Raw genomic sequence first — 72,089 nt, forward strand, 5'->3', positions numbered from 1 at the left:
ATTTAGGGTCCTATGTTTGCAGGTACAGTAAGGGACCTTTGGCTGGATACAGTAGATATGAGCAAATATCTATATTTGACTAGTTTCTATTTTTCTCATTTCTATTGTTCACTAATAGCCCAGTTGAGTCAATGGTGTACTCCCAAGCTTCTCTTTTCCTATATTATATTATATTATATTATATTATATTATAGTGAGCAAGTGTTTATATTTTCAAGTAAATCTAAATATTCACTTTCTAATGAGCAGATCAATTCTGGATTTCACCACTAGGTGGCCTTACCGATCCCAAATATAGAGAATTACAGGAGAAGCTGGGGTATATACTAGAAGAGACACTGTATGCTCACTGTTAGACTTTAATGTTTTCCAGGGGGTAGATCAGGGGTGCCCAGCTCAAGTCCTTAAGCCCTGCTCTGCCCCCCCCCCCCCCCCAACAGGTCCGGTTTTCAGGATATCCCAGATTCAGCACAGGTGGCTCAATCAGAGGTTCACTCTAGGATTCTTCATCCCACTAGTGTCTAATGTATGGAACACTTCAATATAATATTGTTGCATACATTTAAATCAAGTTTCTTTGCCAATCAGCCAGTCCAAAGCTATCAGGAACATTGCCAAAGACAGGGAGATGGGAAGATATAAAGCTAAAATAGTGCATAGCATTAACATACAGATACAGTATGTGAGATAAGTAACCTCGTCTAACTCCTGCAAAATAAAAAAACAGGTTACAGGATTCACCCCATATATACAACCAAGGTATAATCCAGAATGTGTGACCTTACATGCTTCCACAGTATAATGTATCTTACAATAAATTACTCCTCATCAAAATAAACTGGTCACATAGGCAGACTGATACACTTACCTGAGACAGGCGTGACAGCTCCGATACAGAGACAGAGAATAGCACAAAGTAGACTGACATTGTTCGGCATGTTTGCTGTACCAAATAACAGCACCTGAAAAACACAGCTGCAATAGGATACTGTATGTGATCTGTCCTATTTATACTGGCTTGTGTATTCGTTACCCAGATAGCAAATGGCTGGTTTCAAACATTGCTCAACCTTTGAATAACCTCTGAATAATAGAACTTCCAGTAAAACCACTTGCAAAAATGCTGCCTGGAAGTCAGATCTCCAAGCTGCAAAATTAGACCAAAAATGTGTACCAACAATAAACTGCTATGGAGTTAACAGGTTCTGTTTAGCTCGTTTTAATCAAGTTGGATACATTTTACCAGTAGTGTAGTGATAGATAGATAGATAGATAGATAGATAGATAGATAGATAGATAGATAGATAGATAGATAGATAGATAGATAGATAGATAGATAGATAGATAGATAGATGTTTTAGAAGAGCAAAAGATTCAAGCAAAGAAAACTTAATTTATCGTATTCCAGCCTCATTCCTAATAATCTACCAATCACTATATGGAGTCTCCCTATTGATCCCTAGAAATTCAGTTCCTTTGGGTTTCGCCTCAGTAATACAGCAGCGGCAGCTTTTATTCGAGTAAAAGCCGCCGGCTGCATGCGTCTGGGAAGCGGGTAGCCGCGGCGCGTGGCGGCGCACTGTGACGTCACAGTAACATGCGCGCCCGGCTTCCCCGTCTTCCCCGGCTTCCGCAGGCTTCCCCGACACCCCTGGAGATCAAATTAAGGTAAGCGGGGGTGCGGGGAAGCAGAGGGGCAGAGCAGGAGCCGGGTACGGGGTCGGGAAGGGAGGAAAATTGCGCGCGAAGTGGAGGGGGGGTGCGTGGGGGAAACGCGGCGGCGCGCGGTTGTTACTGGCGGCAGCTGGGGTAGATCCCGGCTTGCCGGCGGCATTCAGTGCAATAAAAGATGTCGCTACTGTATCCCAGCATTTGACACAAGTTTCATCCAGCTCATACCTGCCAGCTTAACCTATCAGCTGTCTGAGGGGCCTGCGAATCAATACTTTAATTTACATGATGCTGAGAAGGGTGACTGATGCAAAGAAAAAAACAGTTGATACATATGATAAACATGTTTTTGCTAAATCAAGTAAGTATGAAGCAACACTTCTTAACATATCAGTACAAGGTAACATATTAACTTTTGAAGTGTCGGGGGTCAGGCGGCGCCAGAGTGTCACCAGATCCCTGCCACTTCCGTGCCATGCAACTTGATAGATCACTGGTGAGACCTCACCTGGAGTTCTGTGATTCATTCTGGAAACCAGATCTCTGGAAGGAGTTTTTGCACACAAAAAAGGGGGCTACTATGATGGTTCATTATCTTCTACACTACAGCATAAGCCTATTCCAAAGAAAGAGCAGGGTTAGAGCCAGAGGTCATTCTCTGATGCTGGAGGGTGAAGTGTGAGGGATCAAATGATTCTTATCTGTCATCAAATGCTATGTTTCTATGATAGTTTAACATTTTGAGGTTCCTGTTTACTTTATCCAACTTTAATAAATCAAGATCAATAAATTAGGACAAACCCTTAATTAGATTCATTTGTCACTAGTAAGTAAATCGTAAGCTCTTCGGGGCAGCGACTCCTTTTCCTAAATGTTACTTGTATGTCTGAAGCACTTCTTCCCATTATGTGTTATTTGTGTTATTTGTTATCTATACGATTGTGACGTGTATTACTGCTGTGAAGCGCTATGTACATTAATGGCGCTATATAAATATATACATACATACATAGCGCCGGTTTGGGAGCTAAACAGCAGATCATGATGCGATGCTGGGGCAATGTGCATTGGAATTCCTTTTATTATGCTCATTTACTAAAATCTCTTTATTTGCTTAATGCTGAGACTCTAGGGCACTAAAAGGACACCGACAGGTCAGGTTTTCATGATATCCCTGCTTCAGCACAGGTGGCTCAATCAGTGGCCCAGATTGAGCCACTTGTGCTGAAGCATGAATATCCTGAAAAACTGACCTGTCGGTGTCCCTTGAGAAGTGGAGTTGGCCGCCCCTCGTGTATAGTCTGACTGATAGAGCAGCAGTATCCGGGATTAGTGCTACAGGTATCAGGAGAAGTTTCCCTCACTGAACACATACTGAGGACTGAATTGACCTCCAATAATGAATTCTCTCCTTTCTCCTCTCCTTTCTCCCAGCCCCTTAGCTGTGGTTTCCATGGCTGCCTCCATTCACACACAGAAGAGCAGAGGTTGCCACGGTAATAACGGATCCCAATGAAACAATACACGTTTTGTGTGCATCAAAGTACTGAAGACGTTTTTCCAATCTGGGTGAAGCCCGATGATGAGATGAAACCCTCACCCCCCAAAAAATAAAACAGAAACAAAAGACACACAATGAAAAAAACTGTGTGTGCTGTGCACGCGCATAGTAAGTGAAACTTCTTTGTGTGTTGTCAGCAACATATAAAGTAACAATAATATTATTACTGCTTAGAGAATGAGTAAATTTGATTGGCCGGTCATGTTTATTGGCAGCAGTACCGGCATCATGGATGTTGAGCGGGTGGGGGTGCTCACAGTGGTGGGGGTGGGAGGTGGTTCGGGGGGGAATAGACACATCATTCTGGGGCGGTGTTCGGCGCATCACTGGGGTGTCAGTGTGTGCGCGCCAGTCAGTGTGTAGGTCAGTCAGTGTGTGTACGTCAGTCAGTGTGTGTGTGTGTCAGTCAGTGTGTGTATGTGTGTCAGTCAATGTGTGTGTGTGTCTCAGTGTATGTGTGATGTGTATGTCTCTCTGTCTGTGTCCTGCCCCCTCTCTCCTGACTCCCCCCAGCACCCTTGCCCTGCCCCCCTGCACTCTTGTCCTGCCCCCCTGCACCCTTGTCCTGCCCCCCGGCACCCTTGTCCTGCCCCCCGGCACCCTTGCCCTGCCCCCCGGCACCCTTGTCCTGCCCCCCGGCACTCTTGCCCTGCCCCCCGGCACTCTTGCCCTGCCCCCCGGCACCCTTGTCCTGCCCCCCAGCACTCTTGTCCTGCCCCCCAGCACTCTTGTCCTGCCCCCCAGCACCCTTGTCCTGCCCCCCAGCACCCTTGCGCTGCCCCCCCAGCACACTTGTCCTGCCCCCCAGCACACTTGTCCTGCCCCCCAGCACCCTTGTCCTGCCCCCAGCCCCTTTCAGCAGTCCGCCCCCCCCCCCCCCACGACATGGAGGCAGTGGTGGCGGGGGTCTCAGGGTACACTCGGTCTCTCTATGTTTCTTGGCCTGTCACCGCCACCAACACCCCACCCCCCGACGCTGCTACGAGGGGCGGGCGACTCTGCGCATGCGCTGCCTCGCATCAACGCTGATTGTGCGCATGCTCGCAGATAGCTTCCTTACCTGAGGGACCCGGCGGTCAAATCTGCGCATGCGCCTCAACCTCCCATGTCTGTGTGGACGTGTGGGGGGATTGGCGGCTCTCCTCCTCCGGCCCCGGCGGCGCTCAGTCAGCGGGACACAGGGAAGGGGAAGCGGAGTTAGGGAGGAGAGAGGCTGAGCAGCGGCTCCTCCTCTCACAGCCGGAGGACTTGCGGGGCTTCCGCCTTCTAACTACACCCACACCCACAGCACCGGAAGCTCTGCGCCAGCCATCTTTGTACACCCATGGCAGCGGACGTGTGGGGTTAACGGCGGCCGTTAGGAGCGGCGTATCGCCGCCGCTGCATGTCACAGCGGGTGCGTGGGGGGAACGGTGGCCGTTAGGAGCAGGCATGTGGGGGGAAGGGATGGGGGAGCCGTGACGTCACTTCCGTTTCACATTTGTCCCCCATCTCTCCCGTTTTACCCCATCAGAATAGGTGCCACTAAAGAAGTTTCACTTCAAAAAGTCAAATAGTGCAGTGTTTTATTAATGGTGTTAAGTGACTCACGGATCAGGTAAGTATCACTCTCACATTATTGGATTTACAACCCTCCCCGGAGTGGCCTCAAACATGGTGCCTGGAGCTATCTCTCCCTCTCCCTCTCCCTCTCCCTTCCACCATCTGTGTCAGACGTTTACACTGGACCATATCAATTTCTTATATAGAAAAACATTTTAGATATATTTTTGTATTATTTTTCGCTGTTTTCCTCTGTTTGTTCTATTTCAATTAAATAATAAATAGGTAAAAATGAAAGTTTTTGACAAACTAAAAGGGGAGAAATAGATAATCACAACGAGCCATCAGAATATGGTATGCCGCCATTTTGGGTTCGCCAATCACTATCCACTGCTTTTCCGCATATGGCTGTAAAGTGGTTTAAGTGGGGAAAGAATAAGAAGGTATTGGGAATGGTATAGTGATGGTATAGTGATGTGTTTTCATGAGTTTGTACACAGCAGAGTCCCAATGACAAAACCCAGCATATCCAAATAAACCCAACACACAGGTGGATATAAACATTACTTTTATTGGTTGGTTGGTGAATACAATCTTTCAGACCTTCTTCGTGGACTACAGTAGTTAAAGGTCAAACTGAATGACAAAGTCCCGGCACAAAAATGTATTTCTTTAGCATGTTTGCAAAGTGAACAATGAACATACATAATACATTGTAATAACGGCCTTAGCATTCTAGGATATAAAGTAACTGAAGAGATTGATTGACCCATTAGCTGACACAGGAATAAGGAAACACTCTGCTGTTTGTCTGATAAAACATATGTTCTGCAAGTTATTACTGCCCAGTATGAATATTCTGTAGTTATGTGGGCATATCCTCCAATAAATAACCTTTATCAAGACCTAAAGTTATGAAACAGAAACTGTTACTATTGGAACTATAAAACATCAAAACCCACAAACTGTGTACCAGTCTCCCTTGGAGTAAGGGTAACACAGGGGTGGAGGGGCTGTATGAATGGATCATTTTCTTCTTTAATGTGTCATTTATATCAGCAGAATTATTAACCTTGTCTAATGTATGAAATCTGTAAAACCGCTGACTGGGTTTGCTGCTCCCGTGAAAGCACAGAATGTACAATAATAGACAGGCTGCATGGAGTCGTTTGACCGACACTAAGGGGACATTCACTAACCTCTAATACAGGTTATCACACCACAATCCCGTATCCACTGCCGGTTAACCGAGATCGCCCCTGACTTTGTTTGCTGGGTTTCTCTTATATTTCATATAGTCCAAAGTAGGGGAAACTCCTACTCAATTAGATGGGACTTTTCATCCGCTTACATTGTAATTAGCTGCATCCGACCTTATAGAATCAGCTCCGTCATGTGTATTCATCACCTTCCTCATGTTCTGGGGCCGGCAGGCGTGAGCCATACAGACTGTTAGAAGACATTGGAACTGCCGCTCGCAGAAAAGGGAACTGGAATCAAAGTTACAATTGTGTCTTTCATTTGCCGAGGTGATGTACGTTTCGGGAGGTACAGCACCTGACCCCCTCCCTCCCCCCCCCAAAACATTGTGCTTCACCTCTGCAAATAGAAGACAAAAATGTCACTGGCTCCAGTACCGTTTTCTGCGCGCCACAGTGATACGGTTCCTATCAATGGGACTGCCCAAAAAAACTATTCTTTTTAAAGGAGCAATTCGTGTTCTTTTTATTATTGTTTTTTTTTTAACATGGGTTTAAAGCAGGGGGTTTCCAGAGCTGGACCCCATTAATTTCAACTCCGGGGACCCCCTGATTCCCGAGATACAGACCTCCGAAGAGGGTGCAGGTGTCACAGCAAAGTTTAAAGCTCCCGTGTCACACAGGTCAATAGGAAGCCGCACCGGATGACGTCACAGCTTCCTATTGGCTCGCAGAGCGCGGGAGCTTTGAAACTCCGTCATTGCATGAACCCTGCTAGCTGAGCGAAGCGGCTACTGGCGCTTCTTACGGAGGTATCTCCGGAAGCAGGGGGTCCCCATAGCTGAAATGAATGGGATTCAGCTCCAGGGACCCCCTGCTTCAATCCTATGTTAAAAAAACAGTGGGAGTGACATTCGATGCAGCAAGGATCCACTCAAGTCACACGAGCAAGATCTGTGCAATTAATGCATGTGTGGCTAGTTTTACATTATCTAGAGGGAATAGCTGATTTAGGACGAGGAACAAGGTTTGGCTGAAGCTTGCACAATTATTTAGCTGCTTTAAGGACAGTAATAATGTTATACCCCATACACATCCTTTATTTCGGTACTTTTTACACTTAGCTATGTATGTATAATTTCATTTATATAGCGCCAAGATTACACAATTACAATGCAAGAAAACAAAGTACAAGCAATGAGGATAAGGGCAGCCAGCCAATGGTAACCTACGTCAAAGGGACACCTTGGCCCAAAGAGCTTACAATCTAAGGGGTAATTCAATGTAGTCAGAAGCGTTTGCTCAGGATGTTTTTAGACAGAAATCTCCATTGACTTTAATGGGGATTATCCGCTGAAAACAGCCCAGAAGGGCCACTTTGGAAACTATAGAATAATCATTAATGTATCCAATTATTTACACACAATAAAGCTTAGCCTTTTGCTATGTGGTCTTTGGTTAACTCCTTCTCTGCCCAAGCTAGCAGCACATGAGTTAATAATAGTAGCTGCATGTAGCTTGTACATTAAGTCCACTGTGTCCCAGTTTAATAAAGATATATTCATGTGTTATAATGCTGCCTTGACCCGCTTGGGTTGCTGCTTTAGAAAATTAGATCCATTTTGAAAGAGTAACTTCTCTTTCTTTTGTTCTTTTAAATATTGCATAATTATGTGCGACATCAAATGTGCGGAAAAGCACAGGATTCTCATGTTTCCGTTGTCAATTTGACATTGTAAATAGGACATAATTTTAAATGTCAATAGCAAACTGTGCTATCCAAGGAAACCAAATATTGTGAGTTCCCGAATTCCTGCCAACCTAGTTAGAAACTAATGTGAAAACACATCCCCGGCTGTTCCGCTGGCTGTGGTCACAGCTCAGGCTGCTGCGTGACACAGGCACAAGCTGATGTCTTCATTCACTAGATTTTGCTATATTTCAGGCTCTCCCTTCTGGGAAAACCTGCTTTCATGCGGCATTCCTGATTATGCGCCATGGTCTTCATTGAGATAATGCAGAAACAGCACAAACTACGGCCATTATTTTTATTAGGTTGGTGTGTGTAGGTCTCTATTAGTATCTGCACATGTGTTAGGCTGCGTCCCCGCTAGCGCTGAGCGGGCGGTGCTTGGCGACATATATATATATGCAAGTCCCCGCTCACGCGATGTGCGCGCGGGTATGCGCGTGCACACACGCTCAGCCCTTAGGTAAATAAATTTTTTTTAACTTTCCCGCTCGCTCAACTATTCGGCAATGCCGTCCCCCTCCTCCCCCCCCCTCCGCGGGCGCGCGAGCAGACGCAGGACACCCGGTTTGCATGCTTTGAGCGCCAGTGCTAGCGGGGACTCAGCCTTAAGCTTGTAATGAATGTTAAGGTGACTCGAAGCTGGTCACGGGTTTCAGCTCTACTTTGAGGTCTTTTAAAAGTCAGAATAGTGTCATTTTTAAAAGGTTATTTTGTTGGTACTTCCTGCTTAGAGGTGTTTGCCCTAATGCAGGGGTGCCCAAATCCAACTCTTAAGGGCCACCAACAGGTCAGGTTTTAAGGATAGCCCTGCTTCAGTCAAAGACTGAGCAACTGAATGAGTCATCTGTGCTGAAGCAGGGATATCCTTAAAACCTGACCTTTTTGTGCCCTTGAAGGCTGGAGTTGGCCACGCCTGCCCTAATGAATACCAGTCTAATGGAAATGTTCCCGAGAAGCTATTTGCGTCGAACTTTTGTCCACACCGATTGCTGTCGTTTGTGCAAGAAATATTTCTACTAAATACGGCTTATAAACTATTTAGTAGATCATATTTAATTTGTAGTAGATTTATATTTAAATACTGCGTTCTGATTGTCATTCTCATTTGCATACATAAACAATGTGTTAAATCAGCGTTAAATAACTAGCTAGCAAAACATATGAGAGTTGAATCACAAAGTAATGCAATCAAAGGCACCAAAGCAGGTAACATGAACATAACCCAAACACCAGAATCTTCTATATACTGTACATAGGCAAGGTAGGCCTACCACTAGGGTGCAGAGGGTAGGCCTACCACTAGGGTGCAAATAATCACAATTAGCAATATTTTTTTTGCCATTGGCTCAATATCGCCAGGTATTGGCCTTAATAAATAGCGTGCGAAGAAGTGGCTTGTTGTTAATTCCTCAGTTGCATGCTTATTTGCACATTAAAAAGAACGCTGCCATATTGCAGAGGTACAACACTTTAACGCTTGCTATATGGCTTTAGTGAATAGGGCGATAAATAAAATTGGCGGTACGTTTTTTCATTTTGGGACTTTTAGTTGCCTGCAATGACTGCGACAACTTGGAAATATATCTTAGCGTAAAAGCTTCCAGTTCTCAAAGATAAAAAAAGGCGCCTAACAGCTAAAAAAAAGCACTTATAGAATCTGTAATCATAAGGAAAATCGGACTATTTACACCAGGGGCGGCCAACTCCAGTCCTCAAGGGCCACCAACAGGTCAGGTTTTCTGGATATCCCTGTTTCAGCACAGGTGGCTCAATCAGTTTCAGCTCCAGCACAGGAGGCTCAATCAGTGGCTCAGTCAAAGATTGAGTGACCTGTGCTGAAGCAGGGCTATCTTTAAAACCTGACCTGTTGGGTGGTGGATCTTGAGGACTGGAGTTGGCTACCCTTGATTTAGACTATATACTGTATGGTACATTCATGCCAATTACTTGGTAGTTTGGTCTTTTATCATTTGCTGCAGGATGAATCCACATACAGTAAGAGTTCTTCACAAAATAACATATACAATTCTTATGTTACACCAGTTAACCCTTTGGGTGCCCCTTGACATAGCTAGTACATCATGGGGTCTGGCCACACCCAGGGGCCCCATGACGTAGTATCATCTTCTATATGATTCCACTGAATATTGACCCACCGCTCAACCTATTTTCAATATAGAATATTAATGCAAATACACTGGTGCACGAGGATACTATATAACCTATAAAACAACAAGTGTATAGCAATAAGCCCACACCAGATCAGTAAGCTGCACTCCAAGTGTAGTAACGTCTACTCAGACTAAAATAGTCCTGGAATTCCAATATTCCTAATCAGTAATACATTTGTTGAAACTGACAACGATTAAAGAGTATTGTGAGCCTTTGACTATAACAAAAAAAAACAAAATAATAAAGATGTATTCATTATATAAGTAACCACGACGCAAGTGAATATATGTACAGTGATAATTCCTCATACTAGGAATATACTTACCTCATTGATGGTTACCCAGTATTATGGATATTAGAGTCGCCTCATCTTGAGGATTTTAATTTTATCACTGTACATATATTCATTCACTTGCGTCGTGGTTTCTTTATTATTGTTTTGTTATAGTCAAATGCTCACAATACTATTTAATCGTTGTCAGTTTCAACAAATGTATTACTGATTAGGAATATTGGAGTTCCAGGACTATTTTAGTCTGAGTAGACGTTACTACACTTGGAGTGCAGCTTAGTGAGGAATCTGGGGTAGGCTTCTTGCTACAGTATACGTCATCTTCTATGTGCTAGTTTCTCTAGGGAAGGTTGCGTTTCGCTCGCCTGTGAAGCGCAGAACGGAAGAGGACTTGCCCCTCTTCCGTTCACGTCATCAGTGAGGCCACGGTCACGTGATCGCAAAGTGCTGGAGGGGCTGTGGCACCCCCCCCCCCTCTGACACGCAAAGAGTTAAAGCGGAACGCGTTCATCGCAATATTTACTTTGTATTTTACTTCTTTGCTAACTTTACTTCCTCTTCTTGCCCTTTCCAAAAATCTGATGCTTCTTCCAGGAGCAAGGGGGAAAGATAATAGCATTATATGAGTTCAACTCATATAGGGGGGAGGCGGGGGAAGGGGATCTTTTAACATTATTACAGCCTGCCAAAAAATCAGCCTAACTTTAAACCAATACTGCTACTGTGTAAGATCTCTGCTATACAAAATAGTGGCTTTGTCTAGCCATTGTCTATACAACAGGACCAATGAAAACAAAAAACTAAGCCCAGACACAGTATTTTATACCAGGATATTGGACCCCAGAGTTTGTCGAAGACTCCCAGCCACCACATAAAGTGCCTTTGGCTTTGATGATTTGAAAACAGAATGTAAAGTAACAGAAAGAGTGTTCACAGCAGCTTAGTGTTAACGGCTCAGAATTAACTGGTATTAATAACAATTTAGCAGCACCAATACAATTGTCATCTGGTTGGCTGGTTGAGTTAACACAATCCCGCACTGTTTTAATAGCTGTAACAGGGCTCCTATCCAGGTGTCGATTGGAAAAGCAAGATTCCCATTCCCAGCACATAGAAACAAGTCTGAATTAAGAGGCAGAGGGTGTAATGTTGATGCTGGCCTAAAAATAAGGTTACTTTCCACGATTATGTGCGCGCAACATCTTCCAATTTCTTTGATGGTTTTATCCAGATTCCATCGTGACTTTGGAATCACAAGTACATAACATTCTACGTCGGAGAGTCATGGTGGAATTTTTCAATGAGCGTGGCTTCTGTGACCATTTTCCCCCCAGGATAAGAATCAGATCCTATCGCCGGTGTTAATATACCAGCTCCTTCGGCACTTCCCAAGAGCATCCTTCCCTGCCAAAGTGACCGTAGCATGCAGTGTTCTGGTAAATCGGCTTCTTCAAGTCAAGGTCCCTGGATTAGGATAGGAAAAGAAATGGGCTTTGTGGCTGGCAGCAACCATACAATTTCATATATTGTTTGCACTGTATGACATGAGACCACTATGCAAGCACTAGGATAACAACGTAATAAATGATGTATTGTGCCAGAAATATACAATTGTAGCCAATGCTATTGGTGGAACTGTAAAATAAATATATACTATATAATAGCAAGATTAAAAAGAATAAAGACTGCAGCTTTATTGAGACCTATTGGTAGGCCTCAAAGTGGTCTCCAAAGGGTTGGCTGGGGTTTCATGCGCAACATTACATGTATGCTTTGGTGTACATGTGACATGTTCTGTGCCTGAGGAATCTGTGATACACGGTGAGGTTATGTGCAGATTTTTACCTGACGATGACTCCAGGCCGTAGGTCGAAGTTCTGGTTGACAATAGACAACAGCTCCTTTTCGGTCTTATTTGAGGTTCCATAGGTAAAGAGGGAAACTGATAACGGACGGGCCACCCCAATGGCATAAGACACCTTAGAAAGAAGATAACACACTTCTCAGGACACCAATCAGTCTATGCATAATTCTACTCTTCTAGTGGTTGGTGTGAAAAGGAAAGCTGATGTGCGACTTAATACAACCAGATCTTTAATAATACTAATATTTAGCAAGCTACGCCCTGCGATTTTGCTGCAGTACAGATACTCCTCAACTTGTACATCTCTCCTTCTTACTCTGGCCTTCCCTTCTGAATTGTCCTCTTTTTCTACAGTTTTCCATGGATTTGTTTTCCTTGGGTTTTTTTTCCTTTTAACCCAGGCCTACAGTTATGCCAAGTGGAAATTAAGGAAACTTTGTCAATCCTTCTCAGAGTCAATGTACCACGTTCTCTTAACACACTGGAAGCAAACACAAATTTACTTTATATGGTGCTTCTGAACTCCAAAGCAGTATAGAGTCATACATGTGATGCATTCACCTCTTGGATGGAATTATTCAGTATATTTCCAGCTCTGTGGTTTTCCTATAACTGTGCCCTGACATATTACAAGGTACTGCAGCCCACCACTCACCATTCCATTATTGTGATGTGATCTTCGCTCTGTCATTTAGTATCCTTGCTTTTTTATAAATGGAAGACATTGACATAGACTGAACAGTGGTTAAAGCAGTTATCTACAGTAGAAGACGAACCTACCTGAACCAAAACGCGTTGGCACAGTTTGGCATGCACCAGTGACTTGGCCACCCAACGAGCAGCATAAGCAGCTGATCTGTCCACCTTGGTGTAGTCTTTCCCTGAAAATGCTCCCCCTCCATGGGCGCCCCATCCACCATAAGTGTCCACAATAATCTTCCTTCCAGTGACTCCAGCATCACCCTGCAACAGGAAACATGGTTTTATTAGGAGATTAGGGTCTTGCTTAATTCCCTACATATATTGCAAGAGCAGAAACAGGCTAAGATCTCTTTTTTCTCTGAAGAGTATTTAGACTTTAGATTTGCAAATAGTTGCATGGCATAAAGGCAGCCTAAGAAATCTAAGAAAAATGCAGCATTTATATGCGATATAGATATAAAGTCGAAAGAGACAATGGCGGTATACAGCTACTAAACAATGAAGGGCTCGAGGACGAAAACAATGCTAATGAAATAGTTTCATTAACACATAGTACAAAAACGGAGGACATGAGTCCCTCTAACGAGTTTTGCGCTACAACCGCGATTTATCAAAGAGTAGAATAGATCAGGGGAACGCAATCTTTTCCCCCTGCGCCACCCTGCCGGCTGTCCCCATCTCCTTGTGCCCCCTGCTTGCATCATGACGTCACGTTGCCATGGTAACACAACATCACATGACCCCCGCCGCGGCATTCGATTCTGCGTTGCCATGGTGACGCATCACCAGACGCCGTCTGAACCAAGGTAAGGAGAAGATACAGAGGCCTTCACCGCTTCCCCGGCATTTCATTTAAAGGCCTTCAGGAAGCGAGCGGGGCCTCTGTAACCCTGCACCCCCCCCAGAGAATCTCACCGCCCCACCTGGGGCGCCCCCCTGGAACTGATAATAATAATGAGTAAAGAATATATTAAGTCTACTGGGCAGAGGTACATCACTGAGAACATGCCACTTTCATTCAGAAGCCATCACCTGTGGGCCCCCGATGACAAAACGTCCACTTGGCTGCAGGTGGTAAATTGTCTTCTCATTCAGGTATTTGGCAGGGACCACCGCCTTTATGACGCGTTCCTTCAGGGCCTGCTTCATCTCAGTCAGAGAGACATACTCGTCGTGCTGCACGGATACCACTATCGTGTGCACCCACATGGGGATGACAGCCCCGTTCTGCTGGAGGTATTTAACGGTCACCTGAGTTGGAAAGAACGAAACACTGAACGATTTGATTGCACAATTAGTTTATTCATGCATAGAATCCCCACTGACTTGAAAAGGCCATACGGTATTATTAAGCAATATTTATTACTTTCCTAGGTAGTATATTCCATCATTTTCTTTTAGGTAACAAATATATGACTTGGTTGTCATATACATAGACAATATACAGATTTTCACATGTTGTAAAAGTCATATACGTTTGGCAGAATTCCCTGCAGCCTCGGATACTTTTCATTGGATATGAGTGATATCCATACATCTTACTGTACATACACATTTTCACAGCACAAAGTTCTCTTTCTATGATGTAATATTTACAAGTACTGTATCATATGAGTTAAAAAAAAATAGATAAATTATGGCTATAAACAAGTAGCACTCAAGAAAAGCATTTTTTTGTACTTGTGAAGCCCTTTAGTCCCACTGGAAGAAAAGTGCTATATAAAACACAGATACTATTGCTAATATTACTGTTATTGTAGATAGATGCGTATTTGTAAAAAGCACGTAAAATATATGCAGTATGTTGTTTAAAGCAATCTTTTATTTCATTCTTTAAATATATGTCAGATTGACTGAGAGCTGGTTTTCTCACGATGCAGATGTACAAAAATATGAATCTTCGCTCTTATGTATAGCCTACTCACAGAAAAAAAGAGGTTTTCAAGCAGTGTTGGCTGTTGGTGGATTGTGGAATATGGAGTTGTGATTCTTTGGATGTGACGTCTATACTCGGGGACCAACCACGGAGCCGTGTCTCCAACAAGTTCACGAGGGGTCCAGCCGGAGTTTCCGACAGATGTGGTGCGGTGAGAGGCAGCTTAGAGCTATTCTCTCAGTGGTCACTGACAGCTATTATAGCTTATATGCTGTTTTTATTTAGCCACACTGTACGTGTGCATTTTTAAGGATCTTATAAATTGTTTTTTACCATTTGATCTGTGCTATGTTCGCACTCTTCTTTCTTGCTGAGGTCGTATTCTTCCAGTGAAGGAGCTATTCTGCAATTCCATATTCCACAATCCACCAACAGCCAATACTGCTTGAACCCCTCTTTTTTTCTGTGAGTAGGACCCAAGATTCACTAGGGAATCTTCCCATTATTTTTGTACATCTGCACTTAGTACTGTATATCTCTTGTGTTTTTTTCCCCCATGCTCCCCCTGGATCGTGAGAAAACCAGTTCTGCATTTTGGGGAAGAGTGAAGACAACCCCACCAGAGGGTAGAAGCAGGGGGTTGACACTTTATTATTTGACATTTGCACTTGCAATATTTTCCACTTATTATATCACCATAAGTCACTAAATAATTGTTTAATTAGTAAGCACTTTTAGGGTGTTAGCGCCTTTAATATACACCTTTCTTTGGCACATTTAGATTGACTGAGAGCTACATTTTCTTGGAGAGCAACAGAAACCTCCCTATTCCCAATGTAAGCCTGAGGTAATGAGAGAGCAGCTGGGTGGTGTACGTTTACTGGCGAAAAAAAACGTAATGGAATACCAGGTGTATCCAGCGCACAGTTGGAGACTAGATTCAAGGCCACCAGAGCTGTCACGTCTTGGAGAGGAACATACACGTTTCCACTCTGATGTAAGTTGACACTAAAAGAAGATATTGGCCCTGCTCTGAAGGTTTAAATACAACTCAGACATGTGGCATATTGAGTTATGTAGAGTAACAGTGCACCTACACTGTAGAGCAATGAATAAGATACTCATATGACCTAACAGCTCTGAGGACATGTACTGAGATAGAATACTTCAAGGGAACATGTTACAGGGCTGCCACTGGGAAACTATTTCAAAGAGGCGTTTCATTCAGGAGTTGGGGAGGAATACAATGCATAATGGCAGTTTATTTTTATCTATTGCCAGAAGTGCCTGCAAATCAATCAATATTGCATGGTGACAGCCCAAGATACTTCTCAAAGTACATGCAACATTCTTACTTCTTTTACAAGACAAGTGAGGCAGAATTATTTTAATTAGTCATAGTCCTAATTAGTATTTAGTTCTTTGTTTAAATAAATGTCTCAAAGGTCTATCTATCTATTTATATATCACATATTAATTACTTTTTATTAGTAATAAAGAACATGTTGTACTTGATGAATCCACAGGAGTGCTATGTACCCCGTTGTAGCACCTGATGGAAATGATCCACTATGTCCAGGTCTTGATTACCTGTGTTTTGGAATCTGGTCGGAGCCACGGAAGTTCCCCATTGCGCCTCAACTCTGCTAACTTCGCATTCAGCTTGTGAGCAAGGACAATAGTGAGAGGCATGCATTCCTCTGTCTCATCGGTGGCATAACCGAACATCAACCCCTACAACACAAGGACCGAAAAAACAAGAGAGAACCTGTGATATCTTAGGCATATGGAAATGTGCAGCAACTTATACATCCATGAAGACAATGAATCAACATGACTACTGCAGGTCGACACACATGCATTTTATTCTGATTTAAGAGGATCGACAATTCTTATATATTCAGCGTTTATTTATAAAGCACCAACATTCTGCATGACGGTACAATTGGAGATGGGTGAATCTGGCATCTCTTCACAGGGGAGAGAGAACGAGAGAGCTATTTTAGTATAGTCCCAAGTGCTATCTACAGTATATCCCCTGAAACCTCCCTTCAAACAACAGGTGGAGAGACAGCTATGCTCAAAAAAGAGCCCACCTGGGAGATATGCTAATAGTATATATGAAGTGCATTGTAATGATTGCTATTAGCATATATCCCAAGTACACTATCTCCGGTGGTCTCCTTTCTGAGCATAGCTGTCTCTCCACGTGTTGTTTGAAGGGAGGATTCAGAGGATATATATAGCACTTGGGATTATATTAAAATAAGTCTCTCTGCTCTCGAGCAGACCCCACATTTCAGAGTCTGGGCTGGATGAATCAAATGTGACAACATTCGCGCAATGGGAAAATTATGGCAGTTTCAGGAGTATTCGCCCCAAAATGTAACTGTCCCAAATTGCCTGCGAATATCAGTCTGCAAATGGAATTTTGTTCAAACACCAGCAAGGAATTTGTGGCTGGAATTTTCACGCATGGAACAACAAGGGAATAGTAGTTACGTAAACAGAAGGGCATACAAAAATAAGAACACACGGATACAAAAGATACTGAGGGCTCTACAATCTAGAGGGAACGAGGGGCACGATTGAAACAAAAGATATAAGTGGCTGTTCATGGTGGGACGGACCCCACTCAGGATATGGTGTGGGTGTCATACGGGCTTCCATAAAGATGTGAGTTTTCACGGAGCTTTTAAACTTTTGATAGCTGGGGGAGAGTTTGAAGGTAGAGCATTCCAGAGATAAGCTGCAGCAAGGGAGAAGTCTGGAATTCGGGAGTGAAACTAATTTATGAGAGGGGAGGAGATGAGAAGGTCATGAGAAGAACTGAGGAAGCAATTCGTGGAGTATTTGGAAAAGAGCATTGTTAAGAACTTTGCATGTAATTTCCCAGAATCCCTGACTGCAGTAGAAGTACTGTATGCTAAGCTGAGGTGCGCAAACTGGGGGGCGGTTGAATTTTCTGGGGGGGCGCGGGCGGTTGCAGAGGCCTGCGCTCTTCCCCAAGGCATTTAAATTAAATGCTGGAGGATCGCGTGAGGCCCCTGCAACACTCCACTTACCTAGCTTCAGCCGGCTGTGTGACACGTCGCCATGGCAACATGACGTCACGTGTCAAACAACGCCGCGGGTCACGTGACGTCACATGACCCCCGCAGCGTCATTTGATGCGGATGCAAGGTAAGGGGGGACGCGAGAACCAGGGCAAGCTGTCACGCCTGTATGTCCGCAGACCAAGCTAGACCCCAGTACTGAGGTGGGAACAGTACAGTATGATACCACACACCCACAGCAGTGGGAGCAGCCCGGAGTGTGGTATAGCATTGCTGGGCCTGTTGAAAGAGTTGTTAGCATACACTTGCAACGCTCGGGAGTGTCCGTGAGAGTAGTCGTGTCCGTTTGCCAATGTTCAGGGGATCCAGAGAGTAGAGTCGTCAGAGAGCAAGCCAGGTCCTAGGAAGCCAGAAGTCAGCGAAGTCGTATGCGTAGCAGGGTTCAAGGGGTACCAGGGAGCAGAGTAATCCAGGGAGAGCAGGGTTCAAAAGCCAGGGAAATCCAAAGTAACTCAGGAGCAGGTATTCACAGGAGCACAGAGGGAGCACAGCATAGGACAGGTACACACAGGGAAACAGGAACTATGCAGAGCGAGGAAGAGGTGGACAGGCAGGGATTATAAAGGGAGGTACACCAATGGTAGAGAGGGGAGGAGTAGAGAGAGAAGTGGGAGAAGCATGAGATAGGTCAGGGAGAGAAGAGGAGGAAAATAATAATGGAGGGAAAAAGAGGGGGGGAGGGAGAGGGAGGGAGGGAAACTCTTGCTACAGTCTATATTGATAGAGGTGCCAGGGGTGAGAGAAACTGGACAAAAAAAGCCGCTTGCCTAGGCAGGCGAAAGAGACCCCTATACAACTAGCACTCAAGGACAGAACACTAAACCCAATAACTGATAATTATAATGGGTGTATACAGAAAAAAATAAAGAATACTCACAAAAACACACAACGCTAAAGTTTAATGGTTAAAATAGTATTAAATCCAAAAAATAAGTTAATATAAGTCACCTCCAAACATGTTTGGGGTGGAGAAAGGAACTATGAGGCTCTGGCACCATGTAATGAATGATGGTATTACAAATGGTTCTCAGGGGGAGAGGGAGGGAGTGGTATAAAAATGTAGTGTGTGAGGATGAGATGTAATAAATATATATATATATATATTGTCCTCACATACCCCAGTCTTCCCTGAAGAAAATAGTCACTCCACAATATACCACACAGGTCATAAACAGCAGCGGTAAGAGGATATTATAATTACTACCTCTGACTAGTAGGGCCAGGTAATAAGCACCCTAGAGGGTGTAGATAAGCTACACCACGCAGGCACGATCATGGCGGTCTCCCTTGGCTATTTTAAACTGGGAATCGCCGCTTTTATGCAATAGGTATCTGGCTAGTGTCCCATCCGGCTCATGAACCAGTTGCCAACTACACTATACTTATTTCACTCTATCTGCTTGTATAGTTATCTCCCTGCACGATACTCGGTATATTTTATATACATGTAACGGGTATTCCCTATGAATACCGCCGCTACTACCTGCTGTGCAACCTGTGTGGCTCTCAGGAGCCTAAGCCTCCGCTTGGGGAACCTGGGGTACATACATATCATACATCTCTAGGTGCAACGCCTCCACCTGGGAGGGATCCCAACGGAGTGGGAGGAGGCCCTCACAGGAAACAACCACACAACACGAGCGAATATAAAACAGGACTGGCTTTACTGCATGGAAACACATATATCACTCAATAACATCATAACATCATCATGCACCACGGCGGGCGCTAACCACACTGGGTGTCACGGCGGACACTAACCACACTAGGCGTCACGGCGGACGCTACCACCTCTAGGCGTCACGGCGGACGCTATCACCTCTAGGCGTCACGGCGGACGCTATCACCTCTAGGCGTCACGGCGGACGCTACCACCCACAATGTGACCCCACCCTGTGTCCAGTAACCCCCACCCAAATGTCTCGTACTCCCAGAGTCAAATACCACTGTACATGTGTGTGTGTGACTGCGCAGCCACTATGTTTGGTGATAGGCCTGGTTGGTGCACGTGAATTGCAGGTTACCTGCCCGGGCTCCAGCCACGGGTACCGCGATATCAATCCGCACGATCCGACGTTGTCCTCCACACCGCGTGGGTTGAAAGTCCAGCGCGAACAATGTCTCTCCTAGTCTTAGGGTCTTGGGTGGTGTTCTGAGCCCAGAACCCACCTCGCAGGGCCGCACGGCTTCCGCTCTGTGTCCCTGACTACTTGACCAAATAAGGGGGCAGTGTCCCTATCTAGGGCCTGTCCCTAAGCTCCACAAGCTATTAGATGACTCAGGACCTAACTGGGACCTTGGGGGCTGCTGGCCTATGCAGAGGGTCACTGACCCCTGCATCCACCTCTTACCCCTAGCTGGTCCGGATCCTGAGTGCCTGCGTAGCTGCAAAACCCCGGGAAATGTATCTAACTGGGAGCAGGGGAATCCGGCCTTCTGATTGGCTCCCTGGCGTCAGGTGTCTCTGCCCCAAAGCACCCTGGGGGCTGGCAGTCTATTCTCGCGCATGCGCGAGCTGTCTGAGCCTCCCGCGCTGTGCACTGCCATTGCGCATGCGCAACAGCCCTGTGTATGCGGCGCCCTGCTTCCCGAGCCGCCGGGCCGGTGGCAACGCGATCGCGGCCTTAGCGACGGCCCGATCGCGTCCCCGGCAACCGGCCTGCTCGCCGCTCGCGTCCCTAGCTACCAGGGATCACTATGCTTCCGCTCCAGCCCGATCCACACGCGCGCTCGCAACTGGGAAGGAGGGGGTGAGTGCGCGAGGGGGGGGGGGAACCTGACTACACGCGAGGGGGACCTGGCTACATCCTCCCCCTGGTGAAAATTCCAACGTCCTCGCTTGGACCACATAACTTCCCACCAATGTACAAAAATTATATAATAAAAATGCAGTAAACATATAACTTAGCACAGGTAACTCTAAACGAGATTGCATAATTCGTTGAGCATCACAATCACAGACTGTATCTTACTACGAGAACACTGCTGAGCCTCATAATGGGGTGCCCCCATTTGATCGTAAGTAACCCTAGTTGGCGGGTACCTAACTCGTTGACTCCGTCGGAGTTGTTCTTCGGCAACTCCCTCGGGGGAGTAATAAGCATAGTCCTGAGGCCTAGCCTCTTCCCTTGAGGGGAGAAATGTCTCTGAGGGTACAAAACACGGGCTCTGTGGATCCAAAGGCTGGCCTGTTGGTGCCACCTTAGTAGGCATTGGCCTACGGGGCCCTTTACCCGTAGCTCCTTCGGGAGATGCCCCTTCTGCGGGGTGGTCCCTTTGAGAGGGTCCCTCCATAGGGTCTTCCGGAGTTTCAGAGTGAGTCTCGTTAGTTACAGTCTCTTGACCCACTTCTGATAGATCGAACTCACCGTTGAGCGGTGTGGCCTGTAGTTCCTCTTCTTCATCTCCCACTTGGGGGATGGGGAGAAGGTGATTACGATGCCAAACCTTTACCCGACCATCGGTGTCTCTGATGCGATAAACCGGGAGGCCAGGCATCTGTGACTCCACCTCATATACGCCATCTCTCCACCGGTCCGCCAATTTATGTTTTCCGGGGATTCCCAAATTACGAAGTAACACTGCATCCCCAGGACGTAACTCTCGATACTTGACTTTATTGTCATAACGTCTCTTGTTACCAGCATTCAGTTTGGCTGTAGACTTCTCAGCCTGTTGGTACGCTTGTTGCAGACTGTCTTTTAGCCTTTGCACGTACTTAAAATGAGTGGTATTGAATATCCCATCCGTTGATACTCGGAGACGCACATCTACTGGAAGTCTGGCCTCCCGCCCAAACATGAGGAAGTACGGGGAGAACCCCGTGGACTCATGGCGAGTACAGTTATACGCGTGTACCAAAGTCTCCACATGACGACTCCATTCTGTTTTCTGCATTCCCTTCAGGGTTCCAAGCATGTCCAACAGGGTCCTGTTGAATCGTTCAGGTAAAGCATCTCCTTCAGGGTGGTACGGCGTCGTCCGGGATTTGGCGATGTTCAGCATTTTAAGTAATTCTCGGATCAGAGTACTCTCAAAATCTCGCCCTTGGTCGGAGTGAAGTCGGTTTGGAAGACCGTAGTGAACGAAGAACTTTTCCCATAGAACTTTCGCGACCGTGATAGCCTTCTGGTCTTTTGTGGGGAAGGCCTGTGCATAGCGGGTGTAATGGTCCGTGATGACCAGCACATTACCGATTCCTCGACTATCAGGTTCGATACACAGGAAGTCCATACACACCAGGTCCATTGGACCAGAACTCTTTAGATGGGCCATGGGAGCTGCTCGGGTAGGCAACGTCTTGCGTTGCACGCACCGGGAACAACGGCGGCAGTGTTGTTCCACCGCTTCCCGCATCTTGGGCCAGAAAAACCGGTCTCGGACTAGCCCAAAAGTCTTCTCTACCCCGAGATGCCCGTGGTCATCGTGTAGAGACTTCAACACCATATATCTCAAGTTTTGGGGTAGAACTAGTTGTCGCCTATCAGGGTGGTTATGATATGGAACTACCCTATAGAGCAAACAATTATCTATCTCGAACTTGTCCACCTCACGCATGAGTAACGCGACCAGATCTCGGGGAGCACTCTTCAATAGAGCAGGGTTCTTCCGCTGAACGGCTTGTCGAATTATGCTGATCACTGGATCTCTTAATTGATAGTCTACCAAGTCTTTCCATCTTATGACTTTGTCCTGGGTTATGTTCATCCCTGCGGGGCCGCAGTAGGCTGCAGGGATCGCTTGCGACTGGCACCCTAACGAATCGGCAACTCTTAGTTCAGAGAATGCGACCTGATCATTGATGACGGCCGCTATACTACACATTGCACGCATCCCAGGTCCAGGGATCTCTTCCCATTCATCATCATCAGGGGTGGCACTCAATCCTGATCGTCGTGATAGCGCATCGGCCCCAATGTTCAGAGGCCCCGGCTTGTACTTCAGGGAGAATCGGTAATTACATAGTGTCGCCAACCATCGGTGTCCGGCGGCATCCAATTTGGCGGAAGTATTGATGTACGTGAGGGGATTGTTATCGGTCCTTACCTCAAACGTAACACCATAGAGGTAATCATGAAGTTTCTCCGTGATCGCCCATTTGAGAGCCAGGAACTCTAACTTGTGCACCGGATATTTCTGCTCACTGGGTGTCAGACTGCGGCTGATGTAGGCTACCGGCCGAAGACCCTCGGGGTGTTTCTGATGAAGGACAGCGCCCAGTCCATTGAAACTGGCATCCACATGCAGGACATATGGTTGTTCTGGGTCAGCATATGCAAGCACTGGTGCTTCAGTCAGGCTTTTCTTCAAATTCAGGAAGGCCCGTTCACACTCAGGCGTCCACTTATCACCAAACGGTTGACGGGCCGACGTGGCCTTTCTCCCAGTATCTTCAGGGTATATCTTCAGCAAATTGTTCAGGGGTTTAGCTCGACTAGAGTACCCTTCTACGAACCGACGGTAATACCCACAGAACCCGAGGAAGGATCGCAGTTCCGCGACATTATCGGGACGCGGCCAGTTCACCACCGCTTCTACTTTGGCTGGATCAGTAGCAATCCCCTGGGCAGATACGATGTGTCCCACGTAGGTCACTGAGGTGTGGCAAAACCTACACTTGTCGAGTGATAGCTTCAATCCTTCTTGGCCAAGACGATCTATCACCTTCAGTAGCCTCTCCTCGTGTTCTTCTAAGGTCTTCCCAAAGACAATGATATCGTCCAGGTAAACCAGGCACTCCCGAGGATTCATGTCCCCTATTGTTTTTTCCATCAACCGCTGGAAGGTAGCAGGGGCTCCGCATATACCTTGGGGCATACGCGTGAACTGGTAGAAGCCCAGGGGACAGACGAAGGCAGTCTTTTCCTGATCCTCTTCACTCATGGGTACCTGGTAGTACCCAGATCGCAAATCGAGCACACTAAACCATTGGCTCCCGTTCAGAGCGTTCAGGATCTCTTCAATACGAGGGAGATTGTATTGGTCAGGTACCGTACGATTATTTAGGGTTCGATAATCGACGCACAATCTTACAGATCCATTCTTCTTCCTTACTACCACTATGGGTGATGCATAAGGACTCCGCGACTCCGTCAGTATTCCAGCGGTCTTCATCTCCTCCAGGACATCCCTTACATCGTCCACATCCCTGGGGGCGATACGACGAGAGCGTTCACGGAACGGAGTGGAGTCATTCAGCCTAATAGTGTGTTGGGCGCTGCGACTGCGGCCCACATCCATCTCGCTGGTAGAAAATACTGTTTTTCTTTCCTTCAGCTTGGCTGTCAGTCGATCCTTCCACTCGGTCGGCAGGGTCGAATCCCCGAAGTTGAAGTCCAGGTCGACTAACCGCTCACCTACTACAGCGGCGTTCACCTGGGGCGCGGTTTCCACCGGGCTGACGGGATATATACTGCCCAGACTTTCTCCTACATCGATGTCCATTGGAAATGGGGAGATGTTTTGGATATACACATGGGTTCGGAGAGGAACTCGGGTCGTCCACTCTTTTACTTCAGGTATTACCCGATACCCTCTCTGGATCTCTTCCTCAGGATCACTCTCCAGTGAGAACAGATGATCGGTCTCCTCCCGATCCGGATAACAGCACCAGACGGCCATGCGTTTCACTCCCCCTGGTGAAATGGTCGTCAGTCCGCGTTGACGATTGTAGAGGTCCCCGTGACGCTCTAGGGCATATACTCGGTTGCACTCCTCTCTCAGTACAGGATCTAGGCGGGTATCGGCCATTGGCAATTCATTAGTCTCTTTCAAGTAGGCTCTGATGACAGCTCGTACTATATCCGTATTTGTCCCCAGGATGACCGGATACTGACACTGTCCTTGAGGTTTTGGGCACACCATTGCCTCCACACTCATGGGATGTTTCTTGCCGGTATTCAATTGAAGTATCTCCAGTTGAACGCTCACAATCCCATCGATGGGGTAATCTTCGTTGCTCAACCCCCTCACTTTCATATGTTCCGCCGACCGCAGGGGACAATGCTTCAGGTGCTGGTCGTAGAAGTGCCGGTATATTATGGTCACTTGAGACCCGGTGTCCAATAGGGCAGCAGCATAGACTCCCTCTACTACCACACGTACGATGGCCGAAGGGCCCACCTGACAGTAGCCATCTCCCCCTGGAGTTCCTTCGCCTGGGCTCAGGTCAGGAGCGGCTTCGGGAGGCGTGGGGGTAGCCTCGGCGGTTTTGGCTTCTGAGGTCTGCCTCTGACAGATCATAGTCCTGGCCGAGCTTCCTTTACGGAGCGTTTCCTTTTCTTGGGTGTCTCCATTAGGGCACTCTCTAGAGAAATGGCCTTTCTGTCCACAGGTATAGCAGACGACGTCTTTGAGGTCCAGTCGTCTTGGGTAGGTGGGGGAGGATCTCCCCGAAGCCCGCCCTTTCGTTGAGGGCGACTTAGGTGGCGCATCTTCCTCTTTGACAGGGGTCTTGGGCCGACGAGCGGACGCTCCCGGGGTGGCACTGGCCGGAGGATCTTTGGCTTTGGTGCCTGCATGCAGCTTGGTATAGGCCTCATGCCCTTTTACGATTCCCAGAATGTCCATGAAGGTAGGGGGAGGTCCCTCCTTTAGTGAGCACCTGATCATAATCACAATGTGATGCGTGGGGATGGCCCCTCGGAGGAACTGCTTGCGCCGATATTCGTCCATCTCTGAAGATAGGATGAGGCCGCAAGTTCGCAATTTCCACAGGACCAGCTGGATGCGTTGTAGGAAGTCGGACAGGTCTTCCTTCTCCTTCTGTCTGAGAGCGTAATACTTGAACCACAGCTCGCTCTCCTCTTCCTCCTTGCCATAGATCTGGACTAACAAGTCTACCATCTGGTGAGCAGAGAGATCAGGGTCTTGGTCACGCTGTGCACTGACCATGGTGGCCGCTGGGGGTCGTAGACTTTCCAGGATTCTCTGTCGTCTGACCGTTTCAGAGCAGGGCCATTCGTCGATCACCTTGAGGGTGTGCTCCTTCCAAGAATCGATACTCTCTTCGCCTGTGGGGACAGGGACCGTCCCTGAGAACGCCTTCAATTTCCTATAATTTTGGGCTTGAGCGGACGTAGTTATCGCTTCCACTAGCTGTGGGAATGTCACTCCTAACAGGGAGCCGTCATTGTTGGAGCCACTGGCTATCGCTGCTCGCTGCCTGTTAGGGGTTGGGGTAGAACTGTTCACGGACCGGTTAGTAACCGGTGATGTGGTCGGACTGCCGGCCCAACTGGTGGCCCCTTGCCTAGCATCTGAAGAGAAGGTCACTCTGGGTAGGGATATATCTGATCGGATGGGTGTACTGGCGGCCATATCTCTGTCGTCCCAATCCTCATGTCTGGGGAGGGAAGTGACGTGACTGGAAACAGTTCCCGGGTAAATTAGAGGGCATCCGTGCGGCAAAGTCTCTGGTAGATACACTACTCGTGGGCCTCTATCAGGAAGTATAGCTTGTTCAGTGGCTAGCAATAGGGTATTCTCTTGCCGGTCAATGTCATAGTGCTTGCTGATGAGGCGGGCGTCCGCCAGACCAGGTAATGTCCTTACTGCACTGCAGACAGTAAACATGGAGACATCAGCAGGCACTCCGTCTACGGCGACCACGTGTCGCAGAAGCTCTCCTAGCTTTTCGGCCCAGTCGGCCACTTGTTTGGGCGTGAGCGCAGACATGCTGACTGACAGGGTAACGGTACTACAAAGTGGGGCACCCCAGGACTATCTCAGCAGCGCCTCCAAATGTAACGGGTATTCCCTATGAATACCGCCGCTACTACCTGCTGTGCAACCTGTGTGGCTCTCAGGAGCCTAAGCCTCCGCTTGGGGAACCTGGGGTACATACATATCATACATCTCTAGGTGCAACGCCTCCACCTGGGAGGGATCCCAACGGAGTGGGAGGAGGCCCTCACAGGAAACAACCACACAACACGAGCGAATATAAAACAGGACTGGCTTTACTGCATGGAAACACATATATCACTCAATAACATCATAACATCATCATGCACCACGGCGGGCGCTAACCACACTGGGTGTCACGGCGGACACTAACCACACTAGGCGTCACGGCGGACGCTACCACCTCTAGGCGTCACGGCGGACGCTATCACCTCTAGGCGTCACGGCGGACGCTATCACCTCTAGGCGTCACGGCGGACGCTACCACCCACAATGTGACCCCACCCTGTGTCCAGTAACCCCCACCCAAATGTCTCGTACTCCCAGAGTCAAATACCACTGTACATGTGTGTGTGTGACTGCGCAGCCACTATGTTTGGTGATAGGCCTGGTTGGTGCACGTGAATTGCAGGTTACCTGCCCGGGCTCCAGCCACGGGTACCGCGATATCAATCCGCACGATCCGACGTTGTCCTCCACACCGCGTGGGTTGAAAGTCCAGCGCGAACAATGTCTCTCCTAGTCTTAGGGTCTTGGGTGGTGTTCTGAGCCCAGAACCCACCTCGCAGGGCCGCACGGCTTCCGCTCTGTGTCCCTGACTACTTGACCAAATAAGGGGGCAGTGTCCCTATCTAGGGCCTGTCCCTAAGCTCCACAAGCTATTAGATGACTCAGGACCTAACTGGGACCTTGGGGGCTGCTGGCCTATGCAGAGGGTCACTGACCCCTGCATCCACCTCTTACCCCTAGCTGGTCCGGATCCTGAGTGCCTGCGTAGCTGCAAAACCCCGGGAAATGTATCTAACTGGGAGCAGGGGAATCCGGCCTTCTGATTGGCTCCCTGGCGTCAGGTGTCTCTGCCCCAAAGCACCCTGGGGGCTGGCAGTCTATTCTCGCGCATGCGCGAGCTGTCTGAGCCTCCCGCGCTGTGCACTGCCATTGCGCATGCGCAACAGCCCTGTGTATGCGGCGCCCTGCTTCCCGAGCCGCCGGGCCGGTGGCAACGCGATCGCGGCCTTAGCGACGGCCCGATCGCGTCCCCGGCAACCGGCCTGCTCGCCGCTCGCGTCCCTAGCTACCAGGGATCACTATGCTTCCGCTCCAGCCCGATCCACACGCGCGCTCGCAACTGGGAAGGAGGGGGTGAGTGCGCGAGGGGGGGGGGGAACCTGACTACACGCGAGGGGGACCTGGCTACATCCAGTATAATAGCTACTTAGACCACTGCCTTCACAGAATACCTGAGCAGCAGTGCCTTGCATCATACACTGCGCTCATATGACTCTGGTATTCAGATATATAGCAATACCACTGTCATACTGTTTGAATGGATTCCCTGTACCTGTGAACTATGCATACAATGTATTCAGGGTCTCCACTCATACATACACACAGTATTTTATCCTAGCTACATAGTAGTCTAGTTTATGTTAACTATTTATATTTTATCTGCGTTGCGTATCAGGAATTTGCTGGCATCAGTCACTACCTATAGTGGAACTATTATGTGCATGGCTGTTATCAGCCTATAGTATCCACTCTATCAGGCTACAACCAGCTTATCTACACCATCTAGGGTGCTTAATACCTGGCCCTACTAGACAGAGGTAGTTATTATAATATCCTCTTACCGCTGCTGTTTATGACCTGTGTGGTATATTGTGGAGTGACTATTTTCTTCAGGGAAGACTGGGATATGTGAAGACAATATATATTTATATATTTATTACATGTCATCCTCACACACTACATTTTTATACCACTCCCTCCCTCTCCCCCTGAGGCACCATTTGTAATACCATCATTCATTACATGGTGCCAGAGCCTCATAGTTCCTTTTCTCCACCCCAAACATGTTTGGAGGTGACTTATATTAACTTATTTTTTGGATTTAATACTATTTTAACCATTAAACTTTAGCGTTGTGTGTTTTTTGTGAGTATTCTTTATTTTTTTCTGCATACACCCATTATAATTATCAGTTATTGGGTTTAGTGTTCTGTCCTTGAGTGCTAGTTGTATAGGGGTCTCTTTCGCCTGCCTAGGCAAGCGGCATTTTTTGTCCAGAGAAGAGGAGGAGACAGAAGAGGCAGTCATGGGAATGGCCTGAACAGCTTGGGAGGCGGAGACAGGGAAATCCAGATAAGGAGAGTCTGTGCGCGCGGCCCCTGTAAGCTGGGGATGCGCGCGCACAGACTGCAACACAGGCGCGGACCGCACGGAGCAGGGAAATGCAGCAGGAGGGGGACGGAGCCAAGCCGAGGGGAGCGCGGGCGAGGCCTGTGCCCGTGCGATGGCCCGCAAGGGCAGAGAGGAGCATGCACGCGCGTCCCCCGTGGGCTGAGGGGGCGAGCGCACCGGACGCGGCACTAGGCGCGCGGAACGCCGCGCTGCGGGCACCACAGGCGGCGGAGGTAACGGGATGGATGGCACCACAGGGGAAGGGTAAGGGAGCTACCGCGGGGGAGAGGGAGCGGGAAGGATTATGGCAGGGACTGTGAGAACGCGTAGGTACGCGAGACCTGCGGGGAACGCGCTGCGGCAAGGGGAGAGAGGTAGACGGTGAAGGAGAGGAGTGAGAAGGAACAGAAAGGATAACGGGAGATGGGAGAGAGGAAGGAATCTCCTGAGTCGTCACACAAGCGAGACAGGGGGCGCAGCAGCAAAAGTTTGCGCTCCCCTGTGCTTAGGGATAATGGGGAAGGGCAGCGTTGCAGACCTGTCTGAGACATGTGAATGTGCTCACACGTGAGATATGTATTTGCTATGTCAGAACTAGGATTTTACATGTAACTCTGCAGAATATGGTCAGCCAGTGTGGAGATTTGCATAATGGAGCAGCAGATGAAGAGCGATGAGTGCGGTAGATGTGTCTGGCAGCAGCATTTTGGAAGGAATGGAGTGGGCACAGGCGGATACGGGGAATATCAACTAGGTGAAGGTTAGATCACAACTGGGTCGTCACCTTCCTCAATGCTACTGTGAAAAAGTTGACATGGGTTAACATGTGCTTGTTCTTTGTGGCATCGGCAACCCCACCCACTGGAATGTTAATGAGCCAAGATATTTTTGTTCACAGATGCATCAGATTCAATCTCACCCACCCCAGTGTATATCTGCGTTGCCCCAAAGGCGCACAGCCTTTGGCGCAGCCAAAGGGTGTGAGCCATTTGCTGCCGTTCGCTGATGTGTGTTGATGTTAAAGTGATGTTAAAGCTGCTCTATTTCTATCTGAAACTCATAAGCCCTTTATCCCCTGTACCCAATTTTCCAACTCTATCTGTAAATGAAATGTCTGTGAATTCATTGTATAACCCTGTTCTTTTAATGTAACCATGTATTTTTTATAACTCTGTGCCCAGGACATACTTGAAAACGAGAGGTAACTCTCAATGTATAACTTCCAGGTAAAACATTTTTATAAATAAATAAAAATAAAAAACACCAGTTCAAAGGAAATAGCGTAAAGTTTGTGTTGTTCACAAAGAAACAGATTCCAGAGAGAGGAAAATATTCTTACACTACAAGTGCCACCAACAGGCCACATACTAGGGATATCCCAGCTTCAGCACAGGTGGCTCAATCAGTGGCTCAGTCTTTGACTATCTTAAGTCATTACCTGGTCCCCAGCTCCTATATCCTCCTCGTTACGATCTAAATGGACACCTTGTGCAATATCGGGAGATTGCTGTTCCAGAGCCACCAGTACGTTGCACGTCTTGTAGTCAAAACCTGTTCAAGAGATATCACGAGATCATTTCACAGCAGACGGTTGCAACCCTGATGCCCAGACGCATACATTAAATATATACCCTATTCTGTAACAAATGTTATAAACTCCACGTGCTTCAATAAGCAGAGCTGAACCAGTATTAGACCAATGCCCAATGCAGCGGTTCCCAATCTTTTTTATATTATGTACCCCCCCCCCCCCTGCGAAAAAATATTTGTTCTGCGACCCCCTAATTAATACATTTTATTGCCTACTTATCGGACTATTGCTAGCAAAACGATGTGATCAATCCCAGGGGGAACATGCGCTTAATAAGGCCCCAAACTGCACCTCAGCGTTTGAAGACAGCATGGGGGGTGTAGCTGTCACTCACTGCGTGAGCTTCCAAAGTCACGCCCCACAATGCCTAGCCACTTTGGATGCAAAGCACTGTGGGGAGACTCTCTGGAAGCTCCTGTTGTAATTAGAGCAATACCACCCACGCTAAGGTGCCGTTTGGGGCCTTACAAAGTGTGCAGTCCCCACATGCCTGAGAACCGCCATTACAGCTTGTTTGGGAAGAACCACTTGGGGACACCTGTTGGGAATCCCTGGCCTAACTGAATAACTAATCTACTGTATTCTTCCAATACTTTTCATTTTAGCATTGCTCCTCTATGCAGGAATAAATGTAGCGTTATAATGCATAGGAAGACATGCTTTGCCTCTGGCTGTGTCAATTTAACTACTCACCTTTGCAGATCTTTGACAACGCAAAGTCTGTGGCCCTTAACAAATATATCATTTTGCCCTCTTTTTTTGCATACATGGATTTAGCACCGTATTTGACCATCCATCCCCATGATCTTACTGGCCTGTCCACCACTTTGCTTACCGTCGAATCCTTCTCCTTGTTCCTTTGACCCATGACATTAAGGTCCAGCAATAAATGAAGTGAAGCCACAGCCCTCCGCATGGATTTTCTGCAGGCAGCTCACAACCATTACAACGTGTCTCTCTGTGACAGTACGATTCCATTAAAACGTTACTGACCTTTTTCAGAATCGTCATATCCAATGTACTTTATGGTGTCTCGAACCACTTTCTGATAATCCACGTTTGCCCTGGATGTGATCTCCCCGAGGAGCAAAACCATCCCGGTTTTGCACACTGTCTCTAGAAGGGGAAGCCATAATGAAAAGCCACTTTCTACCATTGCATTGTGAAACTCTTTTTGCATTATCCCTGACCCACGGGCTTTATTCCAGGTCCTGCTCAACTATTTGCTGCAACCTACTTGGATTTTGTTTTAAAAAGTGTACACAGAGAACCCAGCAGAATACTGTAGTACACCAGTAATTATGAGAGATAAGGCAGCAAAGTATTTTATTGTGGCACATTGCTGCCAGTGTAGCTTTGTACAACACAGTAGCTGGTATATATAGAGGTGACATATATCATGACATCTCATGTCCCTGTTAAGTCTCTGCACACCGTTCTTACCACAAGCAACCTTGGCATCTGGGTCCTGCCGTAGATGGGCATCAAGAACGGCATCGCTGATCTGATCGCAGATCTTGTCTGAAAAAGAGCAGAGCATTATATCCTCTGATGGGGTCAACTCAAAAAAATATGCACAAATTTCCTAATGGGGACTGAATAAACAGTGGTAGATATGGGTCAACCTGCAACAGTTGGTGTTTTCTGTTAAATTAATTTTGCAGCATCATTTAGGTCAATGAACTTTGCTCTGTTTTTGCCAATCGATACCAGGAAAGGTTACATGGACACAGGACACATTGCGCACATATGTATTATAATGGGCAGTAGAAAGGTTTTTCTTGCCATCATTTCTCCTCCATTTCTGGGTGTTGGTTATGTTTGTCTATTTAAGACTGTTTCATCGTGTAGATACATGACACATCCTTTTAAAACAAGAAAGAACCAGCTCTCCCGAGGTCTTCATACAAAAAAAAGAATTTTAATCCACACAGATCGACGTTTCGGTCAAACACACTGACCGGATCTTAACAAAGGTCAGTGTGTTTGACCGAAATATTGATCTGTGTGGATTAAAATTCTTTTTTTTGCATGAAGACCTTTTGTTTTAGGAGGATGAGCCCTGTAATAAAGGTCTCCCCAGCGGGGGGGTGATCGCTGTGCTCCTGAGACAGTTACATAAACCCAGTGAGTGCCCATAATTCTTTCTTCTTCTCATCATGCAGATATACAGGAAAGAGCAATATCCCAACTTAGTTGCAATCTTCACACAAAATGTAAGATTAGTGAAATTAGCGTAGCACCCCTATTCCCCCCGGCAGTAGGGATAGTGTGTACATATAAAATGAGGTAGATACAACAGTCTGTTGTACATTGACGGGGTTTTCACCTGCTCAAAAGGGGTTTATAAAAAATAGAAAGGGCGCCAGGAATTTTATAACTGAATCTTTATTTAAGCACAGCAGCATATCCATAACAGGACAGGTTTTCACTCAGTTCTGAGACTCTGGCACCGGCAGGCGGTGCTCACTCTCCTTAGAGCTCTTGCGTACCCAGGACTGATCAGGGAATTTAACCCTGACGGCTCCTGGTATAGACCCTCGCTAGCAAGCTAGATCAGGAACCAGCCCTTCTAATAACATAGACTGCCCAATGTCCTGATATTTGCGGGACCCCCTGCCCCCTAACACTGGGAACTTGCCCTACACTGGGAAAACAACAAAGGTGTTAGTTACTGCTGCAAAGGACAGAAAAGCCTGGAGATCTCCCTGGAATCCTTATGGATCTTATAGGATCTTCCTAATTACATTTTATATCTAAGGTGTGGCCAAAAGTCTGTCCCCATCTGGGCAGATTTCCCTGTTGCCACATGATCACACCCGTGAGCATGTGACTCTCTGGCAATTTCCAGAGCTCACAGGACCCAACATGTGCCTGGAAGGGGAAACATAGTATCCATCTACAGTAGCAACATCCCACTGCCTCATATGTCTAGCCTTGTGAGGACTGGTTAACCCCGGCACTGCCTGCAGCTACCAGGGCTCGCATCCAGAACAAAGGGGAGTTTTAGCAGGTGCTACATTAGTATAAAATAGCATTTAATAGTCAATACATAAAAATAGGTAATGATTGGTAAAAACACTGGTGGCCAATCATATACTGTATGAACACAGACTCTAACAAACCCAAATTAATCCACCTCCCCCCCCCCCCATCCTTTTCCTTACCTACCACATGTTTTGTCATTTGGCAGAATGTGTGTTTTAAATTTAGATTAAATTTAGATTATCACAGATTCTACCTTTAAACTAACCTCAAGTCTGATAACAATGACACTTAGGAGACTACGTTTATAGTGCCAGCGACAGCGTCAAAACAAATGCATTGTCGCCGGCACTTATAGTGGGCGCGATGGCGCGACGGAGCTACCACAATTCTGGTAGTCAGTGGTATTTGATTTTTGAAGAGACACATGTGACCGGCTATAAGCCAACCAGGGAGCTTCTCCGCCCGTCTGCCTTCCCCTTTGCTGACGTCACGTCTCCAAACAACAAATTACAACTACCGCAATGGCGCCAGCGACGGGTGACGTCATCGGTCGCGTCGCCGGCTGTATAAGCGCAGCCTTACTCAACGTGCTGTGTACCTGCTTACGTGTGTCCCATTCATTTGAGTACATGTGTCCCATTCATTTGAGTAGAGCTGAACACTTCTCAGCGTGCAGAATAGGCCCAGAATGGGCATTGAAGCTAAGCCAGAGTTATCGTGCACACAGTGACCTCCCTGTGTATTCCTAACCACGGTACTAGTATAGCAGCACCTGTCATGTGACCTTTCCCAGAAACATTCTGATGCAATGGCCAGCGCGTGTAACGAGGTAACATCCCTCTTTGTTCAAACTGCTTACGCGGGGATGTTTGTGATGACAAACTGCTTGCTCGCTCATATTTGGGTGTGCACAGGAATGGATGCACTAAACCTTATCCAAACAACCTGCACCATGTCACTTTAAACAGTGTTGTTCCGAACTAGCTGCCACGGTCAGGGGACGTTTCATGTGAATGTTTCATGCTACCAATATTAACCCTGTGTGGGCTATTTATCAAGTCCCCCGGATGCATAACTGGAGCAAAAAACTTGCACCGGATTTATCAAGAACACAAGAAAACAGAGAGTCTTCCTTATATCCACTCAGTTCACAGAATAATTTAGCAATTGATTGAAAAAACATCCATAACAGCATTTAGTATTTACACAAAAAATTTGCACTAAAAAAAAAGACTAGTTCATAAACTGGAGATCAGAGAGCTAATATACAGCAGAAAGGCTTTTATAATAGTCTCCTATAAGCAAGTGCACTAGAGGAGTAGATGATTTAAAAAAATAAATTGTAATCAGATTCATAGTAAAAGAATATAGTGCTATAATGACAGAATAGAGGCCTGCTGGGTCCACCTTACTAGTGAAACAAAGGTGAATAGGACAACAAATAGTTACAAAATCAAGTGATACAGGGACATGTCCTGAGCATGACAGTATCCCACCGTTGTGGCCAGATTGTGAAGCTTGAGCTGCCGATCTTAGCCACAGCTGCAAAGATAACAAAGAGATATATACAATAGGTTGTAATGTCCCCCAAACAGGGCGTTCATCCAGTGTATCATAAAACACAATCTCAAAATGGGAGGCGTGAGCAGCCTCACCAAGTAAACACAGGGCCGTACCACCCAGGTACTCAAGAAGTCCCTTACTGTATCAGGCTAGATGTGTCAGCCCGGCACTAAGAGGTAGGGAAGGTAAGAAGGGTGCATCGGGGGAAGTGGGGAGAAAGGATGTCCTATAAAGAAGTTGTCTTAAAATGGAGCAGCTAACTATACTAACAATTCTAGCTCAATGTATATTGGCACTCAGCTATAATCCCGGAACAGGAGCGGGTGGACCACGTACTGGATGGGCCTTACCTCGAAGAAGCGCCCACATGCAAAATGTACGTTAGTTTTGAGCTGGTGCACAAAACCTACGTAAGTTTCGCATGTGGACACTTCTCCAAGGTAAAACCTGTGTATTATCTCTCTGATCGTCTGTTTAGTCTTTTATTTTTGTGCATTTCTAAAACTGTACTGTTCTGGATGTTTTTTCCATTCCTTGCTACATTATTCTGTGAACTGAGTGCATATAAGGAAGAAGACTTTCTCTCCGTTTCATTGTAATCTACATTTATTTTTGCACCTTACCCATTTTCCATTGGGCTGAGGCAAGAATTCTCGTTTTGTTGTATAACCAGATGCATCAAAGAAGAATTTACCAATGGATACAATGTGATGGTTTGCTTTATTAAATATGGTGATGTAGTTTTGCTCCAATTTTGCCTTTGTGTTGCATCCGGGAGACTTAAATATACAACCTCCTGCATGTTTAACCAACTGCAACTCGTGTTCTGCAGGGGGTTGAGCAAGCAATGTGTGAAATGGTCATATACCTGTAGACCAATATAGCATCTTATCATCAATATCCCTACTCCTTATCAGTTCAGGCCTCGGGTGCAGCGTTCACAGGTATTTGCTTCTTTCTAACATTACAATAACCACCAGCAGTTCCCATTGGATGGAAAGACTCCAGGGAGGTGATTTAATGGGGAATCCAGCCTATTTATAAACCCATCTCTTATTTCATAGCTCTCTGTGCCAAGGCCTTCCCACAGAACACTACATACTCAAACAGTAACATGTGCCAATTTATTGACTACTCAGCCAAACACTCTGAATGTCATTTAAGAGCACGGTCTCTGTTGGAAATCAACACTGGTAAAATTTGCCCCCGTGAGAAAGCTATGTGAGCGCAATGTGTCAGGCCGGCTTATGCAGTATGTGAATGATTAACTATTCTGTTATTTTACATCTGTTCCTCAGGCTGCGCTTATAGTGCCGGCTGCGCTTATAGTGCCGGCTACGGCGACGGCAACGCGACAGCGACAGTAGGCTGCGGTCGCTGGAAAAATCAAATGTAGATGATTTCCAGCGATCGCGACCAAGTCGTCACTCCGTCGCGTTTACTATAAGCGCGCGTGACCACAGCAATGCATTTGTTTTGACGCGATGTTGCGTCGCTGGCACTATAAGCGCAGCCTAAAGGTAAGACATTTGTTCACCAACTTTCATTCATTAGATGAAAGTCATTTTTTGTTACAGATTACACTTGTCCAGGACTCGCAGTTTTATTGGCAACTTAAAAATGACGGAAACACTAATATAGTTACATCCCATTACATGGGCAGCACTAGCAGCTGCTAGTAATGCTACATGTACTGTATATTTTTCTATAGCCTGTGAGCGTCTTCTATGGGGTTTTCTTTCATTTATATTTCTTACCAACATTCAGTCAACAGATGCTTCTTTTAGCAACGGAAGTGATGCTCATGGCCCTGCTCTGTGTATTGTCAGTGTCAAAAATAAGGTTTGTGTAACTGACAACAGAGACCAAAGAGAAATGGAGTTTAGGCTGCTCTTTTGGGAACATGGCAATTATACTAAACTGTGAATTATTTACACTTCTAACTTGGGGAAAGTGAAATACAGATGCAGCGGCCGTTATTTGAACACTTTGCGTGGTGCATACCTCGAAATACCCTCATTATGGCACGTGATTTCTTCCAACCGTACCGCCTTTAGACGCGAGTGCAGAAAATGGCATTTTAGTGTTCTGGTTTTTATTAAACACCTGAAATTGACACAGGAGCACAGTACTGTACACATTACAATTCATTCATTTCGTTGCATTTAATTGCACACAATCCATGAAATTCAAACAAAGCAACCGCGATAAACACGGGTGCCTGGGGCGATTGGCCGCGTTAATGCCGCGTGCAGTACAACAGCGCAAACGAAAACGGCTCTGTGATTTGTTCGAATAACGGCCGCTGCATCTGTGTACACGTTTCGTTTGGGGAATGTGAGAGGGTTACCCTTCTAATTGGAGTAATCTGACAATGACATACTTCTCCCACTTTGGGGCAGATAAAGTTTACGTATAATTTGGGGAGTATGGTATTACTTAGCATGACATGCCTCAGCAATAAACCCCTAATACGTCTTTGTATGTTCTCCCCACCAATTAGATTGTAAGCTCTTCGGAGCAGATACTCCTCTTCTACAATGTTACTTTTATGTCTGAAGCACTTATTCCCATTATGTGTTATTTGTACTATTTGTTATTTATATGATTGTCACATGTATTACAGGCATACCCCTCATTAGTGTACGCAATGGGACCGGAGCATGTATGTAAAGCGAAAACGTACTTAAAGTGAAGAACCACCCTTTTTCCACTTATCGATGCATGTACTGTACTGCAATCATCCTATACGTGCATAACTGATTTAAATAACGCATTTGTAACAGGCCCTATAGTCTCCCCGCTTGCGCACAGCTTCGGTACAGATAGGGAGCTGGTATTGCTGTTCAGGACGTGCTGACAGGCGCATGCGTGAGCTGCCGTTTGCCTTTTGGGTGATATGTCCTTACTCGCGAGTGTACTTAAAGCGAGTGTCTTTAAACCGGGGTATGCCTGTACTGCTGTGACGCGCTATGTACATTAATGGCGTGTTTATTAATAATGTAGCCAGAGTGCTACAACACTTCTTATCACATTATTTTAGATTGTACAGTAGCGGTCCTTCACTTTAGCCACTACCTTTTAGCTATTTGTATTTTGATTCTTGTTCAGGTCAACTTTAGTTAATATTTATTTCCTTTACTGATAAGGCACCTAGTTAGAAATACCTTTGTGTGAGACATTTGTGTGTGGCAATGGACTTCCAGGTACAAATAGCACAGGGATCAGCAGATGTCATTCTTCCCAGTGTTTTGTGTTCCCATTGCCCAAACAGAAGAAGCCATAAATATGTGCAGATATACTTCTAGAGGTTGATGCATTACAATGTTTTTTGGGGGCGGAGCTGCGGAGTGGAGAATTTTAGACTTCAGATATGGTGGATTGTTTCAGGCAAATACTGTACAAGGGAACGAAAATGGTGCACAGAGAGGCAGAATGGGATATACCTCATAATATGTACACCATGTACACTTGCACAACGCCTCTTACTGGCATTGTCCAACTCGGGGGAAAATTAGAGCAAAATACTTTGATACTGTACATAGGTGTAGGATGAAAATGCGCCAGTCTTGCAACAGAATTGCCTTGGTACATCGACCCTAGAATGATTTAGCATGTTTGTTTAATAATTGGACCTGCTTGAACTGCAGCACGAATTGGCACACCATGTAACACAGTCCTATACAAACTCCTGAGCTGGAGCAGTGATCAGTTTATGTGGGCGGCAGACCCGATGGACCGATTGATCTCTCAGTTACATGGACATGGACTCAGTTACGTTGAACTTGATGGACCATAGGTTGAACTTGATGGACCTACGTCTTTTTTCAACCTCATCTACTATGTAACTATGTAACTATGACACCAAGTAAACACAACACATTGTCTCTGTCCTTGCTCGAGTTGTTTTTCTCTCTTGATACAAACTCCACGGACAAATATATCACGATGTCCCACTGTGCTTGATTTCTAAACAACAACAGGATGTCCCATCAATGTGATCCCAAGGAAATCTGGTATGGCGTAGCTGGCATTGATGCCAAGATCATTTCTTTGGATCCTCATTTTAGCCTCAAAGCAGCCGTTTCCCCCCTCGCCCAGCTTCATACGGGTATTTTTTTTTTTATCTCACCTGAAATGTGGGTTCCCTGACAAAACAAGAAGCGCGGAATGCTAGTTTAACCCTTGGGGTGATCCATAACATAGCCACCACATTATGGGGTCTAGCACTCCAGAATGTAGTGGCTACGTCATGGAGTTTCAGCTCGTTTTCTAGTGGAGATTGCGTTCTGTGTCCCTGCGGAACGCTGAACCCGATCTGGACGGAATCTGGAGTCGACAAGGAACAGAGAAGCCCAATGCTACATCCAATATGACAAAAATACACAGTAAAATACTTATATATTCTCTTGGAAAGGGGTAATTTAGTTTAACCTTTTGGCCTAAGCATTGTAAGCCTGTGAACCATGACAAGGCAGACCTAGTTCACAGGTCCTAACACTACCAGATAAAATACTAATATACCTCTATAAGGATTAAAATTCTCATTTACCTCTATTAGGAGGGAGAAAGACCAACATTGGATCTATATCCAGTAAAATGAAATGGACCTGCTGAAAGGAATCTGGAGCCGTCATGTAATCGCGATGTGCTGAAAGTGCTGTGGCACTCTGGTGTTGCTCATCCTCTGGCACTCAATGGGTTAAAAAGGTTAGAATCACAGAGGGGGATATTCTTGTAACTGCAAGTTGTGTCAATCTGTGTCTAACGAGCCCTTTGCGGTGGGATTGGCCGGCTGTGCTATACTCTCAGCCGCTCTCGAATGCCCGATCCGTGCGCAAGAGGCATTTTTAGAAGCAGTTTCACTTCTCCGATCGGTTTGTGGAAAAAGCCTAAAATTCACATTTTTTAAAATTACAGCTGCATTTTTCGTAGCTCCGTTATCAAACCCGTATCTAATAACGCTCATTTTCTGTTCTCGCCTCCTTCAGACGAGGTTGGAATGGCGGGTCCAACCAGAGCCTGAAATATGGGTTTAGCTGAGTTAGCGCAAAACCCAAATCTCAGCAAAACCCATATGTCAGACTCGGGGGTGCAGTTAGCACCACCACAGGTCATTTCGCTTCATAAACACGTAAAATCTGAGCGTTTTGGGCTGTTAAACCGTGCGGTTTGTCACTTTTTATAGACGTGGTTTAAACCATGCGATTTATAATTCAGAATATGTATTTTTGGCTAGTTTTAATCCGCATTTTATGACCATGTCAAACCGTGCGGTTTGGCACTGACAAACTCGCAGTTCCATGAATATCCGCCAAAGAGTGCTGTAGGCGTTCCATCACTGTAACATATCAGTACAGGTGTTTATGGTGCTAATGTAAATTACCATTCAATCTGGACTATATGACAGGCACACAAAAAAACACCAAATATGCAAATGATACGCATAATTCACTTGTGTGGACCATATGGTACATTACGGTACTGGAAGGTGTCTTATGGAGTAATGCAATACTACTTAATAACTATAGGCCAATATCAACAATTCTGTCCTCAGCCTCATTCTGAAGGTTTTTTTCCCCGGGACATACAGATGTAACGAGACTTACTGTCTCCGGTAGCACGGCCTCAAAAAAGGGGACGTTTGTGGTGCTGGAGACAGTGTCTTCCGTGGTCACGCTGCGGGGGGGGGGGGGGGATTCCGATTGGGACCCCTCGCAGCACTAATCCTCCAATGCCGCCACCACTGTGGTTGTGTGACCACTGGTGGTAGCGGCACTGAGGACAGTTAGGTTACCTACATCTGTACATGTAAATGTACTGTGAAATACAGCGTGGTTTATTTATTATCATGTAGTGTGCACTTGTCATCTATGTGTGATATTGCCTACTATTATTCAGGTCATGGGGAAGCATGGCTTCAATAACACGGGAACACTAATAACTTCATCCCTCTCTTGACAGATACACTTAGAGCAGGAATCCCAGCTGCTCTGTTTTATTTTTACCCTCCATATTGTTATTTGTTACAGCATTGGAACCCGGGGGTCCCTGGATTCTGAACTACGCTACTCTCAGCTCTGGACACCCTCTGGTTCTGAGATACTTACTGGTGAAGATACCAATGTTTCAGTCCCCCGGGGAGAAACAAGATGACGATTTAAATCTCGCGCGTCACGTGGGCCAATAGGAAGCCAAAACATCATCCATTGCGGTTTCCTATTGGCGCAGGAGATTTAAAACACACCGTGAAAGCAGGAAGTAATACCAACTCCTTTACCCTTTACCGGTAGGTATCTGGGGAACCGGATCCCCTGGTTTCCATCCTGGAAAAAAAATGGGGTTTAGTGGGGGTGGGGGTATTGCTAATTTAATGAGCCAGTTTGCTGAGATTTACATAATTCACTAATATTACTGCTAACTCTACATCATACCACCTGGCATGTAATCACATGTGGGTACAGCAATGTGGCCCAATCGCCAATCCCAAGGGCTGTGGCACACTGGTAAAAGGCCACCTAAAGTCACCCAGTTTGTGACCTGACCTTTTTTTTTTTTATAGTCACAGCTGTTAATATTAAAATAAGACAGAGGATGGTAATCCAGGATTATACTACAACACTGTCAATCATATCATTTTATCCCATCACATGGTTAATTACCTCGAAGCACATCTGCAATTTGAGATGAATAAATATTTAGTCAAAATACATCTACATATCTTCCAACTAATAAACTAGAGATCAAGTGAGATAACAACCCAACAAATTTGTTAGCTGACAAAACCAGAACTAATCATTATATTCTGTTGATTTAGATTTAATTCATCTCCAGCCTCTGTTTTGATACATTATTGCAATTGTAAATATCTTTTTGACATGGAAACACTGACCCTTTTTTCCCTAGTCCCCACATCTTTTGAATCTGTTTGGCAGTGCCATGGTCAATTTGGTTTTTAGGAATGCCACAGGTTTATAGAAGACATTATTAGATACAGAGCAAATGCATGACATGTCATAGTAAATCACAGCTTTGAAAGAAGATATACATAGTTCCATGGTAGGTAAGGTTGAAAAAAGACAGATGTCCATAAAGTTCAGCCTATGCAAAATGTAGGTGACAGTTACTTTATCCTATATTTGTTTATATAATGTATGTAGCGAAAGAGAGATGCTGTATATTTATGTACAGTATGTATACATGCACGTGTTATGTTATTCTGAACACCACAGAGAACCTGGGATGACACGGATGGGCCCATATAAGGGTCGGTAGTGCCCCAAAATATTCATACAGTCCTATTATTATTCATTTAATGAAAGTACTGAAAGAAGGCAGATCAGTCTTTGGTCTCCTGCATTATCCCCGGGAGTCTGCTGATCCACAGGAAGACAACATACAAATCCAATGCAGAAAGTCATGCATTCCTTTCTGGCCCTCAAACAGGAACAATCACCTTTGTAATCCTCATAATGACTCTGGACCCACATCTGCACAATGTGCATTGTATCCCCCCACCCCCATCTGCCTTCTCACCAGAAAAGAATCTGTGCCCCAATAAATCCTTTGCTACAGTATATACTTACCAGGGTGCCCTTCGCCCACAGACTCCGAAGTGAACATGAATGCTCCCACTTCCTCCCCAGAGTGGTCATTTAACCCATCTACTTGTCCATTCATGGTCTGCCTCTGTTGTGGAGCAGTCTGCAGTTAGAAAAAGCTCAGGTCCTGTCCTTTTGCTGCAGAGTTGACAGCTGAAGTGTGTTTTATCTGCAATCCTGCAAGATCCCGCAGCTGCTAATGGCTCAGTAACTTTTCTGTGTGTATGTGTGTGTGTGTGTGTGTGTGTGTATGTGTGTTTGTGTGTGTGTGTGTTTTGGCTGTACCCGCCTATGCCTGTGTCACAGATTAGTCTGCGCTGTCAATCAGCAGCTCGCTCCTATATATGGGAAAGTGAAAGTTTGTCAATAACCAGAATGGGGAACTGGGACAAACTATTTTCCTGCATGGAAAACACAACAAGTCTTTGCTTGTTTGCATATTAACCCAATAATCATTGTACAAGAATGCTGCAAAAATCATAGAAGCCTCTTGAATTTCTATAAGGCAATGATTTCTTTGCCTGGACCTTTTTTTTTTTTTTTTTTTTAAAGATTTCATGGATTGGATGTGTATATTTTCCACGCCCTTTTTTATGAATGTGCTATATAGTAGGAGTGTTGCACACACATTATTGTGTGTGGAAAAAAAAAAAAAAAAATATATATATATATATATATATATATATATATATATATATATATATATATATACAGTGTTCGACAAACCTATACATTTGCTCGCCCCGGGCGAGTGGATTTAACATCGTGGCGAGCTCCTATTGACCCAAGCAGCACACGTTTGGCACTAGGTGGCGAGTAGATTTTTTTGTTTGGCGAGTAGATTTTTTGGTGATTTGTCGACCACTGTATATATATATAATGTATATATAATGCACTAGGCTGACCAAGAGAGGTAGACGCCCAAGTACTGCATGGAAGCCCCAGAGTACTCTAGCCATTCCAGATCACTTACCGAAGGGAGCACAGACTGGGAGGAAGGAGTTACAGTAGACACTGAGAGAGTGAGCCTAGCCTGAGGTAGTGCAAACACGAGTTGGATCTACGTTAGGTACATAAGGTGGTGCACAAGGCATGTTTATTGTACTGATGTGGTAGCTGCCCCGCAGAGCGGAGCTCCATGTACAATAATCCAGTATACCGTGATCGAGAAACAACCGTCAGAATGGAGGATCTGCAAAGAGCAGAAGGTTCAGAATGTCGGACTGAGGAAGAAGAATTAGCTACAGAAGAGACTTTTGTGAGCTTGTTATGGAATGGCGTGAAAGCCGTGGCTGCGCCGTGTTTGTCCTGCCTATGTTCTCGGGAAAGTACCCTCGAGACTAGTGAGGACGACAGCCTTGCGAGATGGGAGGAATGAAATGGACTTTGTTATACACCAATAAACAAACAGCCAAACGCTACCTCAAATATGAAGAAGGACAGTACTCACCAAGATGGCGGTTCCCGCGTTCCCGGGACACCGCGTGGGCCAGCTGCAGAAAGTCTTGCAACTTTGCAGATTGCTAATTGTTGGCCAGGATTGGCGGCAACGAGAAAACCCTGCTGGGGAGTTTGGCGCGAAAGCTGGAGCCGTGCCCTCATGGACTATGACTCACTTTGCACCTGTGCTGGGTCAGCCTACAAGTCTACGAGACATCCCCCTAGTTTCAACCAGGGGGAGTGGTCTGCGGTTCCACCGGATGCCGATGGAGGAAGTAGGGGGAGGGATTGTTCAACCATCCCCTGCCCTTCAGTTGCGAAGAGCCATTGATCGATACAGACCTCTAAGAAGAGTGCCTCCGTTGGTGACTATGGCTGAACATTCCGAGAAAGTGGATCAGAGTCCCTTGATATCTACCCATCCCTATTCGGTTCCAGGAGGCTTCCTGATTATCCGCGTAGAGGGTGTGGAGACAGTGGTCTGTCTCTACCTGCAGTTCAGACTGCCGGGCGGAGCTGTGGGCAGCGAGGCTCGATGTCCTCATTGTGGACTGCAATATATGTGGCCCATGACGACGTTTGTGCCGGTACAAGCTGGGGGAGTGAAGGATTCTACCCCGATGTCGGCGGCGGAGCTTCCGGGTGCACTGTGGCGTGAGAGTACAGGCCCCGCGGAGCAGGAATCAAGCCGGGTTCTCAAGTCAGAGAAAACTAGCCATCGGAGAGGTGACCGGAAAGGAGCCCATCGACGGTCCCCTACTGGAATACCCCACCCGAACTGTAAATTAGAGTCCTCGGACGAGGAGTGTGCCAGGCTGGCAGATGCACAGGACTTGTTGACGGAGTACCATACCAGTGGTATCCCGTGGCGAGATGCTATTCCTCGTGGTGTGGAGACACGGAGTCGAGTGTCCCCAGTACCGCAAGCCCCCGATCGCCGTAGTCCCACTGCCGTGGTGACTAGCGGGTCGGAAGGAGGTCGATCCACCCCAACGCTGCGGAGCAGTAGGCTAGCTCAGTGCTCGCCGCAGATCCAGGGGGTGGAGGTGAAAGAAGAGCGGATCCAGGGTCAGGCTGGACCGCGTAGCAGAAGGGAGTTGCCGGATGTCCTCGTGGAGGAAGAGGTCTCAATTGGGGACCCAAGCCAAGATGGCGTCGAAGCACGTGCGTGTCCGGAGGAGATTCCGGACGACCAGGGCGGCATCGAGTGGGAGGTGATCGCGCCTCTGCGGTCGAGCAGTGGAAGTCGATCCCCTACTGACAGACGGAGTGGGCGCTCGAGCCGGAGACCGAGAGGCTCAGCAGTCGGAGGAAAGAACGGACTTTGTGGCGGAAGCGAGTCAGGTATTGCTGAGGAGCAGGCCGTAACCCTGCCGATACCTACTGTCCGGCCCCGTCCCCCAACCCCGTCCATCCCCAAAGTTAGCCCCAAGGCCCTAGTTAAATCCCCTGTCCCTGTCACCTGTTCATTCGGGTCTACCTCTAGCCTGGGGATGTCAGGGGATTCCCGGGGTCCTACCGAGGAACGGACTGGAAGCCTGGACTGGGGAACTTCGGATGATGGATCGGAGGGTGGAGGAAGGATTTCTCGACGAGGGTCGGTGCCCAGTGATTGTGCTAGTGTGTTGGGTATCACGGGTGGACACTGGTCACAGCGTCGGGGGAAGGTTACGCAATCTGAGGGTACTTCAGGGGTATCATCGGGCGGGCCTGAAGAGGAAGAGCCACTAGAATCCAACTCGGAGGAGGTACGGGAAACTAGATGGTGGGCACCACTATATGAGGGTTATGTCGCCTGGATAGACCGCACCCGTTTAATTCTAGAAAGGGATGGGGTGGTTGACCATTGGTGGGTTCCCGGGGATTTCAACGATGAGGCATACCTCAAAGAGCTGCGAGTAAGGTGGGACCGAATTCAAGGGGGTCTTATTACCCCAAAGGGGTCTGAAGAGTTAGATGATCCGGTGGAGTCAGATGAGCCCCTGTCATGGGTGTTGCCGGGAAAGGCTGGGCAAACTAAATTAACCCGGGCCTGCCGAGCTGAACGGGCCATTACATCCAAATATAAACGGTCTCATGGGCTTGAGTACCCATATGTCCCCGAACCTCTGATGAGGGAGATAGAGGAAAATCGAGAGAGGTGGCTTCGTAATGACATAGAATATTACATTGTCAATAAGGGAGGGGCCATTAAGGGCGTTCAGGCTGAGCAGAGGGTTTCCCAACTAATGAGGGTTTGGAAAATCGGGCGCAGCATTTATATGCACAAAGTGGTGTATTGTAATGAGCGAGGCCTGCCCCGAGAGTATAGCGTGACAGTCACCGATGCAGCGGGGCGGGAGGTGAAGAAACCAGACCCTCGACACTATTATTAGGTCCAATCAAAGAGTGGTCTGCCCTTTTCTTTAACGCTCCATACTGGTCAGTGAGCGAAAGGTTCTTGCATTATAATGTAAAAGGTGATAATGTTTGACGCTTAATTTGTGTGTTCTTTTTCAGTGTTTCCTGGAGCAAGGTACACCAAATTTAGGCCCCAGCCGGGACGGTTGGGATTCACCAGGGGGAGTATATAGCCATGCATAATAATGGTATACTACTTTCCTCTCTGTTGGCAGTAAGTCCTGGTAAGTACAGGTATGCCAGCAGTAGTTATGGAGGTTTTCCCTCATACCATGGTGAGGTGCCCTATGTATGCAGGGGAGTGGCTGTATGCTCTGAGTCCCTGGATAGTGACAGTCTGCTACATCCCAATCTACAATAAAGATGACCTTGTTAACGAAACCCCCACTGTGTGAGCGTGAGATTACTCAGCAGTGGCAGTCACCACCGAGAAGGAGTTCCTCACCAGGACCATCTCCCTGCAGAAGCACAGATCCTGATGAGGTGGAGGCGCTGCACATGATGTAAGTTAAACTCGCACCCACTACCTCAGCTACCTGTCCTGATGACATCCCCTAATACCATCAAGCGGGAGACTCAGGAGTCCTGTTGCCTGCAGGTGCACCACCAGACACGAACACGTAATGGGGGTTGGTTGCTAGAGTACCCGGGCCAATGTGAGATTGGGGGGGGGGGGGGGGGAAACCTGTTACATATATATATATATATGTAACGGGTTTCCCCCCCCCCCAATCTCACATTGGCCCGGGTACTCTAGCAACCAATATATATATAGTATCACAAAAGTCCAATAAAAACAGATATGCTGTTGCTGGCAGCCGCAGAATGTCCCGCACTCAATTCAATCTGGTAGTGCGCATGCGCGGCAACGTCTTGACGTAATGTCACTGCGTGCAGCGTAACAGCGCTCCCTTACGCGTTTCATCGTTCTAGGGCGAATTTCTCAAAGGGGGACTTCCCAGTGACGCTGTTTTTATTGGACTTTTGTGAAGATACCAGATGCCCTTGGGTTCCTCAACATTCCGCTGTTTGCCTATACCACGGAGTGTGATTCATGCTGTGGATTCCGGACGCAGAACCACCAGCTGGGCGGTGATTATATTCACAATCGCTTATTTTACACTTACCCTTGTGAGTGTATTTCTTTATGGCTAGTCTTACGCAGCAGGTAATCGATAACAGCTAACCTCAGCCACTCATGGCTTGCATGATGGGTTCAGGGAGATAGGGGAAGTGATACCCATGGGACATCCGGAACCTAGCTCTTATTGCCCGGTCAGCCCTACTTAGCTTAAGCACCTTCCGGCCAGCTCCCTGGCCGGGTAGTACCCAAAACCCTGGATCTTTTGGGTTTATTCTTCTCTTAAGACTTTCAGAGCCCTTAGGGATACGTACTCCCAATTTAATCTCGCTCTCTCTCTTAAAGAGAACTTCAGCTGACTCCTCAAGGGTAAATACACCTTCCTCCCACCAATGGTCAACTAAAGGGCCACTCCGCAGAATAAACCTTGTATACTTTAATTCAGGGGCATACCCCTGGAACAGAGGGTACCACCAATTACATTGGTCAGGTGATAGGGGCTCAGATCCTGCGCTATCAGATCTGGTATGCACTGATGAAATGGTGATAACAATAAGGGAAGCGCTGTAACTATAGGCACTCCAAACTTATATGAGTAATGTGGTGCAGCTTGAAGAGTAGAAGTGTTCCCAATTCTCAGGAATAATAGATTTCCAAGATGATCAGCGCACCTCGTTGAAAGGGAGTACAAGAGAAAAGAAAGAAAAAACACAATAGTGAAGCAAGTCCACAGCATGCAGCATGCAGATAAGTGGTGAGATATGCACTTACCTTTCAGTGCCTGTAATCAGGCATATAAAGGTTTCCTGACAGTTTTCACCTCCGCAATATTGGGGAAAGATTCAGAAGCCTTCTTTTTATTTAAAAAGCTCAGCTTTATGTGCAAAATAAGGATTATATTTACACAAAACAGTGTAAAAGCATAAGGACAGACCAGTTCGTAGTGTTCAGCAACCTTCTCCAATCTCCGCGACATCCACCGCCGATCCAGCTGGCGTCCTAAGTCACTTCCTGTTTCCTGGTGCTCCAACGAAACTGGTCCTCCCGGCAACCCTACGCGTTTCAAAGGTATTCCTTCTTCGTCAGGGGTAAGTGTGGTACGTCCTTGTGTTCCCTCCTTTGTTCCCTAACAAAAGATCATTTTAGTTGAGATACTGTTTGTCACCTTGTTTACCTGTCTAACCAGCTTAATTAATTATATTCAATTTATGTAATTTTCATCCCCATCAAATATGCCTAGTTATCACCCATAGGGCAAGTGCTTCCCTACTCTGTAAATCCCTACAGCTATCATATATTTGCCCTTGTTTGGTGACTTAATATGCCAAAAAGGATATTATAACATCCTTTTGATATAAGTTGAGATTCCACCCCTCTGATTCCCTTGCTAGTAATATTCCTCTTATACCCTTCTATAAATGCTAGAGCAGAGCATGAGTATTATCTCTTCTTTATATAAATGTAATATGGCTTTAGTAGCATAAGCCTTATATATAAAATTCTGACAATATGATCTATTATCCCCTTCTCTATTAGATAAAAAGATGATAGGTTGTGTGGTATATTGGTGCATCACCACAGTAAGTTCAAAATAGCATAAATTCCATTAGATGAATCCAGAATCCAGGAACAGTAATATATTGAAAAGAATAAACATCCCAGGGTGAAAAACAGGGACCTGGTGGTGCCCACACAGCTACCCCAAAACTTGGTCTCCAATATGCATGAATTCACCACTGGGGTATAATATAACACAGTCCAGCAAAAGAAAGTAATAAATAAGGGGCTGTAGCCCTTTACCTGTCTTGATGAAGTTCCAGATAGATAGATCTTTAGCGTGCAGTCCTCAGGTGAAGAATCCAGAGAAGTAGAAGAGAAGAGGAGCACAGCTCACAGCGTCCACGAACGCAGAAAAATAAGGGCAACTCCAGACATGGAAAAAATATATATTAGCCTTTAATAATCAGCTTGGCAACAGTACAGGGCCACGCACCAATGCGTTTCATCCCTCAGGACTTTCTCAAGGTGTAGGGAGAGACATAGTGATCTACTATTTATCTGAAAAAGCTTCCCGCCAAAATTAGCTACCCGTGACGTCATCATCATGCGTCCCAAAACCGGGTCGCATTGTTAGTGCGCGATTCAGAGCTGAGCCGCGCTCATAACAGAAGAGGTTCACTGGGTGCCAGGATTGGCTGCTAGAAAGAAAAAACATATTGAATAACACAACTTTAATCATAACAGTACGAAAACATGACAAAACATTTAATAAAATAATAACTACTCTAAATATAGAAAAAACAAATAAATAAATAGTACTACTACACACCTCTGGAACCAAAGAAGGACCAATATTAAAGGAAAAAAGAATATATAAAAATAAAATATATGTGAAATGCAAGGGATGTCAACACATGATCAAAAAGGTATAAACAAAGAATAATATGAGTAAGTTGTTAAATATATCTATGTGTAACCGCCTGTAATGCCGCTACCCACGGCATATATGTTCATGTATATATATATATACAGTGTTCGACAATTAATGATAACCACACGCCACGGGCGTGTGGATTTAGGCTGCTGGCGAGTGGATTTAGGCCGCTGCTGCGGCTCTATGAATTCCCCTGCTCGCGCCAATTTTTTTTTTTTTTTATAAATAAGTAATCCCCCTCCCTGATTGGCCTGACGCGGGGAAGAGGACCGGCTGGCAGCTCTGGGTCTACCACTCTACACTCTCCTGTCCCGAACCAGGCTATCTACACGACTCTGCTAACCGGACCCGCTCACGCGGCTGTAGGGCGGTGGTTTTCCTGTATCCCCACCTCGGCCTCGCGGTCCAGTCCGGTTTGTGGTGAGCACTCCTATATTCCCGTGACATTATGCTCAGCCCAACAGACCTGGACTCCGCCGAGGTGGGTCGACGCTTAAGCGAACACGATGGCCTGTTCAAGGAAGTAGAGACTTGTCTCTCCCAAAATAACCAGCGTATGGAACTGCTCCAAAACTCCCTGGGTACCATTTCAGAGCAACTCAAATCCCTTCTGTCCTCTCCTGAGACTGCTGCCGCTCCTCCTGCTCCTATCTTCTCCCCGCCGGTACCTCTGACTTATCCTCCTGAACCTCGTCTACCTTCTCCCAATCGCTATTCGGGAGAGCCTTCAGCATGTCGTGGCTTCCTGGGGCAGTGTTCCGTCCAATTTGAACTTCTACCCTCTCACTTCCCTACTCCTCGTTCCAAGGTCGCGTACATTTACTCGCTGCTGACCGATGACGCCCTGGCCTGGGCTACACCCATATGGGAGCATCTCCCGGATCTGACTTCCAGCCTGGACCGGTTCTGTGCTGAATTCCGGAAGGTGTTCGATACACCAGGTAGGAGGGTAACTGCCGCTTCTTCTCTCCTCAATGTTTCACAGGGAAATCGCTCGGTGGCTCGCTACGCACTGGAGTTTCGCACTATTTCGGCAGAAACAAGGTGGAATGATGAAGCACTCGCCCCAGTGTTTTGGCAGGGTTTGAATGACTCCCTCAAGGACAAGCTGGCCGCTCTGGAGCGCCCTACATCATTGGAGGAACTCATCGCGCTCTGTATCCATATGGACCAGCGGCTCCAGGAGCGAAGAGCAGAGAAGGGAAAGCGCCAAAAGGTACTCAACCCACTTTCTCCTCACATACAGCTCCAGGGGAGCCCGTCGCCGTATCCTCCGAAGAACCCATGCAGCTGGGTGGAACTCGCCTTTCGTTAACGGAAAGACTATGTCACCGTCGGGCAGGACTCTGCCTTTACTGCGGAAATAGTAGACACCTGGTGAGTGCCAAGTCGGGAAACGCCAGCCCCCAGTGAGTACTGGGAGAACTACACTGGGCATGGTAACCTCTCCTTCCTCTCCCAAACTACCATCCAAGATACTTCTTCCTATAACCCTATCAGGGGACTTTGGGGACATCACCACGAGGGCCTTCCTAGACTCCGGTTCTGGTGGGAACTTTGTTGATCAATCTTTCGCGGAGAGGAACCAGATTCCTCTGGTAGCCAAGGATTGGCCCGTAGGCCTAGAAGCCATTGACGGTAGGCCTTTGCAACCCGCATTTATTTCACATCAGACCATTCCCCTCCGTCTTAAGATGACAGGACACCATTCCGAACAAATTCAGTTGGATTCCATCCACACGCCGGCTGTAGACGTGATATTAGGTCTTCCCTGGCTCCAGCACCATAATCCCCAGATCGACTGGCTCCAGTCACAACCCCTCACCTGGAGAGATCGGTGTCAAGACATTTGTCTGGTTTCGCCTAAAGCCCTAGTAGGTGCCACACATCCGGAATCCAAGAATCCCCTCCTTCCGGTCGCCTACTGGGAGTTCAGAGATGTCTTGGACAAAATTCAGGCGGGGGAATTACCACCCCATCGTGCCTACGATTGCCCGATCGACCTTCTTCCTGGCGCGATTCCCCCCAGAGGTTGTACCTACCCGCTTTCCCCCCCCCGAGAACAAGGCGATGAAACTTTACATACAGGAGAACCTCCAGAGAGGCTTCATTCGTAAGTCTTCTTCTCCGGCAGGAGCAGGCTTCTTTTTTGTAAAGAAAAAGGACGGCACACTTCGTCCTTGCATTGATTATCGTGGTCTCAACAAGGTGACTGTCAAGAATCGGTATCCTCTTCCCTTGATTGCCGACAGGTTACAAGGCACCACTATCTTCTCCAAGCTGGATCTCCGTGGAGCCTACAATCTGGTTCGGATTCGTAAGGGAGATGAGTGGAAGACGGCCTTCAACACGCGTGATGGGCACTATGAGTACCTCGTGATGCCCTTTGGTCTCTGTAACGCGCCAGCCGTCTTCCAGGATTTCGTTAACGACGTCTTCAGAGATCTGCTGGATCAACACGTGGTGGTCTACCTAGACGACATTCTTATATTCTCGCAGAATCCCCTGAAACATACTCAGCACGTCAAACAAGTACTTCAGAGGTTACGGGAGAACCGATTGTTCGCCAAACTTGAAAAATGCCAGTTCCACCAGTCATCCACGTCATTTTTGGGTTACATAATCTCTGACACAGGACTCGCGATGGATCCTACCAAGGTGGAGGCTGTCTTGAATTGGCCCCGCCCCCTCTCTCTGAAAGCGGTACAGAGGTTCTTAGGTTTTGCCAACTATTACCGCAGGTTCATAAAGAATTTCTCCACGCTGGTCGCACCCATCACAGCCCTCACTCAGAAGAACGCCAATCCTGCACTGTGGTCCCCCGAGGCCATCATGGCCTTTCAGGTTCTCAAGGAAGCCTTTGTCACAGCACCTATCTTGGTGCATCCTGATCCAGCACAACCCTTCACTCTCGAGGTGGATGCTTCGGACATAGGGGCAGGGGCGATCTTATCTCAAAGGAAGAACCCACAGGCCAGACTGCATCCCTGTGCATTCTTTTCTAAAAAATTCTCCGCAGCAGAACGGAATTATGACGTGGGTAACCGTGAGCTCCTCGCGATCAAGATGGCTTTGGAGGAGTGGCGGCATCTATTGGAAGGCGCTGAATACCCCGTCACCATCCTTACGGACCATAAAAACCTCTTATATATTGAGACTGCCTGCCGTCTGAGTGCTCGGCAGGCACGTTGGTCCCTCTTCTTCACCCGATTCAACTTCCTTATTTCATACCTCCCGGGTTCTAAAAACACTAAAGCTGACACACTGTCTCGTCAATTCTCTGTAGAGGACAAAACCGAAGATCCTCAAGAGACTATCCTTCCTCCGAAATGTGTCCTGTCTGCCAGTACCTTTGACGCACTGATCAAAACCCTCAGGGTCTCAGGGTGCCAGTTGGACGACTTTTCACACCCCCTACCTTCCGCCAGAAGGTAATGCAATGGGGGCACGCCGCTAAAACGGCAGGTCATCCAGGGATCAAAAGGACTATTGACCTCTTGCAACGAACCTTTTGGTGGCCAGGCATGCGCAAGGACATTCAACATTTCATCTCAGCATGTTCCACCTGCGCACAGAACAAGACTCCACGGAATAAACCTCCAGGACTCCTGCAAACCCTCCCTATTCCCGATCGTCCATGGGAACATCTCTCGATGGACTTTATTGTCGACCTGCCCAAATCCAAGGGTATGGACACTATACTAGTAGTGGTCGACCGCTTTTCTAAACAAGCGCATTTTATCCCACTCAAAGGTCTACCCAGTGCCCCTAAACTTGCCGAGGTATTTGTCAAGGAGGTCTTCAGGCTCCATGGATCACCTCAGACCATAGTTTCTGATCGGGGGTCGCAATTTGTTTCGAGATTCTGGAGGGCCTTCTGTAAGAAACTTAACGTGGCGCTTCACTTCTCCTCTGGATACCACCCACAGACCAATGGTCAAACTAAACGAACCAATCAGTCACTGGAGCAGTTCCTTCGTTGTTTCATATCGGACTCTCAGGACAATTGGCTCGACCTACTCCCTTGGGCAGAATTCGCTCACAATAATCTCAGGAATGAGTCCACACTACAGTCTCCATTCTTTTCTAATTTTGGCTTTCATCCCTCCACCCTCCCTCAGTCTAGGCTGAGTACAGGAGTTCCAGCCGCAGAAGAGAGGATTCGGGATCTTCAAGCTTCCTGGTCTAGGATTCAGGATAATCTCAAGCGGGCCACGGCTATGCAGAAAAGGCAGGCTGATCGACATCATCAGAGACCACCCAATTATGCCCCAGGTCAGAAAGTATGGCTATCTATTAAGAACATATGCTTGAAAGTCACATCCCCAAAGCTGGCACCCCGATTTATCAGCCCATTCTCTATATTGGAGAGGATCAATCCGGTTACCTACCGACTCAAACTACCTGCTACTATGAAGATTCCCTCTGCCTTTCATTGTTCTCTGTTAAAACCATTTATACCCAAACGTCAGATCCAACACAACGCACCTTCCCCCAGACTTGTCAATGGACAAGAAGAGTTTGAGGTACAGTCCATCCTAGATTCTCGTATCTCAAGAGGAGGGCTCCAGTATTTGGTGCATTGGAGGGGTTTTGGACCCGAAGAAAGGGCATGGATTCCGCAAGTCCAGGTACACGCCCCCAGGCTGGTCCGGGCATTTCATCTCAAATTTCCACTTAAACCTGGTAAGGATCGTCCGGAGTCCGACCCTGAAGGGGGGGGTACTGTAATGCCGCTACCCACGGCGCCCGCTGTGGCTCTTACCTCCGCTGTCGGGCGCGCGGCACCCGGTCACGTGGTTCCCCTTCTCTCCCTTCTCTTCCTGCAGCTCCTGCTGCCCATGCGCGCCGCCGTGGTAGACCCGCGCGCGCGTCTACAGTTCCTGTTTTTCCTCCCGGCGAACTCAACCTGCCCCTTCCGTCGCGCGCGTCGCGCGCGCTACCATGTCCATCTCCACTGCCGCCAATGTACTTGTTCCGTCCCCACCAGTCCTGCATCCTGCCTCAGCCTATCAGCGCTCTACCTTCTTCTGACATCACCGCTGGAGGTTCTCATTGGCTCCTATCAGTATATAGTGCTACCAGCCCAGAGCTGATTGCTGAGCATAGTCAGTCTCTAGTTGTGCTTGCTACAAGCTACTTCGCAGTCTGCTCTTGTCTTCCGTTACAGACCCTAGCTTGAACCTGGACTCCCGATCTCTGGCACCCTCGAACCCCGGCTCGCCCTACGGACTTCTACCTTCTCCTCTCCTCGACTTTGGCTTTGGACACCGACTACTCTTGATCTCTCCAACCCCGGATCTGGCAAGTACCTCTACCACTCTACACTCTCCTGTCCCGAACCAGGCTATCTACACGACTCTGCTAACCGGACCCGCTCACGCGGCTGTAGGGCGGTGGTTTTCCTGTATCCCCACCTCGGCCTCGCGGTCCAGTCCGGTTTGTGGTGAGCACTCCTATATTCCCGTGACACCGCCACTGCACAGAACATATATCAAAATAATGTTCCAAGAGGATAAATAGACCCTCCATCCTATAAACAACAGGAAAGTATATGTGTGTGTCAACAAGCTACAAAAAATAAGACAAGAAAGCTAATGAATTAGTTAGTAAAATTATTAATAGATTTATGTCACACATATACCCTCCCATACAGAAACCGCACAGAAAATACATAACACAATAATTTAAAAACTATATATATATATGGTAGATTACGTATTTATTAAAAAAAAAAAAAAATTGGCGCGAACAGGGGAATTCATAGAGCCGCAGCAGCAGCCTAAATCCACTCGCCAGCAGCCTAAATCCACTCGCCAGCAGCCTAAATCCACACGCCCGTGGCGTGTGGTTATCATTAATTGTCGAACACTGTATATATATGTTCATATATGTTCATGTATATATATATATACAGTGTTCGACAATTAATGATAACCACACGCCACGGGCGTGTGGATTTAGGCTGCTGGCGAGTGGATTTAGGCCGCTGCTGCGGCTCTATGAATTCCCCTGCTCGCGCCAATTTTTTATTTTTTTATAAATAAGTAATCCCCCTCCCTGATTGGCCTGACGCGGGGAAGAGGACCGGCTGGCAGCTCTGGGTCAGCCCCAAACCCTCTTGCCCCCGATCCCCGCTTACTGCGGGAGGGTCCCGCGGCTGCTGCTGCCCAGGCGCTTCCCCTCCGTCCCACGCTCTGTTATTGGGAGCGGGGAAGCAGGCTGGCAGCAGCCTGCGCATGCGCACGCGGACGCGGGGGGCAGGCTGGGGGGGTCCCGCGGCTGCTGCCCAGGCGCTTTCCCTCCGTCCCACGCTCTGGTAATGGGAGCGGGGAAGCAGGCTGGCAGCACTAGCTGCAGCCTGCGCATGCGGGAGGTAGGCTGGGGGGGTCCCGCAGCTGCTTCCCCTCTGTCCCACGCTCTGGTAATGGGAGCGGGGAAGCAGGCTGGCAGCAGCCTGCGCATGCGCACGCGGACGCGGGGGGGGGCAGGCTGGGGGGGTCCCGCGGCTGCTGCTGCCCAGGCGCTTCCCCTCCGTCCCACGCTCTGGTAATGGGAGCGGGGAAGCAGGCTGGCAGCAGACTGCGCATGCGCACGCGGACGCGCACGTTTCTCATGGGGAGGTTTGTGTTGCTGTGCCGCTGTCCTCCGCTGGCCCCGATCCTCCCGCCTGACTGCCCCCCCGCCTGCTTGTCCGGTTGCCCGACCCCCCCGCCTGGCTGCCCGACCCTCAGCTGGCATGTGGAGGACAAGGCCTGGATGAACAGGTGGGCCACCTCCCTTTCAATGAATACCCACCCAGTGTGTGTGTCTGTGAGTGTGTGTCTGTGTGTGTGTGTCTGTGTGTGTGTCTCTGTGTGTGTATCTCTGTGTGTGTGTCTGTGTGTGTGTGTGTGTGTGTGTGTGTGTGTGTGTGTGTGTGTGTGTGTGTGTGTGTGTGTGTGTGTGTGTGTGTGTGTGTCTGTGTGTGTGTGTGTGTGTGTCAGTGTGTGTGTGTGTCTCTATGTGTCAGTGTGTGTGTCAGTGTGTGTGTGTGTGTCCCAGTGTGTGTGTGTGTGTGTGTGTGTGTGTGTGTGTGTGTGTGTGTGTGTGTGTGTGTGTGTGTGTGTGTAGGATACCAGAATACCAGAAGTGTCACCCACTCACCCCCCACCCCATCACCCCCCCACCCCATCCCATCACCCCATCACCCCCCCCCCACCCCACCCTACCCCCAATCACCCCCCCACCCCCAATCACACTCTGTTTCTGGATCTCTTATTTACCCTATATAGTTTAACTGCCCTATACTACACCGAAATAACCTATACTATTTTCTTCCAGATCTGACTCAAGCTTCACACGGAAGACATCGGAACCCCCCCTAACCCAGAAGACAGGTAGGGAACACATCCCCTCCAATGTATAACATTGCGGAAATGAGGGTACCTGGACATTGAGGGACTGCGGATCAGGTAAGATCCCAGGCGGGATTGCTGCTTTAGATATTGTGAAGCGGGGACGTCCAGACACTGGTTAAGGGGTTCAGGAAACTAGTCATTCACAGCTGGCTTTTATTTCTAGATTGACATTTACACACACACACATGTAACAAGGACTAATTGTAGCATAATGTAATACAATAAATACATTTATGTCAAAAATGAATGTTGTTCTGATTAGGAATTTATTAAATGTATTTTATTTATATATTTTATTTTAAAGCGGGGTTGGGGGCGGGACTAGGGTTGGGGGTGGGACTAGGGGCGGGGCGGGTTGGGGGCGGGACTAGGTGGCGATTAAATTTTTTGGTTGGGCGAGTAGATTTTGGGTGACTTGTCGAACACTGTATATATATATATATATATATATATATATATATATATATATATATATATATATATATATTATAGCTATATATACATATATATGTAGTATAGATATATATACATATGTATATTAAGGGTAAGACCAAGATATGCCACACTCATGAACTAAATCATGAGTCTTAGCAGAAATTGTCTATCCCTATGGATAAAAAAAAATACTGAATCTACTGGAATCATGAAATACAAGAGAATAATTTGTAAAAAGTCTAACTGCCAAACCACAGATGATATGCTCTTAATAACAATTTATCTACATAAGAGAATCAATTATATATTATCCATCTAATAGTGCAAAAGAAGAATGATGGAGACACACTGAAAAAAATGCAAAAAGAAAAAGAATAAACATAAAAATAGAATATAAAAAATAATAAATTAAAAAATGAATAAATAAAAAATGATCATAAAGAATATATATAGTAGATAATCATGAAAAAATCATGAAAACATCATAACAAATCATAAAAAATGAGTGAGATCCCAGTCTATGTTCATTCCGTGAGGCACTCTGGTCCTCAAAGTGAAAATACAGAATGCCTCACGACGATCCAGCTGTAGGGTCCTATTGCCACCCCTATCTAGGGGGGCAACTATTTCAATACCCTGAAAGGAAAAATTATCAGGACCTCCCTTAGTACAGCTGGAAAAATGTTTAGAAACAGGGTGACTGAGATCTCCATTACATATAAGTCTAAAGTGTTCCATCATTCTAATTTTGAGACACCTGGTTGTTCGTCCCACATACTGTATTGACATCCACATCCACATGTGATCAGATAAATAACAAATGATGAATTACAATTGATAAACATCATAGTTTTATGTGTTATCCTATTAACAGTGGAGGTGACTGTGTTACATTCTTTCATTTTAGGGCAAATTTTGCATTTATTGCATCTAAACGAACCTTTGGGGACTTTCGGTTGAATATTGGTTGGTGCTTTAAAAAGACTGGGTGAGAGGGTACTCGCTACCGTCCTAGCTTTTTTGAATACAACCCTAGGGCCTGTAGAGATTACAGACCTATAATCTCTACAGGCCCTAGGGTTGTATTCAAAAAAGCTAGGACGGTAGCGAGTACCCTCTCACCCAGTCTTTTTAAAGCACCAACCAATATTCAACCGAAACTCCCCAAAGGTTCGTTTAGATGCAATAAATGCAAAATTTGCCCTAAAATGAAAGAATGTAACACAGTCACCTCCACTGTTAATAGGATAACACATAAAACTATGATGTTTATCAATTGTAATTCGTCATTTGTTATTTATCTGATCACATGTGGATGTCAATATGTGGGACGAACAACCAGGTGTCTCAAAATTAGAATGATGGAACACTTTAGACTTATATGTAATGGAGATCTCAGTCAACCTGTTTCTAAACATTTTTCCAGCTGTACTAAGGGAGGTCCTGATAATTTTTCCTTTCAGGGTATTGAAATAGTTGCCCCCCTAGATAGGGGTGGCAATAGGACCCTACAGCTGGATCGTCGTGAGGCATTCTGTATTTTCACTTTGAGGACCAGAGTGCCTCACGGAATGAACATAGACTGGAATCTCACTCATTTTTTATGATTTTTTATGATGTTTTCATGATTTTTTTCATGATTATCTACTATATATATTCTTTATGATCATTTTTTATTTATTCATTTTTTCAGTTATTATTTTTTAGATTCTATTTTTATGTTTATTCTTATTCTTTTTGCACTTTTTGTTCTTCTTTTGCACTATTAGATGGATAATATATAATTGATTCTCTTATGTAGATAAATTGTTATTAAGAGCATATCATCTGTGGTTTGGCAGTTAGACTTTTTACAAATTATTCTCTTGTATTTCATGATTCCTATAGATTCAGTATTCTTTTTATCCATAGGGATAGACAATTTCTGCTAAGACTCATGATTTAGTTCATGAGTGTGGCATATCTTGGTCTTACCCTTAATATACATATTTATATATATATATCTATACTACACATATATATATATCGTTTTTAAATTAGTGTGTTATGTATTTTCTGTGCGGTTTCTGTATGGGAGGGTATATGTGTGTCATAAATCTATTAATAATTTTACTAACTAATTCATTAGCTTTCTTGTCTTATTTTTTGTAGCTTGTTGACACACATATACTTTCCTGTTGTTTATAGGATGGAGGGTCTATTTATCCTCTTGGAACATTATTTTGATATATGTTCTGTGCAGTGGCGGTTACACATAGATATCTTTAAGAACTTACTCATATTATTCTTTGTTTATACCTTTTTGATCATGTGTTGACATCCCTTGCATTTCACATATATTTTATTTTTATATATTCTTTTTTTCTTTTTTCCTTTAATATTGGTCCTTCTTTGGTTCCAGAGGTGTGTAGTAGTACTATTTATTTATTTGTTTTTTCTATATTTAGAGTAGTTATTATTTTATTTAATGTTTTGTCATGTTGTCGTACTGTTATGATTAAAGTTGTGTTATTCAATATGTTTTTTTCTTTCTAGCAGCCAATCCTGGCACCCAGTGAACCTCTTCTGTTATGAGCGCGGCTCAGCTCTGAATCGCGCACTAACAATGCGACCCGTTTTTTGGGACGCATGATGATGACGTCATGGGTAGCTAATTTTGGCGCGAAGCTTTTTCAGATAAATAGTAGATCACTATGTCTCTCCCTACACCTTGAGAAAGTCCTGAGGGATGAAATGCGTTGATGCGTGGCCCTGTACTGTTGCCAAGCTGATTATTAAAGGCTAATATATATTTTTTCGATATCAGGAGTTGCCCTTATTTTTCTGCGTTCGTGGACGCTGTGAGCTCTGCTCCTCTTCTCTTCTACTTCTCTAGATAAAAAGATGACAAATCTATAGATTATCATATGTTCTGTTGTTCATATATAATCTGCAGAAATTAGCATATAATGACACTTCTCCCTCTCATTATCAGAAATAGGAGATCATACATATTCTAAATTACTAATGACGGTACACAGATCATTCTAATGTTTGTGGGACTGGGCTGTTTTTATATGTGTTCACTGTGTTTATTACGATATCCAATATCTGTTCACTAGATCAGTTATAACAACTATGCTGATTGATTAAACAATTATATTTACCATTTACTAATTAAAACTAAGAGGTATATATAGGAGGCATATCCTCACTAGCACACACACTCCTGACGAAGCCGGATACAGTTCCTAACTGGGCGAAACGTGTAGAGTGGTGTTTTTTGGTCCTGGCGGCAATCCGTACCTAACCATTCCTGCAGCCGTGACATCACACACTCTGACGGGCGCAAGAAGAGCAGAGACAAGCTTCAGTAACAGCCCACGAGAAGTGGAAGTACTAAGGGAGGCGGTGAGCAGTGCGGTGACCCTTCAATTCACTTATTTAAGTTTTATATGCCTGATTTTAATTTGCACATTATAAGTGCACATTTTATATACTTTTTACATAAAGATTTGGTCTATCAGTCTGATCGCACTATGTAGCTTTTTCCTATCTCTCCCATATCGTGTCACACCGATTGTGCCAGTGCATCTGCATCTTGTGAGTAAGCTGGGCATACGAGCCAAGAATAGACAACGTGCCTTACTTCAGATTTTCAGACATCTGCACTTACATTTTGTATTTTGTTTATCTTTTCTCCCGTATATGCTCCCCCTGGATTGCTTGAGAATACCCTTTTCATCTTGGAAACCGTGAAGACAGGTCCCACCAGAGGGTTTGAGCTGGGACATTAGATTTTCACTTATTTATTTGTCACTTTTATATATGTGATTTATATTGGTTCTACACATTCACGTTTTTTTTAATTTCACTTTTAGTTGTTTGCGCCTTATTATTCACCTTCACGATTCAGTAATTCACAAAATGACTTTATGTGCTTTACTGACACAGGGCTACAGCCAAGTTTCAAAAATAAGAGTTGTGGGAATTTTCTCATGTGGTTTAGAATAAATAAGTAAATTAATAAGAAATAAACGCATGCTTGGTACCATTCAGTTCAAATGCAACATTTTGGTGTCTTATGCTTATCCCTTTATGTTGCTACTCGGTAAAATAACAAGAGTGTGACATTATTGTGAATGGTCACTTTCGCTGGTGAAGTCCTTGAAGTTATCCCTATCATGTGTCCTTGGCCTGGATTTTATGTTACATTTGTTTTTCCATTGAAGTGCAGATACCTGTCCAATTATGTTGTATGTTTACAGGTGCATAGCTCTCAGGACCTGTGAAGATTTGAAGTACCTTTACCCTGTAGTATAGAAAAGGTAATTACAGTTTGTGTGATTTGTCATACCCTTTGTTGGATTAAAGCAGCAGTGTGCGCTAATCATCACGTTCTTTATGCATAATATTTACTTTAAAAGATCTATTCTTGCCCCTCCATGTAATGTTTATATTTTTAACATCCGATGCACTGGGAGGTCAAAATGGAGCTCTCCCCAGAGCCTGGGGTTATCACGGTGACCTCCGACGCTAGAGATTAAGAAATCTAGTATTTTTCCCTCAATGTATAAGAAACTAAAAAAAGGATCTTGAGTCCTGGTAAAAATACGCAATCCCCTAGTTTGGAAGAAAAGCGGCGGTCAAAATGACACTCCTGCAGAGAATATTGTATCTCTATAGGACCCTGCCGATACCACTTAAGAATAGCGATATCTCTAGTCTTCCAAGTTGCATCACCAGGCTCATCGGGAATAACAGAAAGCTGCGTGTTAGTCTTAATACCCTAATGAGACCAAAGCAGGAGGGTGGCCTGGCAGTACCACATATAAAATCATACAGTCAGGCGGCCCAGATGGCTCAGCTGATGCTGTGGCATACTGCTCCTGGCTCGGTGAGATGGGTAGATATAGAGGACTCCTGTTCTGGGTTGGTGCAGTTGGGATCTCTCCTGTGGGTACCCAAGGCTCATAGAGTAGTGGGTGACACCGTCCTTCCTACAAACATACACTCTCTAAAGGTGTGGGACACAATACGTCTAAAATGTATCTTGACAACCCCCAACTCCACTATGTTACCTATATTGAATAACCAATATTTGGGCCAGGCCCTGATCCCCGGAGCCATTATTGGTAGATAAAACACGGTCTGAGCAGAGTTGAAGATCTTATAGAGAGGTAGGTAGGCTCAAGACCCAGATGCAGGAGAAACATCAAATGCCCAACTCGGAACTATTCAGGTATATGCAGTTGAGACATTTTGTAACGCAACAAGCAAATAAAAATCTGTCCACTTACAGAACTATATTTGAGGAGATCTGTCTCTCAAACCCATTTGAAAAAGGCCAGATAACCGCATTCTACCAAACAATTATCCCACCCCTACTAGAACAGGATAAGGTTTATATTAGACGATGGGCTGAGGATTTGGGGGAACCCCAGGAACCTTCCACTTGGGAGGACATATGGGAAGCGACATCCTCTATATCTATGAATACTAATGTAGTCCTGATTTTTTGGGCTATTATTCTGTCCTCCTCCTGGCAGCAATTCCTGGTAAGGGAAGGTTGCCAGGAGTAATCATGGGTTGTTCCCCACACCCTTGCAGCTCAGTGAGTCAGAGAAGGTAGTGCAATCAGGCCTGCTGTCCAATCAGGGACAGCGGGCTGGTTCTTACGGGATCTGTACTTAATGAACTGTACTTCCTGATTTAGATCAGTTGTCTCTACCATTGAGAGAGACAGATTTACCCTAACCAAGCTGTCAGGGCTCTGGCAGTTTGAGGCCCTCCCTTACGGGAGCGGAGGGAAACCATTTCTTCTTATTCCAATCAGGGGATAAAGGGAAGAGCTGGGACTGCTCCTGGTGGCCAGTTGCTGGGAGTGAGGTCCAGGGACATCCTGTGGTGAAGACCTGATGGGTTGCTAAGTGTCTGTGGTATATGATGGGCAGTGTGCCAGGCTGCAGAGAAATAAAGTATCCGAGGGATTCACTATACTTCTTGCCTGAGACTGGAATCTGTCCGGGAGAAGTTGAGAGAAGTTCTCCTCCAGAGGTTCCTCCCCACAACTCTGGGGATCTATAGGAGATGGAGGCGCTGTACCTGTGAGTATCACTCCGTTCTACCTCAGAAGCCTGTCCTGTATCCCCTATAACACATGCGGGAGACTCATGGCCCCCTGTTACCAGCAGGTATGCACCACACTAAAGATAAGTAACCAGCACAGTTTCCCCATGATAGAACCTATGTAAAAAAAATTTTGGGGGAGGGGGAGAACAGGGTTACACTAATATAAAAGAAAACACGTATAAAGTGTTATACCGCTGGTATTTGACCCCGAACAGATTACACAGAATTTATGGGAATGTCTCCCCAGATTGTTTTGGGGGCTGTGGTCAGAGCGGAACGATGGTGCACATCTGGTGGGACTGCCCATTGATAGCTGGCCTTTCGACAGAGATTGCTGGTCTAATAACTAGAGTTTTAAATATAACATTAAAATGAAGTCCATGGACAGCCCTGCTAAATAAGCACCCATTAAATATACCATATTATGAGTGTAAACTCCTTCTGCATATTCTGTCAGCAACCAGGTACGCGATAGCTGCCTCCTCGAAGGGTCCTACGCCAAATGTAGTCAAAATAATCAACAGAGTCTTGCTAACACTTTGCTACGAAAAATTTACAGCATATTTAACAGACTATGCACAGATTCAAAAATATTTGGTGACCTTGGCTAGACAGAATGGCAGAACCAGGGTTTGTAGGACACGATCTGGAACTGTAGACTATTTTGGTTTGAGGCCGGCAGCCCCGCAATGGTTATTGGTTTCCGAGTGTTGTAATGAGTGTAGCAGCCCCGATGATGCTTTGTGATGTCGATATAGAAGAACCGATTAAAATAATGTTGTATTTAAGTAATAATCCCCAAAGAACAGGGCATTACTGGCCAATAATGGCTGGAAGAGTTGAAGGCCTGAGGCGAAGTCGAGGAACTTTAACCCAGTCAGGGCATCATTGGCCAGTAATGCCCTGTTCTGAGGGGATTATTACTGTTATAGGCTAAATATAGGCATTTTTTTTTTTATAAAAAAGATTGACACTTTTGTAGTCATATTGATTTTTATCAGCATGATTGTCTACATTCTTTTGCTTTTACTGCACGTGTTTATTTAGATGAAATTGTACATACACACAGCCCCTCTCTATATACACACTCTGCAGCCCCCTACAAACACAAACACACAAACACATTCTGCAGCCCTCCTCCACCCTCTACACTCACAAACCCACACTGCAGCCCCCCTCTACACCCACAAACACACTGCAGCACCCCTGAAAACCCACACACACCAACAAAACACACTCTTCGGCCTTCCTCCAACCTCTTCCCCAGAGGTGGGCAACCTATATTTCAATGTAGCCAGAGGTATGGCGAATGAGAATTGAAAATCGCCACACCATTACCTTATCTCCTGGCAGACCGCACCAGAACCTTTTCCTGCAGGAGTCTCTGGCGCTGGCAGGGTGTGGGCTCCGCCCTCACCGTTCTCTGATTGGTCACCCTCTCCTCCACTCAGCACTCACCTCCTCATTGCTCCAGGCCACCGTCGGCGGGCCGCCCCTCAGCACTAAGACTTCCATCAGCCACCACTGCCACATTCGCGCTTACCGCCACCGCCGCGCTTCCCGCCTAGACAGTGGTAATACCGGAAACATACGTGTCCGGTGTTACCTCAAAAATGTTACCAGTCAAACTCAAATTCGCCACATTTTCATGGCCAAGTCGCTACTTGTGGCGATTGGCAACAGGGTTGCTCCCCTCGGGTCTGCACCCACAAAACACACACTGCAGCCCCCCTCTACACCCACAAAACACACACTGCAGCCCCCCTCTACACCCACAAAATACACTGCAGATACACACCCCAAGAAAACAGACAGCTGCCGCCCTCTACACCCACAAAACACACACTAGCAGCCCCCCATCTACACCCACACACACCAACAACACACTCTACAGCCCTTTGCCACTCTAGACACCCACAAAACACACACACTGCAGCCCCCCTCTACACCTACAAAACACACACTGCAGACACAGCAACAAAACAGACTCTGCTGTTCCCCTCAACACCCACAAAACACACACCAACAAAACACTCTACTGCCCACCCTCTAGACCCACAAAACACACACAGCAGACAGACACACATACACCTTTCCCCTCACTCTCCTGTGCGGCGCTCTCTGCAGGCAGGAGGGGGAGGAGTCAGTGCCAGGCTGCAGGTAGGGTGGGGGAGGAGTCAGTGCCTGGCTGCAGGCAGGGAGGGGAAGGAGTCAGTGCCTGGCTGCAGGCAGGGAGGGGAAGGAGTCAGTGCCTGGCTGCAGGCAGGGAGGGGAAGGAGTCAGTGCCTGGCTGCAGGCAGGGAGGGGAAGGAGTCAGTGCCTGGCTGCAGGCAGGAAGGGGGAGGAGTCAGTCATGGGTCCTGACGAAGCCATAGTGAAACGCGTTGAATCAGCTGTTTGGAGAACCACAGAGGGCCGTTACGGGAAGGTGCTGGCAGACTGCTGAAGCCGAACAACCAGGGAAGCTGCTTCCGCCCTCAGTAGAATTGTCACAGGACGTGACGTAGGTGTGACGCACGCGGAAGCAGACGAAGCAGCAAACTGACCAGCGTTTACCTCCAGAGATCTGTGGTTCTCTCCCACGAATATTCCTTTATTTCAAAATGTGAGGGCATTATTCATATTTGTATAAGTGTGCAATATACCCAAATTTTATTACACTATTGTGCGCGCTCTCTTTTATTGTATTCCCTGGGAGGAATATTTAAGGATTTACCTTACTGACAACCCAGCATAGAAAACTATCCATTGACCACCATTGAAAGACTACCACCTTTGAGGGTTCACACAAGGGCTCCCATCAGAGAGAGATGGATCTCTGATACGCCTATTTTTACCAGAAGGAATCTGTGAGTGAGACCGACACAGTTTTTTTGGATTAGAATATATTTTTCATTACAATCTGCACTATATTTGAATTTCTATTTTTCATCTTCACATATACCATCCTGAGATCAACAGCGCTCCCCTTGCCGGGAAGATGACGTACTGTCATGCTTGTGCTGTCCTCACAAGCGCAGGGAAAGGGGGAAGGACCCGTTAGCGAGGTGGGGAGGCCGCAGGGGATACGAAGGGAGTAAGTTGCCGCGCAGCTGGGGATCGGCGCACGTAGTCACGTGACCGCGCCGCGCGCATGAGAATGCGCGACGCGTCCGGAGATGCAGTGCCTACTCAGAGACACGAGTGATCCAGCTGCATGTGCGCGCACACTCTGACAGCAGAGCGGGAGTGCGCGCGTTCTCAGGCACCAACGCGGGGGTTGTGGGAAGCCAACGCTTCAGCACGGGAGTCTGGAAACAGAAACCAGGAACATGGAACATGGGCATGGAGTCCAGAGCACAAGGTAACACCCAGAGAAGGATTGCTTCTTGGAGAACGTCCAGACTTCTTAAAGGCATAGTGACAGAACAGCAAGGTGCAGCGAAACTAAACATAACATAAGGGTTCTTAGTCTAATCCATTGGCCAAGGAATTATAAGCCTGCTACCACGTCAAGGTGAACCCTACTAAGCAGGTACCTACACTACCCGACGGTAAACTAACCTTAGTAGTATAAGAGTGATTTTCCCAGTCCTCCGGAATCCACAGGAGATAAGTAAAGGTCCCAAGGACGTCCAGGCAGGAACAGTATGCGATGAGTACCAGCAGGCACCAGGGCTGGTAGCAAAAGACTAAATGCAAAGAGAAAGTCAAAGAGAGGCTTACTTCCTGTCAGGAGGAAGAGGGCAGGGTTTGCCAGAAAGCAAGATGGCGTTGCTTGCTTCAGAATCCTTAAAGACACAGGATCTTGACTCGCAGCTAGAGGGCGGCGATCAGAAGTAAACAGGTAAGGAAGGGACACGCCGCAGGGGGCGTGTTCCGCGCATCGTTACACGTACTACGTTTGGGACCATTGGACAGCCCATCATAAGGGCGTAGAGCTTCTGTGTCAATCTCTTTATATTTCACTTGATATCACTGCACTGTTTCAATATTCACTTGGGGTGAAAGTTATATGTTCACATCTATCACGTTCATTATATTTAAGATAATTTTATTAGCGGGATTTCACTATTGTTTGGGTGTAATCACTATTAGGTCATTGACATAATTATATCACATTAAAGTCATACGCGCCCAGTTCCATTTTTTTGTTCTCATACTATACACATGATACATAAAGCTTGGCCCCCTGCAGACGCACTTACCAGAACGCCCTCCTACTGTCTCTGTACGTTCTCCCTATCTACCAATTAGATTGTAAGCTCTTTGGGGCAGGCACTCTTTTTTATAAATGTTACTTTTATGTCTGAAGCACTTATTCCCATTATATGTTATTTATATTATTTGTTATTTATATGAGTGTCGTGTGTATTACTACTGTGAAGCGCTATGTACATTAATGGTGCTATATAAATAAAGACATACATACATACTACAGAACTGATTTAAAAAAACATACAGGCATACCCCGCATTAACGTACGCAATGGGACCGGAGCATGTATGTAAAGCGAAAACGTACTTAAAGTGAAGCACTACCTTTTTCCCACTTATCGATGCATGTACTGTACTGCAAACGTCATACACGTGCATAACTGATGTAAATAACACATGTGTAACAGGCTCTATAGTCTCCTCGCTTGTGCACAGCTTCGGTACAAGTAGGGAGCTGGTATTGCTGTTCAGGACGTGCTGACAGGCGCATGCGCGAGCTGCCGTTTGCCTATTGAGCGATATGTACTTACTCGCGAGTGTACTTAAAGTGAGTGTCCTTAAACCGGGGTATGCCGGTATAAGATGTCACATGTTTTTCTGCTTTAAACATGTGCTTTGAGTTATTTTCATAACATTAGTCTTCTTGACACATAGCGCCGTATTGTAATTTTAATACTTCCATGTGTTTATATTAGTTCTAAAACCTTATGAACCATCTTATAATTATCCATGGACAAAAAGCTTGTCTTTCTGTTTCCTTTAGGCAAATACGTTCAAAGCATGTTTCAGGTTTAGGGAATATTTAATTTGGCATGATATCCCCGTCTCTATTATTTGTTAAACATTTTCAACAAACACGCATATTCCAAACAAGCGTAATGATCCAAAGTACACTTGATTTATCAAACTCACTTTCTTACACAATTCTGACAATTATGTGAATTGGGCAATAGATGATGCCCAAGCCACTAGGATGCATGTAGGGAGCGGCAACTCCAGTCCTCGTGGGCCACCAACAGGTCAGGTTTTCAACTGAGTCACTGATTGAGCCACCCGCGCTGAAGCCGAGATATACTGAAAACCTCACCTGTTGGTAACCCTTGAGGACTGCAGCTGGCCGCCCCTGATGTAGGTGCATGTACAGTGGGTGCATTAGGTGCCTGTAGGTGGGTATACTGTAGGTGCAGGTTGGGCATTATTGAAATCTTGGCTGCTGAAGCCACATCATTGCAGGCAATTTAAATATAAGGTTAAATATCGTTAGTGTGCTGTGCAATAATAGGATTTTTCATACCATCTAATACATAGGATTCTGTGGGGGACTGAGCATTTCCGACACACATCTGACTCCCCGCCTTAGTTATCACATGACTAAGGGGCTGGTTCTGTATCGGACGCAGTGGCCAAAGGGGACATTTTCAGCCACAATTCCTCATTGACTTTAACGGGGACTTTCGGATAAAAACAGCCCGATTAGCCGCTTTGACAGATACTGTGTAGAATAAGCCCCCAACTCTTTTAGTTAGTATTATTTGAAATGAAAATGAAACTCGAGCTTCCCGACGATATGTGGGTGCAAAAACATTTCAGGAAACTGATGCATTGGATGTTTGAATTGTTTTAAATTACAATCACTGTTATCCATGGCTGAAAGTTCCAATATGTGCAACAGCCATGAGAGAAGAGTCACACATTGGGAGAGCCTTCTAGTTGAGTATGATTGGAGCACAATGGGGTGTTATCTTTGTAAATCCCCAAAATAAAAAATACACAAGAAGAAACCTACGAGGTTTTGATAGCTCTGTACATTGTAGTTACATCTATGAAAAATATTGGTCCCCTGCAAGGTATCACAACCTACTACATATAGATCAAGCAAGGAGGAGAGGATAGAGTTGTAAGAGTTGGCAGTTTCAGAAGAAGGAGAGAGAGGAGAGAGGTTAGAGTTTAGGTTAGATACCAGAGCAGAGAGGCAATGGCGCAAAGGTCTCGAGAGTAGCAAATAGAACAGGTGGGGGGGGGGGGAGGGTTAGGGAAATGATTGGTGGTGAAGGATAGGAGATGATGGCCAGAGAGGGAGAGAGGAGATAGAGAAATCAGAAAGGGAGTGTGATCACGCTAGTTAATTAGTGTGTTAACAAAGCTGGCCAAGACAGTGCTGAGTCACCTGAACCTGATGTTTCTGGAGGAATTAATAAGAACGCATTAACCAGACTATCCTCTAGTAAACTTGGAGGGGGAGTTATTTTATGGGTATAGCACTGAGAACCTGAATTAATTCAGAGTTAGTGCTGCCTTGCCCTTACCTTGTTTAAATCACTCCTTCAACATGTGACAAAAATTATATTTGAGTAAGACATAAATCTAAACTTAACTTTTTAATTATTTGAAACGGGCCAGTTCATATAATATACCACTATATACAGTATAATATACGGGGACTGAAAGAACTTGCCCTGCCAATTGAAAAAAAGGGCTGGAGGCCTTGTGACTGGATACACACACTGCACCCTGCAGTCTTCCCAGGGGAAGCTTTGCCACGTCCTGGCACTGCTATCTCCAATCTGATGAACGTACAGGCCCGGGAAAACGAAGGAAATGAAACAGAACACAAGTCATGTTTCAAATTCCTTTGTCTCAGTTTATTAAGCATAGGGTAAAGATTTTTATACAGAAAAAAGAAAGGTTTGGTTAGAGGCGTAACGTAGGTGTAACCTGGGTGAGCCTTAGGCGTGGCTTAGATTAGAGGCGTGATTTAGGGGCAGGACATATTAGTGGCGTAATTCTCCCAATACAGGCACTAGGTCTAAATACATAGCCTATTCATTGTCTATGTTATCAAAAAAACTTGAATTTCTCTAGCAACTATGTTAGATGATTTTGCCTCTCTCAGAGAACCAGTCTATTGTTTACTGACTAAAACAGCAGGAAGCTGACAACACAAAAAGTATCTTTTCAAGGAAAGAGGAAATGTATTTTGGCAGAAGCTGAATACATTAGAAATTATATTTCAGCAAAAGCTGACTACATAATCTTAACAGGTTATTACAGACAAAATGGATGGTTTAACACAAATACAGTTTCTGGCCTTACCTACTGTCCCTAACAGGGACCAATTGATGTATTATACCACCGTATACAGTATGATTATACAAATAAATTGCTACTATTTCTCACAGAATACACTGTACACACACACACACACACACACACATACTGTATATATATATATATGTATGTATGTGACCCCCAATGTGGTGAGCTCCACTCAGTCACACTACCCCCTGGCATGTTCCTCTCCAATGTGCTCTGGACATGTGACTGTAATGGACATGAGAGCAGCCAATAATAATGGCTGTGGAAGGGGCAGGACTATGACAGAGAAGAGCCTTTAAAAATGGGGGGTGGCCATGTTGAGTCAGATCTGCGTGGATCTGAGTGCTATCAGGTTCGGTAGAGGATTGCAGAGTGTGCACGTGGCAGCAGGAGCAGGTAGTGAAAGTCGGGACGTGATCGAGAGCTCGAGCACTCTCGGTGGGAAACTTCAACTGCTATAAAGCACAGCAACCTTTTCTAATTACAGGCCTGCAACATTTAGTATACTACGAGCTCCCACTGTGTGCCGGCATCATCACAAGCCAACATACCCAGGATTGGGTGGCTAATGCCCCACTGACACTGACTCGCACCTGCGCAGCGTTATTGGGGTCTGTATTATTGCTGTTTATTGTATGTGGTGATCCTCTGTTGAGGATCACAGGCTGCCTAGTGATTAATGATACAGTAAACCCGCTGTACCGTCCGTATACTGTGTCTGCATTCTTGCCACTGTAGGCCACGTGTGGCCCATTAAGTTATTGCTAGGGACTTAGGCCCCCACCTCAACAATAGTCATAAGTCTGAGGGCTAAGAAGGAGGGGTTACATATATACACACACTTACATACACACATACACACACACACATACATACATACAACAATAGCAAGAATGTTCAGGGCACTCAAAGGGAAAAAG

At 46.2% G+C, this 72,089-nt stretch overlaps 2 protein-coding genes across 3 annotated transcripts in view; both read right to left on the bottom strand.

Annotated features, from left to right (window-relative positions):
* Positions 1–1,024, bottom strand: part of LOC142501092 (uncharacterized) — a 5,970-nt gene extending 4,946 nt beyond the window's left edge. Inside the window, exon 1 of the mRNA XM_075610434.1 lies at positions 869–1,024. Coding sequence (XP_075466549.1) covers positions 869–938 — 70 coding nt within the window. The 5' untranslated portion in view covers positions 939–1,024. The remainder of the gene's footprint in view (positions 1–868) is intronic.
* A 9,971-nt stretch (positions 1,025–10,995) lies between these two features.
* On the bottom strand, positions 10,996–42,895 carry MAT1A (methionine adenosyltransferase 1A). Of its 2 annotated transcripts, none has more exons than XM_075610435.1 (9): positions 42,562–42,895; positions 31,868–31,945; positions 31,418–31,540; positions 30,272–30,384; positions 16,223–16,366; positions 13,789–14,007; positions 12,835–13,017; positions 12,036–12,169; positions 10,996–11,654 (listed from the first exon to the last, which is right to left on the bottom strand). In XM_075610435.1, the coding sequence occupies exons 1-9, from the start codon at positions 42,653–42,655 to the stop codon at positions 11,552–11,554; spliced, it is 1,191 nt and encodes a 396-aa protein (XP_075466550.1). In that variant the 5' UTR covers positions 42,656–42,895; the 3' UTR covers positions 10,996–11,551. The 2 variants fall into 2 exon arrangements, with proteins under 2 accessions (XP_075466550.1, XP_075466551.1); XM_075610436.1 differs by lacking the exon at positions 42,562–42,895 and adding an exon at positions 36,980–37,010.
* Between the last annotated feature and the right edge of the window lie 29,194 nt (positions 42,896–72,089).

The sequence above is a fragment of the Ascaphus truei genome, chromosome 8 (genome assembly GCF_040206685.1).
Source record: "Ascaphus truei isolate aAscTru1 chromosome 8, aAscTru1.hap1, whole genome shotgun sequence".
In the NCBI taxonomy this organism is placed as follows: Eukaryota; Metazoa; Chordata; class Amphibia; order Anura; family Ascaphidae; genus Ascaphus; species Ascaphus truei.

What these genes read in the sequence shown, in the direction of transcription:
- MAT1A (XM_075610435.1), bottom strand. Translation starts at nt 42,655, where the DNA reads ATGAATGGACAAGTAGATGGGTTAAATGACCACTCTGGGGAGGAAGTG. An exon ending in AGATGCCAAGGTTGCTTGTG is followed by an intron (nt 31,541 to 31,867) that starts GTAAGAACGGTG and finishes TTCCCCTTCTAG; the next exon opens with AGACAGTGTGCAAAACCGGG. An exon ending in GCCAACGCGTTTTGGTTCAG is followed by an intron (nt 12,170 to 12,834) that starts GTAGGTTCGTCT and finishes CTTCTTTCTAAG; the next exon opens with GTGTCTTATGCCATTGGGGT.